The 52,738-nt window shown below is 44.1% G+C and overlaps 4 protein-coding genes across 5 annotated transcripts; 3 read left to right on the top strand and 1 right to left on the bottom strand.

The window, feature by feature from the left end:
- Nucleotides 1-3,411: 3,411 nt before the first annotated feature.
- On the top strand, nt 3,412-11,382 carry LOC144597240 (acyl-coenzyme A thioesterase 1-like). Of its 2 annotated transcripts, none has more exons than XM_078406299.1 (3): nt 3,412-4,273; nt 6,565-6,767; nt 9,065-11,381. In XM_078406299.1, the coding sequence occupies exons 1-3, from the start codon at nt 3,727-3,729 to the stop codon at nt 9,653-9,655; spliced, it is 1,341 nt and encodes a 446-aa protein (XP_078262425.1). In that variant the 5' UTR covers nt 3,412-3,726; the 3' UTR covers nt 9,656-11,381. The 2 variants fall into 2 exon arrangements, with proteins under 2 accessions (XP_078262425.1, XP_078262426.1); XM_078406300.1 differs by having other exon boundaries at nt 4,174-4,304; nt 9,065-11,382.
- Nucleotides 11,383-14,440: 3,058 nt separating this feature from the next.
- Nucleotides 14,441-24,073, top strand: LOC144597238 (acyl-coenzyme A thioesterase 5-like). Its single transcript, XM_078406296.1, has 3 exons — nt 14,441-15,008; nt 18,859-19,061; nt 21,373-24,073. Exons 1-3 carry the CDS (start codon nt 14,441-14,443, stop codon nt 21,940-21,942), a joined length of 1,341 nt encoding a protein of 446 aa, XP_078262422.1. The 3' UTR covers nt 21,943-24,073.
- A 6,623-nt stretch (nt 24,074-30,696) lies between these two features.
- Nucleotides 30,697-51,970, top strand: LOC144597237 (acyl-coenzyme A thioesterase 1-like). Its single transcript, XM_078406295.1, has 3 exons — nt 30,697-31,255; nt 47,089-47,291; nt 50,953-51,970. Exons 1-3 carry the CDS (start codon nt 30,697-30,699, stop codon nt 51,520-51,522), a joined length of 1,332 nt encoding a protein of 443 aa, XP_078262421.1. The 3' UTR covers nt 51,523-51,970.
- tmem187 (transmembrane protein 187) lies at nt 35,836-38,436 on the bottom strand. Its single transcript, XM_078406293.1, has one exon. The coding sequence runs from the start codon at nt 38,379-38,381 to the stop codon at nt 37,548-37,550; it is 834 nt and encodes a 277-aa protein (XP_078262419.1). The 5' UTR covers nt 38,382-38,436; the 3' UTR covers nt 35,836-37,547.
- Nucleotides 51,971-52,738: the final 768 nt, after the last annotated feature.

Here is a 52,738-nt window from a genome sequence, read left to right as displayed (position 1 = left end):
GCTGTCTTCTCTTTCCCAGAATGGAAAACCCCAAACTATTCACTCTTTTCAGACAGATAAACCCAGATATTCCTGTAAATCTTTTTGCACCTTTTCACATACTTCTATGACTACATTAAATGCCAATCACAACTGTTTACATGACTCTATGTGATTGAACCTCGACCTGCTATAAGTTCAAATACAAGTTTGTGTGTTTTGTTTTCAATTTTCAATACACCTCCTGAAGTAAATCTCAGTGCTTGGCATGCTTAGTTCAGGATCTTATTAATTTGCATTACTTTGTTTAGATTTGCATGATACATAAAAGGAAAAAAACTGTTTAAATATTTGAAACACTTGTCTTGTACAGAAAACCACAGTGAACATACATCTTACTTTGCTCGAGCAGCAAAGCAGGTATGGAACTGATATACAGAAGTAGACAGGCTATGCTTTGATTTACTGACAGACTAGCCTAACAACTCAAATACACAGCTGCAAGTTTTGTGAAGATTTAATTGCAGGTTGGAGTTGTAAAGAAAGTCCAAAAGTTTCTTCCAGTGTCATTTATTTTTCCAGCAATTCCTTTTATCTTCACGGAACTAAAATTCCACATGTGACCCCAATGGGTTGTCAAACTCAAAGCCATGAATCAGTGACTGTTACAAGCTGTGTATCTCCAAACGCACATTTGTAACCAGTGAGGCATGGTGATGTAACTTAGAATTGAGGCTCAGACTGATTTTCTTTTCGGTCTCCGGTAGTAAGGTTAAGTAAGAGACCTTCTTTAAACTGCATTAGGTTGAAGGTAAAAGGATTTATTGGTGTCAGGCATAGTGGCATGGAGACTAATATAAAAAACAGATGCAACTTCTTTTGATAGAAGTTAGAGCCATAGAATTATTTGAATGAAAAGCTATGGATTGGAAATGTATTGTGCCTGAATTAAGAGGAAGTGAAGAGGATTTGTGCAACATTACAAACTGCATATCACAAAGTTAGGACTATCTTACTCTGAAGAAGGGTTTCCAAAACGTCATCCATTCCTTCTCTCGAGATGCTGCTTGTCTGCTGAGTAACTCCAGCATGTTGCGGCTATTTGAGGATTATCAGGTCAGTTGGTGACACAGTATACTGAGTCTTGAGTTTAAGGGAACTGCATAGGTTTGAGAATAAAAGTCCAGCTTTCACAAGTGCAATAGCAAAGGCATGTAACATTGTCAAAGATGCTTCTTTCAGGTGGAAAATTTAACCAAGGTCCATTCTCAGCTAGATGTGGAGAGAATGTCCATCAACAATACCATGTGATTGGGAGTAGAATAAGGCACTTGACAGCAATTGTGTATTTACTCAGAAATTAGACAAGTTAAAGAGCAGGGAAAGCTGAAGATAGTATCACACTTAAGAGCATTTTTTCCGATAAAATTTGAATACTTTTTCTGGAAAAATAATGCAGCGATTGTGTACATCAAAACAGTTTTTATCATTTACAATAATGTGATCATCAAGTTGGTGTCATGAGATATTTTTGAATGATCCCCTTTCAGGTTGGGATTACTAGCACTGTCACGATCAGTGGCATGATATAGAAGATCCAAATGTCCTATTTGAACAAGAGTAGGAGATTTATGCCCAGTGTTCTGCCTATATCTGTCCTTAAACTAACATCACTGAAACATGATGTATGGTCGTTATCTCATCTCTGGTTGTTGTAACACTGAATAAATCCAACCTTCTTCTTTGTCAAACAAAAATCGAAGTTACTGGAAGCTTTCTGCAAGTCAGAGCTTCCATGGGAAGAGAAACAGAATTGATGCTTTCAAGCAAATGGATTTTAAATTGTAAAGGGGGGAGGGGATATGGAGAACAGAGGTAATGCCTTTAAGATGCAGACCAGAGTTGTAACAGTCAGTTACTTTAAAAAAAAACATAAATCAGAGACAAAGTAAAATAAATAGAAACAGAAAGATGCAGCAAGGTTTGTGCAGAGATGAAAAAGAACGCGTGAAATTGTTAAATTCAGTGTTACGTTTCAAGAGCTGTAACATCCCGAGATGAAAGATGAGGTACTCTTCCTTGAACTTATGTTGGGCATCATTGGGATAATGTAGTAGGCTGAAGACTGAGGCCATAGTTGGAGTGGGATGGCAAATTAAATGACAGGAGAGTGGAAGCTCAGGCTCATTCTTCCAGACTGAATGGGCTGCTCTGCAAAATGGCCACCCAATCTGCATTTGGTTTCTACAATGTTTATTAAATATCTTACTTCCTTGTATTGCTATACTCTGTGCACTAATGTGTTTTCTATATTACATTAGTGACTATACTTCAAAAATATTTCATTAGCTGCAAAGTGTTTTAGAACATTCTGATTCGGCTATATGGAAGGATGTATTACATTTTGTAGGTTTTGCACAAGATGCATGAAATGGATTTGATTTTGAAGACTAAATATCATACAAGCTAATATCTGTCATAAAGCTGCACTTAAACACCATTCTGTGCTTAAACCCTATAAATGTGTTATGTCATGTGCCCAGTTTCTATACACTGGCAATTATTTCTTATTAGATTGAGGCTCAGGTAATACACCAACAATTTTTTTCAACACAAATAAATTTATTTCAGCAGTTTCAGGAAGTGGCGATCCAACCCAATGTACTACTTATACAAAGTCACTAATGTAATGCTGAGAATTGGACAGCCAACCTGTAGACAGCAAGCTCCAACAGACAATATGATAAAGACCAGTATTTATTTTAAGTTTTGTTTTAAAAATACGTTTTTTTAAATGATTATCTGAGAGGATATTTATAGATTTCAATTAATGCATCTTACAGTGCAGTTACCCATTAATACTACATCAGAAGGTATGTATTCACAAAATGCTGGAGTAACAATTAGGATATTCACAATATCAGGATTTCTGGAAATAAGTTTGATATGACTGATTGCTAATGTGTATGGGTAGGCCCTAATGAAATGTATGTGACAGAACAGTGATCACGATAGGGAGAACCATGCGCTGAGAAGTGTGTGCATGATTGATGTTTTTAACCCATGACCTACTACGGTTTTTAGTCGAGTGGTCTATCTTGCTCCTCTAGTATCTTTGGCCGTGATTGAATGGTGGCGGAGACTTAATGGACCGAATGGCCTAGTTCTGCTCTTCGAACTTATGAAACCAGCCTCTGCAGTTCCTTCCTACATTATATGTTGGTACAACGGGAGAGAAGGAATGGATGACGTTTTGCGTCGAGACGTCTTCGGACGAAGACGAAACATCACCTATTCCTTCTCTCCAGAGATTCTGCCCAGCCCACTGACTTACTCCGGCGTTTTGTGTCCGTCCTCGGCGTAAACCAGCCTCTGCCGTTCCTTCCTGCACTACATGTTGGTCCCTGACCTGTGTCTTACTTTGCTCCAGTTGTTTCTAAGTGGGAGTTGACTCCATTCTCGCAGATAGATGATGGTGTCCCTGTGGAGGGTTGCTGGCGGATCCACCTCTCCCCTTGACTCAGACTCAGTCTGAAGAAGGGTCTCGAACCCGAAACGTCTCACCTGTTCCTTTTCTCCAGGGATGCTGCCGAGTAACGGCAACATTTTGCGTCCATCTGCCTTTGCTGTGATTTGGACCGAGGCCCCTCCATTTGCACTTCCCGTTGCCGAGCAACTTGGGCCGGGCCGGGCCAGGCCAGGCGCGTGCGCACGCAGCAGGCGGCGGCAACGGCGGTGACCGCATCAATGTTGTGCGGGACGAGGGCGGCTGTGGGGCACCTGTTGCTGCGGCTATGGAGAGGGAGCGGGTCGGGGCGCCACGGATCCGGGATGGCCGTCCGCGTGTGGCTGGAGCCCGGCTCCAAGTGCCTGAGCGACGAGCCGGTGCGGGTGCGGGTAGGCGGCTTGTCGCCGCTGCAACCGGTCACCATGAGGGCCGGCCTGAGCGACGAGAAGGGCGAGGCTTTCGGCTCGGCCGCTTTCTACCGGGCGGACGAGCGGGGCGAGCTGGACCTGAGCCGCTCGCCATCCCTGGGCGGCCACTACACCGGCACCGAGCCCATGGGGCTCTTCTGGTCGCTCAGCCCCGTCAAGCCTTTCAGTCGCCTGGTGAAGAGGGACGTGGCCGGATCGCCGCTGCGGGTCCACATCGAGGTGTTTGACGGGCACGGCGGCGACCCCCAGGAGCGGCCCCTGGCCTCCTGTGTCAATGAGCGGTGGTTCATGAAGGAAGGGGTGACCAGGATCCCGGTCAGAGAGGGCAGGGTCCGCGGGGTGCTCTTCGTCCCACCCGGTAAAACAGCCGCAGTACTTAGTTCACGCGGGTGAGCGTTTCCTGTAGCTGCCGCTCGACTACTTGTTGTTTTGATCTGCTTCTACTTTAAAAGTTGCGTAAAATATTGGAAAACGAAAACTAAACACTCGATCTCCAGCCAGCAGTCCGGTCGCTGCAGAAGTATTTGTGAGGAATTTCTACCTTAAAAATTGCCCATTGATAAATGCCTTGGGAACATTATTTGGGGATTATTTTCCCAACATAATCGTGAAATTATCGGGGATAATTCTGTTCTGTTCTGAACGGTTGCTGAAAAAGTTGAAAATCTTGTTTGGATCGCCTTTGACATAAATATTGTCATTCCAAAAACAGCAATGCTATTGCATGGTACCTTGTTTCAGCTGCAAAGTAGTGTATTACATTAGTTTTCCTTCATGTTCAAATTTCAAAGTTCATCCTTGTGCAATATGTAGAAGAGGTTATTAACCTCCAGTTTACTGCAACTTGGTTTCTGCAGTTTGAAACCAAGCTGCAATAAAGCTGATTTCAGTGCTATAGCCAACAGATCATAGCTATACCAAAGCACAATTAATAGCTAAATAATTATACTTTTTAGTATCATTGCACAAATTTACTTACAGAGCATTAATTCCCATTGAACATGGTCTCCAATCATCTCAGTCCCCCGTGTCACTAAATCTATTAAACATTGTGTGCAATGACAACCCTCCACTCAACAAAACCATGTGCAAGAAACTTCCATACCACAATATGAATTTTAGAACTGTCATGTCAAGACCCTCACCAGCAATCCCAACAGTGAAAGTCCTGAATGCTTTTGTGCAACAAAAGTTTTTCACTGTACCTCGGTACAGACACGTGACAATGTGTCTGAACTGAACTGAACTGCTGCCATAGCTCAGGAACTCAGATGCTTCAGCATTACTGCATGTGGAGCAAGAGACCATTTAAAGATCTGGAAAAAAACAGTCTAGAGTTGGCTTGACCCTCAAAAAAGTTTGCTTATCTGATATCTGACCGACGACCCCCCCCCTCCCCGTGAAATTGGCAAACACCAAAGAATGCTTTGGCTGATTCTAACACGAAACCAACAGATTATGGTCACAACTCTCAAAGCTTCAGATGAAGCCTTGGAGAACATCAAACTTGAAAATCTTGTTCCACATCCCAAAGAGAGAAAAACTGATCCTCCTGGGATATATCAACATCAGGGTTGGCAGCAGTGCAATTCTCTAGCACAATGCATAGCTTAAATGTGAAAGGGGAAAAGTTCAAAGATTTGTAAAATTAGATTTTTTTTTTACAGAGTGAGAAGTGCCTGGAACATATTGCCAAGTAAAGTGGTGGAAGCAGATATAGAAAGATTTAAAAGGCATTTAGATTGCCAGATGAACAGACAAGGAATGGAGAAATATCGGCAATAGAATTACCTACCTTGCCCCAAGCCTTAACAAAGTGGTACAATGAGAAAATCAATATCGAAGCCCTCAAGAATTCCACAAAGGCTGCTGTTCTCAAATCGTACTTGAGAGACAGTTTCCAGAGAATGCACAGCTTATGGGCTGCCTTGAAGTCCTCCAAATTGCCACCTGTAAAGACACTCTTGGCTTCCTTACTAAAAAGGATGGTGATTGGTTTGATGTTCATAACCTAAAAGCAGAGCAGGACAATCCATAAGCTGGGTATGTCCCTGGAGAATGTGGATACCTTTTCATTCCTCAGAAGTCATTGGTGTGCGAAGGCTGACATCAGTGATGAAAGTCACCATTACCTTCAAGATGTCAGCACAGCATTTGGTCAGTTGCGGAAAAGGATAATTGAATATCAAGAATACCCGATGCATGGTCTATGGACATGATCCCTGCCTTTATATGCTTCCGTGACCTGTGCTATCTAAGTAGGCATTTCTGGACACTGGAAAAGATTTGGACATTCTCCAAAATACTCCACATTCACTGGAAGTTAAGTGAATTGTTGTTTGTAATCTCTTGCAGACTAACATCACCAAAATCAGTTATTCTGAGTAGGCTATATTGAGCAGGCCTTTGTTTGCATTCTTGATACCCAACGCCCAAAACATACATTCTGTTCCAATCATTGACGTGCCCAAAGCATTGGTATATATTCTGCATAGCTGGGGCCTAAATACTGACCCTGTAGTTTCCCCCATGTCACTGCCAGCCATCCCAAGAAAGACCTTTTTCTATTCATTGTTTCTTGCTTAATACTTATCTGAATGATCCTGTAAATTTCAGTAATAAATCACTTGTAATATTTGTATCTTCCAGGTGATGGTCCCTTTCCCGGAATTATTGATATGTATGGGTCAGTCGGTGGAACGGTTGAGCACAGAGCTAGTCTCTTAGCAAGTCATGGATTTCTGACATTGGCTCTAGGATATTTTGGATATGATGACCTTCCAAAGGATTTTCTTAACCTTGATCTGGAATATTTTGAAGAAGCTGTGAACCTTCTGAGCCACCATTCAAAGGTAAGATTCCTTATGGTCCATTTAGAAAATAATTAGAAATATGATTCTTCAAAAAAGTAGAGGAAATTATCAACTTGATCAATGCAAAATGGTACAATTTTCCTTGCCACCATGTGTAGTGAAGTAACATCTTGGAAGTGGCTAAAAAAATGTCAGTTCAGGAAATTCTCCAGAATATAATCCCAATATATTGAAAGCAATCAAGGAAATCTTCGTGGAATATCGCTGGACAGTCAAAAAAACTGAGGGACTGCTGTGAGCTCAGATTTACATTGAAATTGCTCACCTGACTGTGCCATTCAACCTGAGGGCTTCTCGCTACACCGGATGGACTGCACGGTATCATTGGGCATGGTTAAGGGTGGCGGAGTCTGATTTCTAACTATCTCCACATGGTGCTTGGACGCGGCAGTCTGGGCAGGTTCCTGCTCCCAGACCTGGCATATTATACAGAGTGGTGTCTCTCCTACTACGTGCAACAGGAATTCATTTTGGCTATGCTGACTGCAGTCTCCATTCCACTCCAGGCCAATGCAAAGCTTACATTTCAGGATTCACACACTATCACAATCGCTCTTAAATGAAGTACCCTAAGGCTTTGTTCTTAATAGCTGGCAACTTCAATCAGGCTAACCTCAAGAACGTGCTTCCAAAATGCTATCAGCACATCTTCTGCCCAACCAGAGGCCCAAATGCCCTCACCCACTACTACACAACCATCATAAATGCATACTACTACTTTCCCAGACCATACTTTGGTAAATTTAATTACCTGGCTGTGCTTCTACTCCCTGCTTACAAGCAGAAACTGAAGCAGGAGGATCCGATACAGAAAGTTGTGTAGTGCTGGTCTAAAGAAACAGACAAGATCCTTCACAACTGCTTTGAGTTGGTGGACTAGTCCATATTCAAAGACTCTGTGGCTAACCTAGATGATAATGCCACTGCTGTCACTTCATCAGCAAGTGTGTAGAGGACTGTGTACCAAAGAAGACGAGATGCGTGTTCCCCAAGGTAAGGTCCACTCTCTGGTGAAGTCCAAGTCTCCAGTGTTAAATTCCAGTGATCCCAAGCAGAACAAGAAATCTATCTACTACCTTTGCAGAACCATTAGGATGCCAAGTGGGAATGCCGAACCAAGCTGGAATCCCAAGGAAATTACGTGGATACATGTAGATTGTGGAAAGGCTAGTACACTATAATGGGCTCCAAAGCAAAGGCAGACAGTATCGCTGGTAACAATGGGTCCCTTCCAAATGAGCTAAACACATTCTGTACAAGCATTGAACAGAAGGTCAGAGGAGGAAGGTCATGAACCCCGATTGTCAGGTGCACCTGTACCAACAGTTACTGTGGCAAATGTAAATGTACTGTGGCAACAAGAACTGTTGCCTATAATGTTAGGCTCCTAGTTATGTTAGGCTCCTATTTATCGATTATAGCTCCGCCTTCAAAATATAATCCCGTCCAAACTCATGGGTTTAGGAATCAGCACCCACCCCACTGCACCTCAGCCCCACATCTGCTACTGGACCCTCAACGTTCTTACCCACAGACAACAATCAGTGAATATAGGTGACAACATGTTATCCACAATAATTCTCAAGATCGATGCCCCATAAGGATGCATTCTGTCTCCTACTGTGCTCCCTATACACTCGCAACTGAGTGTAATTGGAAAATTGCCTATCTTGCGCCCATTTTTCATATTATTTTCACAATCAGAGCAATCCAGTCTACTTGGTCGAGAGACACCTGACAGATACAACTACTCAGGATATTATGTTTTGCTATAAGTACCCTTAATTGGCCAGAATTCTAGCCACAATATCCTTCGACTTTGAAATTGTGGCAATTAACACCATTCAAGGGTGCAACAGGCCCTTGATTTAAAATCTAATATGTAAGACTGACTTAAGTATGGTTAATTAGTGTTAAGACTGCAGATCTAGAGAATATAAAGGTAAAATCTAAAGATAAAAGGGAAGAGTGCAAATGCTAAAGATCTGAAATAAAACTAGAACATGCTGGAAATAGTCAGAAAATCCAGCAACATCTGTGGAGAAAGTTACAGAGTTAACATTTTGGGCTGATAGCATTTTATCAAAACTGGTAAATATTAAAACCACTCTAAGGTTACTCTGGCTTAATTTACCAGAAGCATATACTGTAAAGTTGAAAAACAATACAAAGTGCTAAAGTAACTCAATGGGTCCGACAGCAATTCTGGAAGATGTGGATAGGTGATGTTTCTGTACAGTTGATGATTTTAACATGTATGTGAATTACTTTTTAAGGTTAAAGGTCCAGGAGTTGGAGCAATAGGAATATCAAAGGGAGGAGACCTAGTTCTTTCAATGGCCACATTTATTCCGCATGTGATAGCAGCTGTCAGCATTGGTGGATGCAATGCAAATACCTTGGGTAACTTGCATTACAAAAACATCACTCTTCCAGGCTTGGGAATTACATTGGACCGTGCAAAATTTCGTGAATCGAATCTAATTGATATCTCTGAAGTGACAAATAATCCAATGGATGAAGAAAATAAAGATAGCATCATCCCATTAGAAAAGGCTGAGGGTCATTTTTTGTTTGTGGTTGGGGAGGATGACAAGAATTGGAACACACCTCTCTTTGCTCAGCAAGCTGTTGAACGACTGAAAGAAAATGGAAAAAATAACTATGAAATTCTGACTTACCCAGAGTCTGGACACCTCCTGGAGCCTGCATATTTTCCATTCTGTTATGCCTCTTTTCATCGGTTGGTAGGGCTACCCGTGATATGGGGAGGGCAAATGAAAGCACATTCATTAGCCCAGATAGATCTGTGGCCTAGGATCCAACGTTTTCTTAGAAAACATCTTGAAAAACAAAGCAAATTGTGAAAGTATCTACTTCAGGCATTATTGTGTAATAAATTCCACCTGACATTTTGTGCACTAAGAATAATTGTAAAACTTCACCACATTGAAACTAGTCATTTGATGCTTACCTTTTTATTCATATGATATTTGTCTATTAATTGTATTAAAAAGTTCTGCATAAATATATTTTTTGCATTTAAACCGAGATTCATCATTGAGAATATATGAATTATAGAACAGAGGGCTGAGACTGGCAACAGCCTGAAGCTATTTGTCTTAAAGCAATCAAGTGCAAAATTATAAACTGGGGAGCAAAATCAGAACATTTTAGCCAGGGACTTTATATTCCAAATCCATGGACAATAAAACTTAGAAAATCTGGCATTTGACTGTTTGGAAAAAAAGATGATCTGGGCGCCCTGATCCCTCATTAATCTGGAATGGGAGCCACTGTCCTGGAGCACAAGTGATGTATGTGGACTGGCAGGAGTCAAGATCTGAACTGTATACTGACTGTGGGGTTGGGTGGGGTCTGGTATTCCAGGAGTCAGGAATGTGAGTCAGATTGCATCCGGAGCCAGGATCCAGATTGCATCCGGAGCCTACTTATTACTAGCCATTTATCTTTTCCTCATAAAAACGTTCTGTGGTATCCAATTTATTACTACCCCATTGTCGACATTGGATCTTATCTATGGAACTGATGTGCTACAATGCCGAGAACTATTTTCTGCACTCTATCTTCCCCGATGTTCTACCTATTGTGGTTGTTTGAATTGATTGTATTTCAGTATGCTATATCTGATCTGTTTGGATAGCCTGCAAAACAATTTATTTTCACCACACTTCATGTGACAATAATAAATCTAAACTTATCCACAATTGTAGCATTACTGTAGGCTTTGTAAATATCATACTTTATATCATTGCAGCACTAAGTATTCATTTTGTACTTAATGTTTGACAATTAAATAATTTTCCTTTATTTTTTTAAATGCATGATAATGATACAATAAATAGGTTACTTTTCAAATGCAGCTAATACATTATAAATTCAACACATGATTCCACCACTGATTACACAACCTAAGGTAGTTAGGTGGTTTAGCTGCAACATTTGACCATTTAAGAAATTTAATGAGAATTTTATGCCTGATTATTGTGTTTAAGTTCAAGATTTGGCTGCACTTCTGGTTTGTTTCATTTTGAAAATAGAGCGTAACAAGCCTGCAACATGTCAGCTTTTGATATTTCCCAAGGTATTTCTTTTGCCTGGGAAGTCATGTGTGTAAAATGTTATTTACACAGCCTAAAATAATTATATATGCCAATTATCCCCCATTCATAACCCATCTTTATGTTTGTATTGACTCACTGTTCATTAAAATGTCTGATTGCATTACTGCCAAATAGTACATCACTTAAAGGAGTCTTGTATTAGTTCTAAACCACAATGAACAAAAACTTTGACCATAGAATGTATTATATTTTGAAAGAAATTGCAGATCATTAATTTTTTAGAATGTCTGGAACGAAAGCTAAACCTACAAAGTAACTTTTCTGGATCTTCACAAGTCAAGTCAAGTCAAATTTATTTGTCACATACACATACTCGATGTGCAGTGAAATGAAAGTGGCAATGCCTGCGGGTTGTGCACAAAAAGAATTACAGTTACAGCATATAAATAAAGTTAATAAGTTACTAAACATAGCACAAAAAGTGTCGACAAAAATTTAGTCTCTGGGGTTATCAAAGTTGACAGTCCTGATGGCCTGTGGGAAGAAGCTCCGTCTCATCCTCTCCGTTTTCACAGCGTGACAGCGGAGGCGTTTGCCTGACCGTAGCATCTGGAACAGTCCGTTACTGGGGTGGCAGGGGTCCCTCATGATCTTGCTTGCTCTGGATCTGCACCTCCTGATGTATAGGTCCTGCAGGGGGACGAGTGTAGTTCCCATGGTGCGTTCTGCCGAACGCACTACTCTCTGCAGGGCCATCCTGTCCTGGGCAGAGCTGTTCCCAAACCAGACTGTAATGTTGCCGGACAGGATGCTCTCTACAGCCCCAGAGTAGAAGCAATGAAGGATCCTCAGCGACACTCTGAATTTCCTCAGTTGTCTAAGGTGGTAAAGGCGCTGCTTAGCCTTACCCACCAGTGCGGCAATGTGCGTTGCCCACGTCAGATCCTCTGCGATGCGGACTCCCAAGTATTTGAAACTGCTCACCCTATCCACAATAGACCCATTTATCTCCAGTGGCGTGTACGTCCTTGGATGTTTAGCCCTTCTGAAGTTCACAATCAGCTCCTTTGTTTTAGTGACATTCAAGAGGAATACAGCTATTGCAAAACATTGGTAGAATGGAAGAGGATTGGCAGGTTTTATATTTTCTGTTCTCATTCCCTCATTTAAAATGTCCTCTTCACCTCAACTAGAAATATAGGAACATAATAGCACTCAGATCTGTTCTATTGTAGCTATCTTAGTTGTAGTTATTGTGCAACCTTGACACTCAACATGTGCACAAGCAGTATTTTTGTTGTGTATATTTCAATATGCTCTGTTTAATGTCCTGACTTCAGATTTGTAATAAGGCTTGGGTTTGTGGTGGTTTTCAATTAGTGATCATTCCATTCCTGACTCTATTACTAATTTTGCTTGTATTATTGCCCATTTACTAAATATTTCAACGCTGTTAAAATATTCTTTATTTGTCATTTTTAAATTCCCAATGTCTCTTTCAAGCATCCGACATGATGCATTGGAAATACTGTAAGCTATTATTGATCGGATTAGATTTCATAATGACCAGAATGTTTATACAGTGCCAGCATCTAAGTGGTGGTAAGACATGGACATTTTCACATCTAAGAATGAAGTTACAGAATTGTAACTTTTAAATTATTATTTTTCCCCATAAAGGATTGTAACTTAATATTTTCCCAAGAATCGGTCCATCGAGTATGAAAATATTCTTGAAGAAAAAGAGTTCAACTTGAATGCCCACATGCATAACAGTCGATTTATAGAGCCTAGATTCACACACTTCAAGGATCTTAATAATTAGTTACTGGCTTGTGGGAGCAAGAATTGAGACGGAAAATAGAGGCACGGACAAATAGTCATCTTGGAATAATAGGGTATTTAAAAAAAGCAAATGATGGGAAAGAGCTGCAGGTTCGGCAGTTATTCGTGGAAAGAGAAACAGTCAACGTTTCGGGCCTGCGATTATTTTTTTCTCATTCTGAGCATTCGGGTGTAAATACCATCGAGAGACTTGGACAGTAATTTACATGGCATACCCATTTCTCCATGTACCCATTTCTCTTTCGACAGATACCAGACTATCTTTCCTACCGTTGACAGCCTGACTGGTTTTCCACAGATTTTTTACATGTATTTCAGATATCCAGCATGTGCATTTTTATTTATTTTTCACAATACTTTGAAACCGAGTAATATATTGGATGTAGATTAATGGGCAGCATTGAGAGATGTTTAATATGGAACGCCCCCAAACTCGGTCCAGCACGGCCAAACTACAGATGCTAGTTTATGCCGATGACAGGCACAAAGTGCTGGGTATAAGAAAATAACTGCAGATGCTGGTACAAATCAATTTATTCACAAAATGCTGGAGTAACTCAGCAGGTCAGGCAGCACTCGGGAGAGAAGGAATGGGTGACGTTTCGGGTCGAGACCCTTCTTCAGACTGGGTTGGGTTATCTCTGTGGGTCAGGCAGCGTCTCGAGGAAAATAATTGGTGATGTTCCGGGTCGAGACCCTTCTTCAGACGAGTCTGGACTGGAATTACTGCAAAGGAGGCCATTTTGTTACTGGTAAGAAGGTAACTTATGGCTCTCACTTGTACCCCCAGCAATTGCTCTCGTAACCTTTTAAAAAAAATGTATTTATCGCCCTTTTTTAATGTCCTTGTAAATGCTTTGGGAGACGGTAAAACAACGTTGCGTTTTCAGGTCGAGAAATTTACTTCACTACCCAAGTCAGAACTCGTCCTTATTTCACTCTTCCCCGCCCCAAATATGACGACCCGAACTCGCCCAACCGCAAACCTTCAATTTTTAAGCAAAAAAAAAAAAAGCAAGTTTATTTTGCTGGGCCATGAGTAGCTGTTAACTGAAGAAGGGTCTCGTCCCGAAACGTCACCCATTCCTTCTCCCCTGAGATGCTGCCTGACCTGCTGAGTTACTCCAGCATTTTGTGAAATAAATACCTTCGATTTGTACCAGCATCTGCAGTTATTTTCTTATGTTAACTGTCTTTGTTGGAGACATGTTTCGGCTGTTGTCAAATCAAAGTGCCGATCAGTTTAAGCAAAGTGCCGATCAGATTGGAGCACGTCTGTTGCAACCCTCCCTGTCGCCTGTTTCAGCGATTGAGTCTGCTGCGCTTGATTGATACGGGTCTGTCTGCAAGCCGCGGCTTCACGTTGGTTTGTTGCCAAGATAATAGAGCAGAGCAAGATAGACCACTCGACTCTATAAAACCGTAGTATGTCGTGTCGCCATTTTAGTAGGCAGAAACTTGCAGAAACATTTAAAAAGAAAAATAACAAAAATCTGTGAATGGGTAGATGAGATGTATTCTGCATTTTAATGGTATACTGTTCCCCCACAACACTGATTACACTGCGAGAGGCGGGCTTTGCTTACTAAAATGGCGGCTCCTTTGCGCACTACACTTCACTACAGGCGATTTCGACGGAGTGGTCCATCTTGCTCCTCTAGTACCTTTGGCTTGTCGGGCGTGCGGTGTAAAGGTCACCGTCGCTTGAGTTGGTTTGCGGGGATGTTGGGGCGGGCGGCCTCCTGGTTGCTGCGGGCTCACCGCGGGCCGCGGCGTTGCCCGGGCTCCAAGAGCTGCAGCCCGTGCTCCCGCGGCGCAGCCACCCTCTCGGTCACGCCGGGCAAGAGCCTGGCGGATGAGGACGTGTGCATCCGTGTGGCCGGGCTATCCCGGCACCAGGAGGTCACGCTGCGCGCCCATGCATTGGGCGGGATGGACCAACTATTCCTCTCCTGCGCCCATTACCGCGCCGACAGCCGTGGGCTGCTGGACATTAGCCAGTCGCCCTCGCTGGGCGGGGACTACCTTGGCGTGGTGCCCATGGGGTTCCTCTGGACCCTCTCTCCCGCCACCATGGAGATGCCCTACCAGAAGCTGAGGCCCCACACTGATCTGACCCACGCACCCATGCGAATCGAACTGTCTTTGCACTCAGGCCACTCGCAGTTCCGCATTTTCCCCGGGCTGGTCCTGGCCAAGCAAACCATTGAAAGGTGGTACAGCAAACCTGGAGTCCGCTGGATTAAGCTAAAGGAAGGCAATATAAGAGGCAGCTTGTTTCTGCCACCAGGTAAGCAAAAAGGAGAGATGCGTCCGGAGTAGTGAGGAAGGAGTCGTATACATATAGTCAAGTCAAGTTGATTATCACATGGACAAGCAGACTGAGTATACAGGTCCAATGAAAATCTTGCTTCCAGCAGCATAGCAGGCAACACAAAAATATAAATTACACAGTCTACAATAATTTAAGACATTAGTGCAAAAATGCACAATGGAACAGTCCAGTACAAGGACTAGGCCCTTTAGAACCCTTTCAATGCCCTTCAGCTTCAGAATCAAGTGATATGGGGAGAAAGCAGGAACGGGGTACTGATTTTGGATGATCAGCCATGATCATATTGAATGGCGGTGCTGGTTCGAAGGGCCTACTACAGCTCCTATTTTCTACGTTTCGATACCTCGTCAGTGCTAATCATGACATCAATCTAAGAAATCCTATCTGCCTACATAAGGTCTCTTTCATATTCCCTGCCTCTCCATATGTCAGTCTAAATTCCTTTTAAATATTCTATCATATCTGTGCATAGCACCTACCCGTGGAAGCGTGTTCCTGATATCTGCTGCTGTGTGTAAAAATAGCCCCACACATCTCCTTTAAACTCAATCCCACCCCCTCTCTCACTTTAAACCAATGCTCTCTAATATCTCTGCCTCGTATAATTTTATATACATTTGTCAGATCACCCCTCAGGCTTCAACGGTTCAGAGAAAAGAATCCAAGTTTGTCCAGCCTATAAGCTAACACTTTCCAATCCAGGCAAATTCTTATTCCCACATTCTTGCATTCTTGTAATGTGAAGGCCAATACCCTAAACGTGGCCTCACCAAAATTTCAAAAAGCTGCAATTCCTGACTTTTATATGCAAAGCCCTGACCAAGGAAAGCAAACATGCTATGGGATACCTTTACCACCTTATCCATTTGTATTGCTACTTTCTGGGAGCTGTGGACCTGCATTCCAAAGTCCTTCAGGGTGTCAAAGCTCCTAATGGTCCTGCCATTTACTCTATGCTTTCCTCTTGCATTTGACTTCTGAGAACAACATCTCGCACTATTGACTATACGTGCCAAAAATCTTCAAGACCAGGCCCAAAACATCAGCCGTGGGGAAGGGTCCCGACCAGAAATGTTGTCTATCCATTTCCTCCACAGATGCTGCTTGGCCTGCTGAGTTACTCCAGCACTTTGTGTAGATCCATGTCTGATTTTACTGTTGCGCATCCAGTCCATAAACCAGATCGGGTTTTGTACTGCGTTATCCTAGTACTGGCCTGCTAGTCTCCAGACAATTGTGAGAGCTGGGGGTAACAGTAGCCAACATCTGTACTGCTAGTGATCTGCTAATAAACAACTTATGTACAAAGACTTGAGTGATGCACCCACAAACATGGTGTCAGAAGTGGTCAAAATTTAACTTTTGAGTCACCATCATTTGTTTCCTCAAGACTTTTGACATCTCTAACCACGGCTGAATCTTTTTGAAAGCCTGATCCACTTGTCTTCGACGGTAACATTAGTGAACGGTGGCGTACCTTCGAGGAGGATTTTGATGTATTCATGGCTGCTGCACACCACCCCGGCGCTGAGGCAACGGTTCAGTGAGCGAAAAGTATGTTTTTCTGGCCTGCTATGTCTGACTATGTGCACCAGAGGGCGCAATCATGTGCAGTATGTAACAGCTTGGCCCCACATCAACAAAGGGAACCACTTTTGCTGTACCCAGTTTCTGATTTACCCTGGTCCTCTGTGGCCACTGACATTTTCGAGTGGCATGGCAATCAATATCTGGTCCTGGTGGATTCCTATTCCGGGTGGTTCGGGATCGATTAGCTCCGCACAATTTTGTCAGCGGCGATAATTCAAAAACTGGCAAGACATTTCTCGGTCCATGGGTCTTCGCACACCCTCATGTCGCATAATGCCAGTCAAATTACCAGTAAGTGTGTCAAGGACTTTGCTGTGCACTGGGATTTTAAACACATCACCAGCAGCCCAGAGTAGCCGCAGTCGAACGGGCTAGCCGAGAGGGCTACGGTAGTGCCAAACAGGTCATGGAGAGATCCAGAAGAGCCAGGTCCGATGTATTCCTTGACCTCCTCAATCTCCGTAACGTTTCATGTGACCCGGTGCTGGGTTCGCCGGCCCAACGTCTGATGTCCAGACAAACTCATACCACCCTTCCCGTTGCAAGGCAACTACTGTAGCCCCCTGTTTACGAGCCCCAATCTGTTCAGGCTCAGCTGCAACATAAACGACAGATCCAGAAGGCGTACGACGACAGGTCTAGCCATCCTCTCCAGCCTCTGTCGGAGGCTCAGACGGTCCGTCTGCAGACCCAGAAGGGTCATGATCGTCTGGGCGTAGTTAGTGGGACCTGCCAGGAGCCACGGCCCAATCTTGTCCAATCGGAAGGAGGAACCTACCCGCGGAACAGAAAACATTCTACCGGTGAATGAGCCGGTGCCATCTCAGCAGCATTCGCATGGCTACACGGAGGTCACGGATGGCATGTTATGGACCGATGGAGACCAGGCGTCGGCAGATTGCAAGCTGGTCTTTACACCAACAAAGGAGCCGGTGGTGAAATTACCCATAAAATCGCCTATAAAGTCACCCGTGATGTCACCGGTGCAGTCTCCTATGCAAAAGGCTGTTGCGAGACCAGTGCTGTTTGAACCACCACCTACGATGCTGCCACCTACAACGGGTATAGTGGAGGGCCTGTATCGTACTCGTGCAGGATGGGTCTGTAAACCCAATCCCAAGTACCAAGACTGGCTAGATACTTATTATGGTCTCTGATTAATTACAATCCTTACTGTTCCCTTACATTCATCTTACTCAATTTGTATCCTCCTCTGCTTAGCGTTTGTCGCAGTTGCTGTTTTCATCCTTTATATTAGGATGTCGGTGAGTTGTAGTTTTTTGTATTGTAGTGGCTTTATATACTCTTATCTACTTTGGGGTCTTATGCTTAAGAAGGAGGATGTATATCCATGTCTGGTTTTACTGTTGCACATTCGGTCCATAATCCAGATCGGGTTTTGTACTGCGTTATCCTAGTACTGGCCTGCTAGTCTCCAGACTATCGTGGGAGCTGGGCGTAACAGTAGCCAGCATCTGTACTGCTAGTGATCTGCTAATAAAGAACTTGTGTACAAAAACTTGAGTGACTGAATATATACACTCACAGTCACTTTGTGTTTTGTTCAAGATTGTGCAGTTCCTTGTGTCTTGTCCCAAAATCCCAAAAGTTATTTCCTGCATTTCACATGCAGATGAAATGAAAAGAATGGGCCATCCTGAGCTAACAAACGGATTCCATTTTTACAGACGTTGATACCTTGATTTCATCCATTAGTTAGAAATCACTCTATGTTATCTATACCTCCATGGTATAGTGACAAATGGCATCAAAAGCACATATAACGGAAAAGAAAGAATGATTACTCGAGGTGGAGAGAGAGGGAAACTAGGTCTAGCCTTCTATATTGAACTCGTGAATTTAATATTATGGGAACCCATTCATATGTAGGAGTACCACAAATTGGACATTCATAACCCAGAAATGGTTTTATGCTGATAGTTCTCGAGAACCTCCTAATCTAGCACTATTAACAACAATCTGAAACAGTGGGCAGAATGTTCTCTTCCTGTGCTATATTTGAAACAGTTGCCAGAATTAATTTTAATAGGAACTTGATGTTTGCATAATTCTGTTCTTGAACTGTGATGATATTAAAACTTGGGGCAAAATTATTGGCCATATTTAAAAGTAAACAACTGAATGGTTCAGTAAACTAAAATCAATAGTATTTGTTAGCATTTTTTTAAAAGCATTTTTGTTCTTGTTTTCTGAGGAAATGGTCCGTTTCCTGGAGTGATAGATCTATTTGGTGATGAAGGTGGTTTGACTGAATTCCGTGCCTGTCTCCTTGCAAATAGAGGCTTTGTTACCCTTGCTCTTCCTTACTTTGGGTTTGAGGATCTACCACATGCCTTGTCAGACATTCATTTAGAATATTTCGAAGAGGCTGTAGATTACTTACAGAAGCATCCTAAGGTAAGTGCTGCCTATTGTAATCTTCACAGTTATTAGTTGTGGTACAAATTGCTTTGTTCACCACTTTATTCAAGCATATGCAAGTACTGGGATAACCTAAGAATCACAACCATACAGTGATTATTATAGCTCAAGCATAATTACATGGGACCTATATCTTCCATGCAAGATGAGACCTCTGCCTTAGTGAAACATCCTTTTGATTCAATCAATCAATGATACATCCCTCTAAAGATCAGTTGTACTCAACAGGTCTGTTATTGATATCCGTAATTCCTCTGATGACCAATTGGGTTTACAACCCCATATCCCTCTCCGCATTCAGGGCGGTTAGTTGTTTTAGGACACGTTTGTCACCCCTTCATCTCATTTCCATCCGGTATTCTCAATCTAAAATCTTTTTTAACTTCCAATTTAAATTTGCATCCATGTGGTATGATGAGCTAATTGTTTCAAAATCAGTTTCTCAGTGGGTTTGTGCTAGTGCCTAGATAGTCCAAGTGGTTATCTCTCTATGAGTCATGTTACCCAATTCACAGTATATAGTTGTCAAGTAATTGTGCAGCTCTGAGATCCTCCCCAGAATCAATTCTTCCATCTCATTTACTGTAGTTTACTGATCCAGGTTGTAGGGTATCCAATATTGCTAAAGACATTAAAATAGATGCGAGGGCATGATATGATTAGGATATTTGGGTTCTGCGTCAAGATAAGTATAGTTTGAGCGAATGGGCAAGTAAGTGGCAAATGGAGTTCAATGTTGGAAAGTTTGAGGTCATGCACTTTGCTAAGAGGAATCAAAAGGCAGAGAAATTACAACTAAATTAAGTGCAAAGGAATCCAGATGTTCCTGTGCATGAATCACAAAAGGTTAACGCTCAGATGCAAAAAGTAGTTTGAAAGGTAATGGCATTATTCTGGCAGCTCATTAGCACATCGAAGGGCAAGTCAGATTTAGGCTTTCGGGTGATGTTAAAAGAACTCAGGGAATTGAAACCCAGGCTTGTCTATCTTTGTTTCAAGCAGTGGGTGGGTTAATAAATTCAGTTATTTTTAAAAGTTCATGTACAAGGACACAAACTTCTCTAAGACAGGGAACAAGTAATTGTGCTCAACTGCATCTTTCTGACTTTAACTTCAAAACCAAACCCAATATGTTTCAGTCAATTATACCCAAGTCATTGGCTCAGGAATAATTGGCATTTCTCACCCAATGGAGTAACTTCCCATTTATATGAGTTAGAATATGTGATTGAAAGTACCATTTCATCCTGCTCAAGCGTTCTGGAAAATCTCCAGTACAGTGTCAAACTGTTTAATAAGTTAACATTCAATGACCCTTCAGTGCTTTGAGTATTTCTGGCATTTTCTGCTATTTGTCTCATGCAACAACCAGGCCCCCGGCCACCATGCCATCCGTCAAGTACTTATCTCATTTCCCAAGACTTCCCGAAACGTCACCCATTCCTTCTCTCCCGAGATGCTGCCTGACCTGCTGAGTTACTCCAGCATTTTGTGAATAAATCGATTTGTACCAGCATCTGCAGTTATTTTCTTATATCCCAAGACTTGGTCTTAGCTCACTTTGTCAAGTGCCCATACAGATGCTGTGCCACGGGGAAAGGTTTTGACTAACCATTACAGGCCTCAATTTTATATGTCTACATCAGGGACACTCTCAGCCTTCTCTGCTCCAAAGAAAAGAAACCCAGCCTTTTCACTCTTTAAGATAATACCAGCCTTATTTTATTCACAATCTTATCTTGAAGGTTCAGTAAACTTAATACAGTAGCCTTTTTTTTCATTACCTTCTGGAATGCCATCTTATTTCTATTTGGGTCTGATCCTTGTCATATCCTTACCTGTAGGACCTGACTTTCACTGTTACTCAGTTCATATTCATTCTTGACTTACCACCAGCCTATGGCACAATACGCAAATATACTGCTTTACCACATTATGTTATATCACAATGAATGATCATCCCCCAGGTATATGTCTGTTTGGACAATCTCAAATAATAAAATTATGTCATGCTCCTAATAGTAACATAAAGAAACATGTTTGTTTTTGAGAATGAAAGTCCTGTTTTGTGGTGCATCTTTTTGATCAAAGTCATCTTTGAAATTTACTTCCCTGCTTCATTGTTTGAATGGGAAAGATTGATGTGGAATTCAAATGTCAATCATTTATTGAACGATATAGATTGCATGTTGTGAATACATACTATTTTTCTGAGCAATTATGCACGGATACAAAACATTTGTGTTATTTAGAGTTGGTTGCAATAATGGAATTTTAATTTTTGTAGGTGAAAGGATCTGGCGTTGGAGTAATAGGTTCTTCAAAAGGTGCGGATTTGGCTCTATCAATGATCACATTTATACCTAAAGTGGTGGCATCTGTTTGTATCTCTGGTTGTAATGCAAACACTCTATCTGATTTGTATTACAAAGATGTACATCTCTCCAGTGTTAATTACAATTTAGATGGTATCGTCCGTTTGGAGTCGGGGGTTCTAGATGTGTCTGAAACGCTTAGTAACCCCCAAGAAAATCCAAAGAGCATCATCCCATTGGAAAATGCTGAAGGACACATTTTGTTCGTGGTAGGAGAAAATGACAAGATCTGGAACAGCACGATCTTTGCTGAGGAAGCGATAAAAAGACTGAAATCACACAGGAAAAATAATTATGAACTCCTCAGTTATCCAGGAACTGGGCATCATATTGAACCTCCATGTTCTCCATTTTGTTTTGCGTTAATCGATCAGTTACTTGGACATCCAGTACTGTCAGGAGGAGAACCCATAAAGCACTGCTATGCTCAACAAGATTCTTGGCAAAAGATTCAACAGTTTTTGCATTCACATTTACATTGACGTGAGCTACAGAATTCATTAGTTTCCTTTTTTAACAAAAGTGTTACTTGGTCTCAGAAACTTTTCTGTACTTCATGTGAAAGAACTGTAAGGAATGCAATCCAAGAACACCTGAAACTCCTATTCTGAACCACCAATAACATTACTGTTGTAACGGTTTTTGTACAAAAATACTTTATTAATAGATTTCTGTTAATACAGTGCTGTCAACGAGTGTTTCATCAGAAAACCCCAGTACTGTGATTGCTTATTTTACTTTTGCACCAAGACTTGAAAGCACTTCACTGTAATTGTTAGTTACATTTTGTCTTCATGGTGACAAATGTGGTTTTATTTCACCATTATTCAATTGATTCTTTCTTTCCTGCTTCCAAAAATATGTAACAGTTGCATGTAGAGTCATGATCTCCAAATTAAGAATTTGTATATGTAACCATAATCTGCTTTTTTCCCCCATCTATCTCTCCCTTACCCTGTCAACTTGATTATGTTTGTGGACAAATTGCAGATAGCAGAGTGTTCACCACTACAATCAGGTATTGGCCTTCCAAACAATGGGGTTCCCAACCAAGGTAGTTGAACAGATAACAGGTATACTTTTGTTTTCTGTTCCTTCCAGAGCCCATGTACTATCAACATCCCTTATATGCTCCCATTTCTCCTCAGGGAACTTCTAAACATGAAAACTTCAAGCACCTCATGTTCCAATCCTCTCAATTAAACCAAAACTAATAGAAAATCAAAGCTTTTGTTCCTCTGAACTACCTAACTATTGGTATTGTGGCATTTGAACATGTATACAATTCCTAGCTGTGTTAATCATTGGCCAATAGTAGAGCGGCAGACTTTAAGATAACCTTTGTGCACGAGGGGGAACAAAGTGAGGATTCATGTATCAAAATGATTCATATAAAGGTAATGATGGTGTTGAATTAGTAAATTCAATTGCAAAGGACATAACATCCAGGTTTGTACTGGCGATGGCCTGAATTCACTATTGTTGCCAGAATTATTGTAGTGTGAAAATTGGATTTAAATAGATTGTTTTTATATGGAGTAGGGTGCTTCTGGAGCCCCGTGATTTTTAAAAATGTTTGCATTAAAGCTCTACCTACCCTCAGTTTGTTCCACTTCCTAAATGGACCCCTCATACAAAATTTGGCTGAAATCAATTATTGTCTAGGGGCCTACGAGCCAATCAAAATTGTATCGCAAGTTTATCATTTTATGCAAAAGGCAGCTATATTTATGCAATGAGTTACTCTGAAAAATAATAGCTCCTGTATAATCATTCTGCATATTTGTCCTATTTAAGGTTACGTTGAATCATTTCACAATTCATATCCACAAAATTAAGCATGAGGCAGCTATTTGATAGATATTGACATAATTAAAGAATAGCTGCCTTATGTTTTATTTTCATCCGAGTTGCCAATGACACTAGTTTTGGTGATTTCAATATATTGTGTGGAATGAAGGCAGTTGTTCCAGTATAGGTGTGACGATGACTCCTGGGGGTACTAGATGAAGATACAGATGTACATTGTACACTATCACCGATACCAGTCATGTTATTTTCACTGCCAGTCTTCACTGCTACTGAATCTCTGTGAACTAGTTGGAGCTAAATCAGCCATCTCTTGGTGAGCTTTTTCCTTTCTTTTTGCTTCAGCATTTGCACGTGCTTCCTTGCACTGCATTCTTCCAGCAAGTACTTTGTCATTAGATCCAAATGATGCAGTACGATCTGTCTTCATTGATTGAAGAAATTGAAGATCTTCTTGATTTTTTATCAACTTCTCAGCATTTGGTGGCCATAATTGAAAGGTCTTATTTGTTTGAGCTTAGCAAGAGTAGCACGTGCTGTTCGGGCTACCGGTGGACCCCCTTAACAACTTCCGATTTAATTTAAGTTTCACAGAGGTTATTATTTCACTAATGGAACATTAGAACTATGAGGGCTCCAGAAGCACCCTAATATGGAATGTGTGTAATTAAAAAGTGCACTTGTTTTGATTGTCCATTGACAAACAGAATCATCCGCTTTTTATTAAAAGCCGGACCTTGGGGTGGAGAGGCTTGTGTAGGGAGAACAGAGTCATTATTAGCGGACAATGCTGCAAGGAATGAAAAGAGGAAATTTGTACCCTTCCAACCAATTGGAAAGATGCTTTTACTGAATGAGAAAAAATATGCATTGCAACATTGTCAATATCATTTGCCAATGGAAATTGGGGGCCCATAAAATATGAACAAACTAAGCAAGTATAAGGCCAGTATTAGTGATTAACCGATAGATGAGAAATGCCGAGACAAGGAACTGCAGATGCTGGAATCATGAGATAAACTCAGTTTTGGAATAACTCAGTGGGTCAGCCAGCATCTGCAGAGGGAATGGATAGGTGACTTTTCAAGTTGTAGTGGCGGGAGAACTCTGGGAAAAAAAGTGGGTGGGGGGGGGGGAACACAGTCTGGCAAGTGATATAGGTGAGGGGAGTTTGAATAGCAGATGTGTGGAATAACTGACAAAGGCTAGAGATGAAAGGGAGACACAAGAGTATCAGATAAGGAAAAAAGAGTGAAATGTAAAGCCAGTGGGAGGTATGAAGGGGAAAGGGTGCAAAAATAGGAGTGGAATAGTGGGAGAAATGGGGGTTTACTGAGATGGGGACATAGGAAAGAGAGGTGAGGGAAGCACGGGGTATAACTTAAAATTGGAGAACTTATTGTTCGTAAGGTTGGGTTATAAACTATCCAGGTGGAATGTGAGGGTGGAAGGAGGAGTGGAGAAGCTAGCCACAGGCTCGACCATTTCATATCCAGATATTAGAGAACAAAATAATGAAAACAATGATAGGAAATAACAAAGAAGATGAGACTTGAATAATTGGAGGTGGTGAAATGCGATCACGTCAAGGAGTTTAAGATGAGGGCAGCATGTTGGCACAGCAGTGGAGTTACTGCCTTGTAGCGCCACAGACCCGGGTTCGATCCTGTCTGTACAGAGTTTGTACATTTTCCCCGTGATCAGCATGGGTTTTCCCTGGGTGCTCAGATTTTGTCCCACACTCCAAAGACGTACAGGGTTGTCGGCTAATTGGCTTCAGTAAAATTGTATGTTATCCCTAGTGTGTAGGACAGTGCTAGTGAGTGTGCAGGGATTGCTGGTTGGTGCGGACCTGGTGGGCCAAAGGGCCTGTTTCCATGCCGTATCTCTAAACTAAATGAAGCAGTTCAATAACAAATGTTGCAAGGAGAAAGGACATAAATAATAAGGACAGAGTAATTAAGAGAGGTTAGACAATAGGTGCAGGAGTAGGCCATTCGGCCCTTCGAGCCAGCACCGCCATTCAATGAGATCATGGCTGATCATTCTCAATCAGTACCCCGTTCCTGCCTTCTCCCCATACCCCCTGACTCCGCTATCCTTAAGAGCTCTATCTAGCTCTCTCTTGAATGCATCCAGAGAATTGGCCTCCACTGCCTTCTGAGGCAGAGAATTCCACAGATTCACAACTCTCTGACTGAAAAAGTTTTTCCTCATCTCCGTTCTAAATGGCCTACCCCTTATTCTTAAACTGTGGCCCCTTGTTCTGGATGTGAAGGTTGATGTGAATGAGATTGGAGCGGAGATGATATGGAGGTTTAAAAGTCAATCTGGTCCCCAAAACAATGGCTCCATGTGAACACTTCAAAACTCCTCTTCCTTTATTATCAACCATGGGTATGGAGTTCTCTTCTCATCTCAGCACACACTGACCAATTACACAAAATTCATCTGTTATGGGAACATATGCTTTGTAAGGGCATTGATCCCATTGCCCACTATGAATACGCTCTCTGATATATTTGAGTTCAGGATCATGTTCTGATTCCCTTTCGACTTCCTTCATTGTCACTGCTCTTGGCGTTGACTGAATTGCGACAAAGCGCACAAAGTTCTCTGCTTCCATCTCTAGCGTGGATGTTGATCTCAGCTGTTCATTCCTCAACAGTCTCGTCAACGGGTCCGAGATGTTTGCTTTCCCAGCAATGTGGACTACTTTGTACTTGTACTGTTGGAGTCTCAGCACCCAGCGTTTTATTCTGGCACATGGCTTAGACCTTGATGAATAGATCACTTCCAGCAGCTTGTGATCTGTAACGAGTTCAAATTCAATGGCGTACAATTAAGCATAGAACCTTTCACAGGCCCACACTAGTCCCAGTGCTTCTTTCTCTGTTTGAGAATACCTTCTCTCCATGCTGGTTAAAGATCGACTGGCATATGCTATGATTCTGGGTCCATCTCCATGTGTCTGTACCAGCACTGCTCCCAAGCCAACCAGACTAGCATCTGCTATGACTTTTGTTGGTGCAGCTGGATCATAATATCCAAGGGTTTCTGCACTCATTAGACTCTGTCTCAGTGCTTTGAATGCCTGTCTCTGTTCACTACCAAACTGGAACGGTACGTCTTTCCTGGTCAACTTTCTCAGCAGATCTGCCAGTGTAGCAAAATTTGAAATAAACTTTGCACAGTAATTGACCAGTCGTAGAAAGCTCCTCATCTCGGTCGCATTCTGAGGTTCACGTGTATCCGCAACAGCTTTCACTTTAGCCTTTGCCGGGTTCAGCCCTTCACTTGTGAGTCTGTGTCCCATGAAATCCATCTCAGAGACGGCAAACTTGCACTTGTCTTCATTCACAGTGAGACCTGCTTCTTGACGTTTTGTCAACATTAGCTTCAATCTCCTGTCATATTCTTCACGAATTGATGCATGGACAATGATGTCATTTGATATGTTTGCTGCTCCTGGTGGATTTCGTACTGATAGATCTCAGGGGCAGCATTGATTCCAAACATCAGTCTTTTATGGTATAATCCGCAGTGTGACAAATGTTGTCACCTCTCTTGACTCGGGATGTAATTCCAATTGGTGATATCCCCACTTGAGATCAATTTTGGAGAACACTTTACTGGTAGATAACTCTTGTAGCACCTCATCGATCATCGGAATTGGGTGTCTTTCTCTGATTATTGCTTCATTGGCTCTTCTCATGTCCACGCACAGTCTGATATCATTACTGGACTCACCCATGGTGTTGAATGTTCAACTGGCTCAGTAATGTCCTGATCAATCAACTCCTTGATTTTAGCTTCTACTTTTCCACGAAGTTCAAATGGCATTCTCCGCACCGGTTGTGCTCTCGGCTTAACAGTTTCATCAATGGCTAACTTCACTTGCCGGCCTTTCAATTTTCCAACCCCTTGGAATACTGAGTGAGATTCCTGCCTCATGTCATCATGTGACTGCACTGAATTGACATGCACTCCGATGTGAAGCACTCCCAGCTCTCGAGCTGTACTTCTACTGAGCAGGGGTTCTCCTTTCTCCTCTATCACCACAAATTCTGCATCAGGTTTCCTATCTCCGACTTCTACTTTAGCCGTGAAACATCCAATGGTCTGCAATGGTTCAGTTGCAGTGTATGGATATAACTTCCTACTACACTTCCTTGATGTGCACTTGATTATCTGCTGTTTCAAGCATTCCCAAAGTGATCTGTCAATTATGTTGTTGTCGCGACCAGAATCTACAATCACTGGCACTGTAACACCTCCGATGGTCACTGCAACTTTCTCCAGATGGCTATCATTTAATGCAAACTGATAATTCCTTTTAACAGCATGCTCACTGTCCTCATCACTTCCAAAATCATCTTACGTGACAGACGTGACTCTTCTTTTTTCTGCCACGGTCTGTCTATCTTGGCACTGAATTTCACTTTCTCCCTCACTCTTGTTGTAATCACTTGTATTTTCCCTGGCCTTACTTTTACATTTCTTTGTAAAATGATCTTTGCCTCCACACTTCCTACATGTTCTACCTTTTGCCGGACAACATGCATCTTTCCCTATGTGACCCTTATTGCCACACCTGTAACACTCAATCTCACGTTCAGGCTTACTTCTTGGTCTACCGTGGGACAGCCAGTTAACTTGTCTTGGAATCTTTCAATTTCATGCTGTGAAATTGTCCCTTCTTGCGTTTGAGGCAGCAGAAGTTATGAAGCTGCTTCTGCTGTCTCTGTTTGTTGTCGTTCGCCTGAGGTCAGTTGACAGGGCTCACCACGGGGAGGTCGACAATGTGAGCCCCAAATTGTCCCTCAACAGCTTCCAGTGCTGCTGCAATCGACAAAGCATCATTAAGGTTTAACTCACCGCCCTGTTCTAGCAGCCTTTTCCTGAGCTTGTCTAACCTGTAATGCTGGACAACCTGATCCAATATCTGGTTTTCCACATCAGCAGCCACATAAACATAGCACGAAAAGTAAGGAAATTTGTGTTTGGTAGATTATTTCTTTGTTGTAACAATGCTTCTTGGCAATAAATCTTATACCGTTGGAAAGCCTGTTTATTTCCCTTTTAAATGGTGCCACATTTGTAAGGAACATGCATTTGTGGGATGAGCAGCAGAGCTGAGTATGTGGGTTGCGCCCATGAAAAATCTGCCAAATCTTCTCTGCCAATGCCAAACAGCTTATTCTGCCATTGACTCTTGTTCGGTGTTGTTTGGTGGATTGGATGATTGAAGTCTGAAGAAACAAGACATATTGGCAATTTAACAATTTATTCATTTAATAAACAGGAGCCTCAGTAGCGTGTGGAAGAACCATACACAGCCACAACAGCCTGGCACCTCCTCCTCATGCTGGTCACCAGCCTGGTCACACACTGTTGTGGGATGGCATCCCATTCTTCAACCAGCATTTGTCGCAAGTCAGCCAACGTGGTTGAGTTGGTCACTCTGGCACGAACAGCACGCCCAAGCTGATCCCACAAGTGTTCAATGGGGTTGAGGTCAGGACTGCTGGCAGGCCATTCCATCCTCCACTCCCAAATTCTGGAGGTAGTCTCTGAGAAACCCTGCTCTGTGGGGGCGAGCATTGTCATCTTGGAGGATAGAGTTCGGTCCCAGACTGTGGAGATATGGGATTACCACTGGTTGCAGAATCTCATCTCGATATCTCTCTGCATTGAGATTGCGTCCAATGATGACAAGCCTCGTTTTTCCAGTGAGGGAGATGCCGCCCCACACCATCACACTGCCTCCACCAAAAGATGTTACTCTATCGGTGCAGCAATCAGCATAGCGTTCTCCGCGTCTTCTCCACACTTTGACCCTATGATCCAACTGCCGTAGGCAGAATCTGGACTCATTCCTGAACATAACGTTCCTCCACATGTTCAGGTTCCAGTGCACGTGTTGCCGACACCAGCACAAACGGGCCTGACGGTGAAGGGCAGTCATGGCAGGCCTCCTGGCAGCCCTATGAGACCGGAGATCGGCTGCGTGCAGTCTGTTCCGAATTGTCTGGGCAGAGAGCCGTCGGCCATATCGTCCTGCAAACCTTGACTGCAAATCTGTAGAAGACAGCCTACGGTTCCTAAGTGCTGACAGGGTGAGGAAACGGTCTTCTTCGGGTGTCGTCTTCTTGGGACGCCCACTTCGCGGCCTGTCCCTGACATCCCCCGTTATATGGAACTTGGCCTTCACTTTGGAGATGGTACTAGGGCTCACTCCAAATAATGCCGCAACTTGGTTTTGCGGAACACCAGCTTGAAGTTGCCCTATCACACGGGCCCTATCCAGATCAGTCAAAAGCGGCATGCCGATTCTTGGAGCAGACACCTACTGACCACAGTAGCAGGGCCCATGCTCACAGATGCTGCCAATGAGGCACCTGATTGACAGCACCTGGGGGTACCAGAAGCTCAAAACAAGAGTCAATAGCAACAGCAGAATAAGCTGTTTGGCATTGGTAGAGAAGATTTGGCAAATTTTTCATGGGCGCAACCCATATACTCAGCTCTGCTGCTCATCCCACAAATGCATGTTCCTTACAAATGTGGCACCATTTAAAAGGGAAATAAACAGGTTTTCCAACAGTATAAGATTTATTGCCAAGAAGCATTGTTACAACAAAGAAATAATCTACCAAACACAAATTTCCTTACTTTTTGTGCTATGTTTATTTGCATCCTACAGACACCTGTCTATGTCTCGACACAAATTGAGCAACAGCCTCGCCCTCTTCCTATTTTGTTTTGCGGAATAAATGGCGTTGAAATGTAGCATTCGGCACCACCACATAATGAATGCTCAATGTATCAACGGCTTTCTTATAGTCTTCCTTCATTCCCGGTGTCAGGGTGTCAGGGTGTGTTTCTCGAACCACTGGCCCTGCCGTGAAGAGAAGCAATGTTCTCTGCTGCGCATTCTGCCCCAGCATACTCATCAAGAAAAAGTGCGTGACTGTCGGCGTGGGCCTGGAATTCCTCCAGCCAAGCTTCACGCTGACAGTACTCGTATCACCCGTCGAATCGAAGTGTGGAACTCCGCGAAGTGCTAAGAAATCAGCTCCAGCGACTGCCATTTTCTAACCTTTTTCTAACCTTTTTCCAGCACGTAGCCACGGATTCAGTATCCAAAATATCCAAATCCAAAATATCCTCATCACCGATGTCACATCTCTGCTTCAGATGTGGAATAATGATGCACGCACAATCTTTATAGGTTCCATGACTTAGTTTCTATGTTTATTGTCTCTCCCGACTGCAGCCTCCCGCCTTGCTGTGCACCTTCCCACTCTCAAGTCACCTGATACAAATGTCCTGATATTTGCGTGTCATTATCATGACAGATCGCCGTGACACCTGTGGGTGGCTCCCTAATGACTTATTGGGAGCGGCCACTGCTGGGTTGTAACATGTGCCAGGCATGGTTGTGCGGGACGAGGGCGGCTGTGGGGCACCTGTTGCTGCGGCTATGGAGAGGGAGCGGGTCGGGGCGCCACGGATCCGGGATGGCCGTCCGCGTGTGGCTGGAGCCCGGCTCCAAGTGCCTGAGCGACGAGCTGGTGCGGGTGCGGGTAGGCGGCTTGTCGCCGCTGCAACCGGTCACCATGAGGGCCGGCCTGAGCGACGAGAAGGGCGAGGCTTTCGGCTCGGCCGCTTTCTACCGGGCGGACGAGCGGGGCGAGCTGGACCTGAGCCGCTCGCCATCCCTGGGCGGCCACTACACCGGCACCGAGCCCATGGGGCTCTTCTGGTCGCTCAGCCCCGTCAAGCCTTTCAGTCGCCTGGTGAAGAGGGACGTGGCCGGATCGCCGCTGCGGGTCCACATCGAGGTGTTTGACGGGCACGGCGGCGACCCCCAGAAGCGGCCCCTGGCCTCCTGTGTCAATGAGCGGTGGTTCATGAAGGAAGGGGTGACCAGGATCCCGGTCAGAGAGGGCAGGGTCCGCGGGGTGCTCTTCGTCCCACCCGGTAAGACAGCCCCACGAAGTAGACAACAAAACTATCATTCATACCGTCTTTTGTAAAATACTTAAGATGTTTTATTTTGCTTTAACGCTTCGAAAAGTTTCATTGATTGTATTTTAATTCCCGTTCCACCCAAGTCTCCACTCCACGCACAACCGGCATCTGGTGCTCACAACCATCTACTCTCCTACTCGCTGAACAGGGTCGCGTTCTCCAACAACTTGGCATTAACTAAATCCAAGCCATCGTTTGTTTCGGGAACGAAAAAGCGGCCATGGTTCCAAATTTGAGGCTTTTGGAAATTAACACAATATAAAAGGAGCAGCGTTTCAAAAATCTGTTGAGTTATTTTTCGCATTTCTCATTGATGCTCCTTTATTCGTTCTTCCAAATTACAAACAGTATCGTAACCTGAATTCCCAAAAGCCTTAGAAGGGCGATTGGGGAGGAAAATTCGTTCGTTTGGTGCCGTCGTTGTCTTTCGAAAACCGACTCAATTTGATTAAATCCAAGTTGCAATTTGATTTTGATTTTGTTTTATACATAAACAATGAGCGTTTTACTGCACCCGTTTAATGATTGTGCTAATGAATGTAATTTTTGGGGTCAGCCTTGACTGCCTAGGATTAACTGGAATGAAAATGAATATATTATATTCATTATAAGATAACTGCAGATGCTGGTACAAATCGAAGGTATTTATTCACAAAATCGGGGCAATCTCGGGGCTACACACTCGGGGCAATCTCAGCTGCAGGTTACTGGAGATTATTTTTCTGGAGTCAGGTCAAGTCAATTTTATTTGTATAGCACATTTAAAAACAACCCGTCATAGAAGACAAGTTCACCTGAGTTCACTAGTACAGATATTGATCTGCTACTGTGTGTAAGCTGTTTAGGTGGGGTGAATTGGAGATGGGAGTGAGGGAGGATATTTCTGTGGAATGCCAGATGAGCTCTTGATCTATCTGGGCCTCTGATGGTGGGGCATTGGAGTGGTGACTTCAAAGGTATTGTGCTTTTTAAAGAATATCCATGCTCAGTACATGAGGATTATTCACACAAGGGCAGTTACGTGAGGTTATGTGCATTAATCGGCAGATTGAAATTCTGATGAATTACTGCACAGTGCATTAGGGTTGTAAGGCCACAGCTACCCACTGACCTGGCCCAAACATGGAGGTGGCCAATTCAACTATTACATCAGTTGTACACTCATTTAATTCAGCTGGAATGAGATAGGCACTCAAAGTTGCCATTTCTGATCTGCAGAATGCACTTTAAGCACTCAGGTCATCCCCTGGAAGGACCTGTTGCTGATACCTTTTTAGGCTAGCGTGGTACAGTGAAGCAGGCGTATGATAACAACCCCGTGCCATTCAGCGTTCCAGTGGAGGGGCTGAATGATCACTTCAAGCAGAGAAAGACCTGGATAGAGTGGATGTAGAGAGGATGTTTCCACTAGTGGGAGTCCAGGACCAGAGACCATAGCCTCAGAATAAAAGGACGCACCTTTGGAAAGGAGATGAGGAGGAATGTTTTTAGTCAGAGGGTGGTGAATCTGTGGAATTCATTGCTACCTACAGCTGTGGAGGCCAAGTCAATGGATATTTTTAAGGTGGACATTGACAGATTCTTGATTAGTACAGGTGTTTAGGGTTATGGGGAGAAGGCAGGAGAATGAGGTTGAGCGGGATAAATAGATCAGACGTGATTAAATGGTGGAGTAGATTTGATGGGCCGAATGGCCTAATTCTGTTCCTTTCACGTATGAACTTAAATGAGAAACAACAGTTACGGAACAAAAGGTCCTGGCTGTCCATGAATCATTGGCAGGCATTATCTCTGATTGTGCATAAGACTCTTTACAGGGTATTCTCTGATTGTGCATAAGACGTCTTTACAGGGTATTCTTCATCTCGGGCCCACTGGCTGTGGAGGATGTTTCCACTAATGGAGTCTAGGAGTTGGTACGTTAATTGGCCATTGTAAGTAGTGTGTAGCTGAGTGGTAGATTCTGGGGACGAAGTTTTAGGGATATTGGAAAATAAAAATGAGGTTAGTGAAAATCAATATTAATGGTCAATGCGAGCACAATTGACTGAGACCTTTTTTCCATGATTTATCTTTCTATGAATCTGTGATTTTGTTTTCACAAACGGAGCTACAGAGAGAGGGATATGGAGAAAAAGCAGGAACCTGGTACTTAACGTGGATATTAACCATGATACTTTGAATGGCAGGACAGAATTCATGGGGCAAACAGCCTTGGTTTCTATAATTAACGCGGTTGTCTTTTTTTGCTGTGAGAAGCAGATTTTTGTTTCGTTTAGAGATAAAGCGCAGAAACAGGCCCTTTCGGCCCACTGGGTCCGGGCCGACCAGCGATCCCTGCACATTAACACTATCCTGTTAATGTGCCAGCATCTGCAGTTATTTTCTTATAACACTATCCTATATCCACTAGGGACAATTTTTACATTTACCAAGCCAATTAACCTACATACCTGTACGTCGTTGGAGTGTGGGAGGAAACCGAAGATCTCGGAGAAAACCCATGCAGGGGAGAACGTACAAACTCCATACAGACAGCACCCTTAGTCAGGATCAAAACCGGGTCTCCGGCGCTGCATTCGCTGTAAGGCAGCAACTCTACTGCTGCGCCACCATGCTGCCCTAGTGTGCTTTACAGTGTGCTTTTGACCCATCAAAGCTGTTAGGAAACCAGGGAGATTATAATATGAGTACAACATATTCCCTTATATAAATAAATCCTTATCCATTCTGTTAGATCCCATACTGTGGTTAATGTGTTGCCTATTCCAGATTTATGCTGTATTGAACCAAATGTCACATTAGTCTGTTTCAATATGTACAGTATAACTATAATGCAGTTGCTAGGCTATTGCTTTCCATAATTAAGTTGTGCTGCCTCTTTTGCTAAGGTAACAGTCTTCATCTTTGGTGTCTCCACCACAATTGAAATCCTGATATGTGTATCTGTGTTCTTACAACATGCAAGAGTAGCTTCCACTTCAGTTTTGCCATTCAGTTAAATCCTACTGATTTGGCTTCCTATCCACCTTCTTCCTCAATCCTCATATCCTCCAAATGCTTTTGTGCTTAAAACTCTGGTCGGTCTCGGCCTTGAATATATTTAAGCCTAAACACCCAGTGTAAAAGATTTTTACATCCTTCTAAGTGAAGAAGTTTCTCTTCATCTGTCATAAATGGCTGACCGCTGCGATAGTCCACCCTCATTCAATGCTTTCACTCTGCGGAGATATATATGTTTTATTTAGAACACTTCTCATCTTTTAAGTACAGATCATACTGCCTCAATTTCTCTTCCTAGGACAATCCACTCATCTCTTAAATCTTGATGTACCTCCATCGTTCTGTGGGTGTATGGATTAAAGTCCTATACAATTACAACACAAATTACTCTTGTAGTAAAAACTGTATCGTCCTAACTGCTTAAAGTATGCTGTTTTAAACTTGCATTATTTCATGAATCAGCACACCAGTTATATTAACTTGCAGTATTTTCGGAATCAGCACATTTGCTGCGCACACACTTTGCAGTTTTTCACTGTTTAAAATGTATTTTCAGTTTTCTGGTCTTCCAATAAAAATGAATAACACATTTTCTTACATTATGCTGAAATGGAAGCTATTGGCTCCTCGTGTCTGCTGTGCCATTCGATAATATCTTGGCTGACCTTTTCTCTCAGTGTCACTTTCTTAACTAACCTCATAATCATACAAATCTTTTAATATATTAAAAAATCTTGTGGATAAAGTTCCTACTTAGTTCACCACATCGTCTGAAACAGTGCACTCATAACTACAACCCTTAAAGGCACAATCATTATGGCACAAACTGCGTGTGTGGGATGCAGAGAGCACCTCTAAATTTAGTAAATGTGACCGAGACACATTCTCATCAGTAACATGAACTTCCGAAGGAACATTAGGTATGATAGAACTGTGGGGTTCGTATAAGAGCCAGGCAGATGGTGGCTACAATAATCTCTTCATAAAAGACCCCATTAATTGCAGTGCACAAATAAATTTCATATTTTATAAGCTAATTATGAGAAATATCTATCGAAAATAATTCCTTGTATCTCACTGGATGCAACTTGTCTTGTTTGCTCAGCTGGGAGACAAAGCCAGGGATGCTAGAATGGGAACCCGGTACCCTCTTTGTTCCTTCTGATCCTCTTGCTCTTTGGGCTCTGCCTCATGGCCCTCAGGGTTCATGTCTCCTTGTTGCTCTTCCTCTGACTGTGGCTGCTCTTTGGTTTGCCAGTGGCCAATCAATCTACCTACCTGCATATCTTTGTGATGTGGGTGGAAACCAGAGAACATAGAGGAAAACACCATAGACACAGGGAGAACGTACAAGTTCCACGCAGATAGGTCTCAAGATCAAAACTGATCCCAGGATTCTGGTACTTTGAGGCAGCAGCTCTGCTGGTGCACCAATGTGTCACCCAAGATGGGAACTTCTGTACAGGCATGAGTGGTATGTCCATTAAGGAACAGCTTTTAGTTAAACAGTAAGCTAAGCATTTTCAGGAATTTATTATTTCATTGATTACAGTTAAATGGAAGTATTTTCTTATTTCACAGTTTAACAAGAGATTACAGAGTACAAATGGAATATTGCCAGGTGGGCCTGAGCTACAAGGAGAGGTTGGGTAGCCTAGGACTTTATTTCTTATTGCGCAGGAGGCTGAGGGGTGATCCTATTGCGTTGTATAAAATCATGAGGGGAATAGATAGGGTGAATGCGCAGAGTATTTTACCCAGAGTAAGGGAATCAAGAACCAGAGGACATAGATTTAAGGTGAGAGGGGAAAGATTTAATAGGAACCAGAGTCAACATTTTCACACCAAGGATGGTGGGTATATGGAACGAGCTGCCAGAAGAGGTAGCTGAGCCAGGTACTATAAACAACATTTAAGACATTTGGACAGGCACATGGAAAGGAAAGGTTTAGAGCGATCTCAGCCAAACATGGACAGGTGTGACTCGCGTAGATGGGGACATCTTGGACAGCATAGGCAAGGGCCGAACAGCCTGGTTCCATGCTGTATGACTATGATACTGAGAAAGTCATGTAACTAAACAACTGAAAGATTTAACTAATTTTAGTTTTAAGTTGTAGGCCACAATTATCAGTAGTAGTTCTCTGGAATTCATTTGTCTTGGGCATGTTAATCAGTAGCCATTCTTAATGTGCCGAGAGGATGCTCAATAAGATGTTCCCACATTGTGTCTTTGTCTTATCCATAGGTGTAGACTCATTCCATTGACATAAATGGATAGCAATCACAATGACTTTCTTTTTGCATTGGTAAATTAAACTGCTCCAACATCCTCTATCTCGTATTATAGTTCTGCAACAGGGAGCTATTTAGTACCTGTAAGCAAAAGAAAAATTCTAGGATAAGCAAAGGACACTTTAAATTTCAAAATTTTTGCTTTCCCCATCTCAGTTTGGAGCCACAAAAAGTCAATCATTGAGGCAACATGGGCAGACCAAGTTGTCACAGTAGGAATCTTGCCAAGTTGCTGTTGCTGCCACAGTTACGGAAGGATGTGACATCAAGAGATGGTATTCCAGATATTCATAAGTATTTAATTGGCTATTTCACAGTGAAATGTTTTGTTTCATTACAATACTTTGTTCCTTGGAGCGCAGGAGGATGAGGGATAATCTTATGGAGATGTATAAGATCACGAGAGGAATAGATAGGGTAAATGCAGAATCTTTTACCCAGATTAGGGGAATTAAAAAAACAGAGGACACAGATTTAAAGTAGGGGGAGGGGGAAGATTTAATAGGAACCTGACGGGCAACGTTTTTTACACAAACGGTGATAGATATATGGATCGAGCTGCTGAAGAAAGTTGAGCCAGGTACTATCACGACGTTTAGAAAACATTAGGACAAGTGCATGGATAGGGTCGGTTTAGAGGGATATGGGCCAAACGCAACTCAGGTAGGTGGGACTAGTATAGTGGGGGCAAGTTGTATCCACTCTGTATTTATGCAATGGCTCGGGGGTAATAGCTCGTCCCATTGCTGTATGTGGCCAAGCACTTGCACAAAGATGAAACATCAGTGCCATTGCAAACAAAATGCAGCGATTTGCTGGCACAATGAATGTAAGGAGATACATATTCTGATTGCATTGTATTTCCTGCATATATTTTTGTGAGAAAAAAAAGTTCCTGCATATATTTTTGTGGAAAAAAAGTATTTTGGAAATGTTTTAAAAATCAGTGCTGCTTTTGGTCCGACTGCTTCCTTAGCGAGAGGTGCTGCAAGAAGCAGAGGCTGTAGTGGATCTGCAGCAGGTCGCAGAGCTTAGACCAGAAGTGTCCGGTCAGTGGGCCGGAGAGGAGGCCGAGCCCGGGGTCCAGGCGAGCCAGCGGCAGGTCCAGGAGCTTCAGCGCCACGAAGCCGGAGCAGGAGGCGACGGCGAGCAGCAGGTACCGCCGAGACACGGCGTCGCCCAGGCGGCGCTGGGCCTCCAGACCGGCCAGCAGGGCGGCCGCGATGTGCAGGCCCAGCGCCAACTCGAAGCCGCGGCGGTGGGTCAGCGCTAGGCCGTAGCTGGCGAGCGAGGCCGCCTCGACTGGCAGCGCCCCGGGGAAGCGGCTCCGGCTCCGGCTCCGGTCCCCGCCGCCCTCCTCCTGCAACAGGTAGGACACCCAGACCGGCACCCAGGCGAAGATGGGCAGCGTCAGCCACTGGTCGAGCACGGCCGCCCGCTGGGCTTGCGACGCCATCCGCGCCCACTGCACCGGCCCGTAGGCCAGCACCATCCAGGCGAACGCGTCCTTGTGGTAGCCGCCGTCCCCGGCCCCAGCCCCAGCCCCAGCCCCAGCCCGCCGCAGCCACAGCACCCCGACAGCCACGTAGCCCAGGTTGACCAGCGAGTTGGCCGGCATGGCCAGCAATGGCGGCAGCCAGGCCCGAGGCCGCTCGGCGTAGTGCCCGTAGCCCAGCTCGGTCCACACGCCGTCCATCAGCCCGCTGGCGGTCACCGCCATGCACACCCCAAACAGCAGCAGGACGTGCAGGAAGGCGCTCCCCTCCGCCGCACACATCCTCCGGCTCTCTCGCTCCCTTCAGCTGTGGTCAGCTCGGTGCTGCCAGCTAGTCCCTCCTCCCCCGGCCTTCTCATTCTCCTCCCCCTTCTCTCTCCTCCTCCCCCTTCTCTCTCCTCCTCCCCCTTCTCTCTCCTCCTCCCCCTTCTCTCTCTTCCTCCCCCTTCTCTCTCTTCCTCCCCCTTCTCTCTCTTCCTCCCCCTTCTCTCTCCTCCTCCCCCGGCCTTCTCATTCTCCTCCCCCTTCTCTCTCCTCCTCCCCCTTCTCTCTCCTCCTCCCCCTTCTCTCTCCTCCTCCCCCTTCTCTCTCCTCCTCCCCCTTCTCTCTCCTCCTCCCCCTTCTCTCTCCTCCTCCCCCTTCTCTCTCCTCCTCCCCCTTCTCTCTCTTCCTCCCCCTTCTCTCTCTTCCTCCCCCGGCCTTCTCATTCTCCTCCCCCTTCTCTCTCCTCCTCCCCCTTCTCTCTCTTCCTCCCCCTTCTCTCTCTTCCTCCCCCTTCTCTCTCTTCCTCCCCCTTCTCTCTCTTCCTCCCCCGGCCTTCTCATTCTCCTCCCCCTTCTCTCTCTTCCTCCCCCTTCTCTCTCTTCCTCCCCCTTCTCTCTCTTCCTCCCCCGGCCTTCTCATTCTCCTCCCCCTTCTCTCTCCTCCTCCCCCTTCTCTCTCTTCCTCCCCCTTCTCTCTCTTCCTCCCCCTTCTCTCTCTTCCTCCCCCTTCTCTCTCTTCCTCCCCCGGCCTTCTCATTCTCCTCCCCCTTCTCTCTCCTCCTCCCCCTTCTCTCTCTTCCTCCCCCTTCTCTCTCTTCCTCCCCCTTCTCTCTCTTCCTCCCCTTCCCTCTTCCTCCCCTTCCCTCTTCTTCCTTCTCTCTTCTTCCTTCTCTCTTCCTCCTCTCGTCTCATTCTCTCTTCCGCCTCCTCCTTCCCCCCTTCCTCCTTCCCCTCTCCCTCCTTCCCCTCTCCCTCCTTCCCCTCTCCCTCCTTCCCCTCTCCCTCCTTCCCCTCTCCTCCCCCTCTCCTTCCTCCCCCTCTCCCTCCTTCCCTCCTCCTTCCTCTCTTCCTCCTTCTCCCCCCCTCCTCCTTTCTTCCTCCTCCTTCTCTTAACTTCCCCTTCCTTCTAACTTCCTCCTCCTCACTTCTCCTCTCTTCCCCTTCCCTTCCCCCTTCCCCTTCCTTCCCCCTTCCCCTTCCTTTCCCCTTCTTTCCCCCTTCCCCTTCCTTTCCCCTTCCCCTTCCTTCCCACTTCCCCTTCCTTCCCCTTCCCCTTCTTTTCCCCTTCCTTCTCTCTTCCCCTTTCTTCCCTCGTCCCCTTCCTTCCTTACCTCTTCCACTTCCCCTTCCTTACCTCTTCCACTTCCCCTTCCTTACCTCTTCCACTTCCCCTTCCTTACCTTTTCCTCATCCCCTTCCTTCCCTCTTCCCCTTCCTTACCTCTTCCACTTCCCCTTCCTTACCTTTTCCTCATCACCTTCCTTCCCTCTTCCCCTTCCTTTCCTCTTCCCCTTCCTTTCCTCTTCCCTTTCCTTCCCTCTTCCCCTTCCTTCCCCCTTCCCCTTCCTTCCCCCTTCCCCTTCCTTCCCCCTTCCCCTTCCTTCCCTCTTCCCCTTCCTTCCCTCTTCCCCTTCCTTCCCTCTTCCCCTTCCTTCCCTCTTCCCCTTCCTTCCCTCTTCCCCTTCCTTCCCTCTTCCCCTTCCTTCCCTCTTCCCCTTCCTTCCCACTTCCCCTTCCTTCCCACTTCCCCTTCCTTCCCTCTTTCCCTTCCTTCCCTCTTTCCCTTCCTTCCCTCTTTCCCTTCCTTCCTGCTTCCTCCTCCTTCCCTCTTCCTCTTCCATTCCTCTTCCTCCTCCTTTCCTCTTCCTCCTCCTTTCCTCTTCCTCCTTTCTTCCCCCTTTCCACTTCTTCCTCCTTTCATCCGCTTCTCTTCCTCCTCCTCTCTCCCTCCTCCTCTCTTGCTCCTCCTCCTCTCTTGCTCCTCCACCTCCTCCTTCCATCTCCCATCTCCTCCTTTTCCATTTTCCCTCCTCCCTTATTCTCTCTGCACCCAGAGCAGCGACTTCCTGCCAAGAACTACACAGTAACACCAGAACTGAATATTTAAAAAAATCAAAACTAAATTTATTCAATTATTTACAATAATATTTACAAAAGAGTAACAACACACCATAATCCAAATATCACCAAGTAATCTTATTACTCAATGTTAAATAAATAGTATGTTACAATCCTGATCCAGGATACAATCACCTCCTAGCGATCCTGGATATCCGCCATGGAGCCTGTGGATATTATGTGTTCTTTCTCAAGGGACACCTGGGCACAGATGTAACCCCGGAAAAGGGGCAGGCAGTCGGTGGAGCCCTCTTCTGCCGGCACCGTGATCCATGGATGGCCAGTTTGGCAAGGCCCAGGAGCAAACCAACCAGGACATCTTTTCATCTGCCCACTCCCCTACTCACTGGGTGCCCAAAGATGAGGATGGTGGGAAGGAACTGAATCTTATTCATGCGGACTTTAGAAAGACCCAGTTCTGATGCCATCTCATTGTTCAACCAGAAGTGCATTGACCAGCTCTCTGGTAGATTCAGAGAGTTACACAGCACAGAAGAAGGCCTTTCCGCATCACTCATCCATGTTGACCAGAACTGATGAAGGGTCATTGGCCTGAATCTGACAGTTGACAGTTGAGTAGCTCCAGTACTGTCTGTTTTTATCACTGCCATTATTGGAAGGAGTGGTGCCAGGTGAGGACAGTCTAACCTAACTACTTCTACATGGCATCACCCATAAAATCAGCTTCCACCTGTACACTGAAAGCAACAAACAACGTTTCTGCCACACCTCTGTCGCCTTTATGATGTGAAACACTTTAGAACATAGAGTGGTGCAGCACTGGAACAGGCTCTTCAGCACACAACTTCTGTGCTAAACATGATGCCAAGATAAACCAACCTTATTTGCCAGCACAAGGACCATATCCCTCCATTCCTTGCATATCTGTGTGCCTATCTAAAAGCTGGTCAAACACTAATGTGTCAGCCTCCACCACCACCCGTGGCAGGCCATCCAGGCACCCACTCCCCTCTGCGTAAACAATAAACTTGCCCCACACATCTCCTTTAATCTTTGTCCTTTCAGTTTAAAACTATGCCTTCTAGTTTTTTTATTTTATTTTCACCAACAGAAAAAAGCTGTGACCATGTGTGCCTCTTCAAGTAAAATCAATAATTCATTTCTTTAACTTTAAATCATTTTGGCTCATAATGGCTTGTGGCTGAACATCAAGTACCAACTAGAACCTGGCTCCGTAAATTATCAGCTCTGTGTAAATTGTCACCTGGAGGCAAAATTCAGATTATCTATTTCTATCTACATACAATTATTTTCCATGTAAAATTTGAGATACTGATAACATTTGAACTGAAAATTCTGTAATCTTCAAGACAAATATAAAGATTGATTTTTATCTGCAAGTATATCATGTTCAAAGTAATGATTAATTTTATTGCATTCCTGATAATCGCAAGCAGTCAAATTATTTTTCTGTATCATTGATAGTAAATAAATTAACTTTTTTGTACAAGGATGTCATTTCAACTTCTTAATCTCCAAGGTTCCTTGCTCACTCTGCCATGATGCTGCAATGTCCTGTTAATAAGTTATGAGTGGGTATCATCTTTGTGCAATGTCATTGGGATGTCATTTTTGTAATGATGGGAATGTCAAAGTCATCGTCATTCAAATAAACCACTCAACATAATCAATCATTCAATAGACAATAGACAATAGACAATAGGTGCAGGAGTAGGCCATTCAGCCCTTCGAGCCAGCACCGCCATTCAATGCGATCATGGCTGATCACTATCAATCAGTACCCCGTTCCTGCCTTCTCCCCATACCCCCTCACTCCGCTATCCTTAAGAGCTCTATCCAGCTCTCTCTTGAAAGCATCCAACGAACTGGCCTCCACTGCCTTCTGAGGCAGAGAATTCCACACCTTCACCACCCTCTGACTGAAAAAGTTCTTCCTCATCTCCGTTCTAAATGGCCTACCCCTTATTCTCAAACTGTGGCCCCTTGTTCTGGACTCCCCCAACATTGGGAACATGTTATCTGCCTCTAATGTGTCCAATCCCCTAATTATCTTATATGTTTCAATAAGATCCCCCCTCATCCTTCTAAATTCCAGTGTATACAAGCCCAATCGCTCCAGCCTTTCAACATACGACAGTCCCGCCATTCCGGGAATTAATCTAGTGAACCTACGCTGCACGCCCTCCATAGCAAGAATATCCTTCCTCAAATTTGGAGACCAAAACTGCACACAGTACTCCAGGTGCGGTCTCACCAGGGCCCGGTACAACTGTAGAAGGACCTCTTTGCTCCTATACTCAACTCCTCTTGTTACGAAGGCCAACATTCCATTGGCTTTCTTCACTGCCTGCTGAACCTGCATGCTTCCTTTCATTGACTGATGCACTAGGACACCCAGATCTCGTTGAACTCCCTCCTCCTAACTTGACACCATTCAGATAATAATCTGCCTTTCTATTCTTACTTCCAAAGTGAATAACCTCACACTTATCTACATTAAACTGCATCTGCCATGTATCCGCCCACTCACACAACCTGTCCAAGTCACCCTGCAGCCTTATTGCATCTTCCTCACAATTCACACTACCCCCCAACTTAGTATCATCTGCAAATTTGCTAATGGTACTTTTAATCCCTTCGTCTAAGTCATTAATGTATATCGTAAATAGCTGGGGTCCCAGCACCGAACCTTGCGGTACCCCACTGGTCACTGCCTGCCATTCCGAAAGGGACCCATTTATCCCCACTCTTTGCTTTCTGTCTGTTAACCAATTTTCTATCCATGTCAGTACCCTACCCCCAATACCATGTGCCCTAATTTTGCCCACTAATCTCCTATGTGGGACCTTGTCGAAGGCTTTCTGAAAGTCGAGGTACACCACATCCACTGACTCTCCCTTGTCAATTTTCCTAGTTACATCCTCAAAAAATTCCAGTAGATTTGTCAAGCATGATTTCCCCTTCGTAAATCCATGCTGACTCGGAACGATCCCGTTACTGCTATCCAAATGCTCAGCAATTTCGTCTTTTATAATTGACTCCAGCATTTTCCCCACCACTGATGTCAGACTAACTGGTCTATAATTACCCGTTTTCTCTCTCCCTCCTTTCTTAAAAAGTGGGATAACATTTGCTATTCTCCAATCCACAGGAACTGATCCTGAATCTATAGAACATTGAAAAATGATCTCCAATGCTTCCACTATTTCTAGAGCCACCTCCTTAAGTACTCTGGGATGCAGACCATCAGGCCCTGGGGATTTATCAGCCTTCAGTCCCATCAGTCTACCCAAAACCATTTCCTGCCTAATGTGGATTTCCTTCAGTTCCTCCATCACCCTAGGTTCTCCAGCCCCTAGAACATTTGGGAGATTGTGTGTATCTTCCTCAGTGAAGACAGATCCAAAGTAACGGTTTAACTCGTCTGCCATTTCTTTGTTCCCCATAATAAATTCCCCTGCTTCTGTCTTCAAGGGACCCACATTTGCCTTGACTATTTTTTTCCTCTTCACGTACCTAAAAAAACTTTTGCTATCCTCCTTTATATTATTGGCTAGTTTACCCTCGTACCTCATCTTTTCTCCTCGTATTGCCTTTTTAGTTAACTTTTGTTGCTCTTTAAAAGAGTCCCAATCCTCTGTCTTCCCACTCTTCTTTGCTATGTTATACTTCCTCTCCTTAATTTTTATGCTGTCCCTGACTTCCCTTGTCAGCCACAGGTGTCTCTTACTCCCCTTAGAGTCTTTCCACCTCTTTGGAATAAATTGATCCTGCAACCTCTGCATTATTCCCAGGAATACCTGCCATTGCTGTTCTACCGTCTTCCCTGCTAGGGCCTCCTTCCAATCAATTTTGGCCAGCTCCCGCCTCATGCCTCTGTAATCCCCTTTGCTATACTGTAATACCGACACTTCCGATTTTCCCTTCTGCCTTTCCATTTGCAGAGTAAAACTTATCATGTTGTGATCACTGCCTCCTAATGGCTCTTTTACCTCTAGTCCCCTTATCAGATCAGGATCATTACACAACACTAAATCCAGAATTGCCTTCTCCCTGGTAGGCTCCAGTACAAGCTGTTCTAAGAATCCATCTCGAAGGCACTCTACAAACTCTCTTTCCTGGGGTCCATTTCCAACCTGATTTTCCCAGTCTACCTGCATGTTGAAATCTCCCATAACCACCGTAGCATTACATTTTTGACACGCCAATTTTATCTCCTGATTTAACTTGCACCCGAAGTCGAGGCTACTGTTTGGGGGCCTATAGATAACTCCCATTAGGGTCTTTTTACCCTTACAATTTCTCATTTCTATCCATACTGATTCAACATCTCCTGATTCTATGTCACCCCTTGCAAGGGAATGAATATCATTCCTTACCATCAGAGCAACCCCACCCCCTCTGCCCACCTGTCTGTCTTTTCTATACGTTGTGTACCCCTGAATATTCAGTTCCCAGCCCTGGTCCTCTTGTAGCCATGTCTCAGTGATCCCTACAACATCATACTTGCCCATGACTAACTGAGCCTCAAGCTCATCCACTTTATTTTTTATACTACGCGCATTTAAGTACAACACTTTAACTTCTGTATTTACCTCCCCTCTCACATCGTTCACAATTGGCCCTGCCCTTAATTTCTTTTCCGCTCTAGAACTTCTGTTCCCATTCTTCCGAGAGTCTTTTGCAATATCTCCTGTATTCCCTTTTACCTCATCTTCATATTCACAATTTGTTAACCCCTCCCCCCCACTACTTAGTTTAAAGCCACAGGTGTCACACTAGCAAACCTGCCTGCCAGAATGTTTGTCCCCCTGCTGTTAAGATGCAACCCGTCCCTTTTGTACAAGTCACCCCTAGCCCAGAAGAGATCCCAGTGGTCCAGAAATCTAAATCCCTGCTCTCTGCACCAGTCCCTCAGCCATAAATTCATACCCTCTATCTCTCTGTTCCTGGCCTCACCAGCACGAGGTACCGGTAGCAGTCCAGAGATAACCACCTTCGACGTCCTACTTCTCAGCGTTTTTCCCAACTCTCTAAACTCCCGCTGTAGCACCTCCTTCCTCTTCCGCCCGACGTCATTCGTGCCCACGTGCACAACGACTTCAGGTTGATCGCCTTCCCTCGCTAGGATTTTCTGAAGGCGGTCTGTGATGTGTTGAACCCTGGCACCAGGGAGGCAACAGACCATCCTCAAGTCCCTCCTGCTGCCACAGAATCTTCTGTCCGTCCCTCGGACTATGGAGTCACCGACCACTACGGCTCTTCCAGACTTCGGTCTCCCCTGTCGAGTATCCTTGCCAACAGGTCCGCCACTCGGACTGGAAACGTCTTCTGCCCCGACAGTTCCCAAGAGGGTATACCTATTTGCAATAGGCACAGCCACCGGGGTCTCCTGTAGTCCACGTCCACTCCCCCCGGAAACAGTCTCCCACCTTCGCTCGACCTGGACCCTTGGCGTGACAGCCTCACAATAGGTCCTGTCGAGGAAACTCTCGCATTCCCGGATGGCCCTGAGGTCATCCAACTGCCTCTGCAACTCCACCACACGTCCCTTCAGGAGCTGCACCTGGACACAGTTCTTGCAGGTGTAGCTCCCAGAAACTCCCGCGACGTCCCCGTCTTCCCACATCCTGCAGGAAACACACCGCACCAACTTTTCCGCCATCACCTTGTGCCTATAACCAGCTCTGGCTTAAAACAATGGTATCCTCCTCACCTCAGCCTCCTCGCCGAAGACTCGCAGCCAAAGATTGCATCATGGAGGAGCTCAAGTGCAGCTTCCTTTGGAGAATGGAGACTTCACTCATGTTCACCTGGCAAAGAATTTCTCCAACCTCCATAAAGGAGGTTATAGGGAAACTAACAGATGACATTGAGCCACGTAAACATATGCCCTCTAGTTTTTAAAAATAAATCTCACCCTGGGGAAAAGATTCTGACTGTCGAGCCCCTCCCTTTATCTGTTTCGGGTTAAACCATGTTATGCTCAATGTCTGATTCTTTCTCCTCTCTCTCATTAAGATGATCTATGTTTCCCCCAGAGCACCAAATCTGTATCCACGTATTTGTCATTTCCAGACTCAATGAAATAAATTCATGTATTCACCACCTTGCAATGAACCATTGGAAGTTTGCTTCCTGGATACCAAATGACCCTATGTCAATACTATAACCATTAGTTGAATACGTCACAGTTATATTCCTACTATATTCAAAGTCAGGAAACCTCTTGGGATTAACGCATTATCATTGATAGATTTTCTTAAATAGTAGTCTTAAATTAAGTGAACCCAAGTCATATTCTGATTACTGACAAGCACAGCTAGTAGAGCCAAGCCTCACAGCCCCAGAGACCTGGGTTCAATCCTGACCTCTGGTGCTGTCTGTATGGTTTTGCACACTTTCCCTTTGGTTTCCTCCAGGTGCTCTGGTTTCCATCCACATCACAAAGTCGTGCGGTTTAATTGGCCTCTGTAAATTGCCCTTAGTGTGTGAAGAGTGGGTTAGTGGGATAATGTAGAACTAGTGTGAACGGGTGATCGATGGTCTGTGTGGACTCGGTGGGCTGAAGGGACTGTTTCCATGCTGTTTCTATAATCTTAACTAATCCACTGGAAATTTTACAGGAAGTGGTCCCTTTCCAGGAGTGATTTATTTGAACACAATAAATGATGGAGTTGGTGAGTCCAAAGCCAGTCTGTTGGCAAACCGTGGCTTTATTACATTGGCGTTAGCCTACCTTAATTATGATGATCTGCCAAAAGGTGCGACAAACTTGGATTTAGAATATTTTTCAGAAGCTGTGAATTTACTGAAGCAGCATCCAAAGGTAAGTTAGTGCATCAAATAAATCCCTCATGTCATCTTCTGATAAATGTCCGTTGTCATCTTTATATAACATGTGTTTGATAATAATTGAAACTATCGATATTAGAAATACTCAGCTAGCCGAACAGCATCTATCAACAATTAAAGATGAATTAAAGGTAATTGACTTAAAATATTGATTTTCTTCACTCTTTCTCCACAGATGCTACTTGATTTGCTGAGTATTTTCAGCTTTTGTTCTCTTACATTTATTAGGAAGCTTTACATCATAGACATATGTTTACATTATAATACAGTTATCATGACTTCTGTACATTATTATATATCATGGTTGTTTGCAACATCCTGTTTTTTTGTTTAATATACTTCAATTATTTTCTCTCTCTCATCCACATGCCTATCCTTCAACTCCCTTTCTCATTGAAAGGTATTTTGGGATGGGCAAATGAATTGATATTGAATGAGCAGTTGTTTACTTAATGAATAAGCAGATGCTCATTGCACATTGTTTTCCAAGTGCGTGAAGGAGAGATATAGGAGGTCCTTCCTTCCCGCTGCTGTGAGACTGCACAACCAGCACTGCTCCCAGCAGACGAGTCAACAGTAACAGTTAAGGAATACACAGTAAACTGATGACAATTTATCCTTATCTTTACCTTATTTATAATGAATGATCTCTTGCTATCCACTTTGCTGCTGTAACACTGTAAATTTCCCCGGTGTGGGACGAATAAAGGAATATATTAACTCTGTAGTTGCTTACCAAGCACTTAATTGCAAATGCAATAAAGAAGATTAGGATAAATACAGGATGGGAATAACTTGGAATTAAGAATAGCATGGAAGAAGGCCATTCATCCCACCAAAGCTCTGCCAAAGCAGCCGGTCTGGGGAAGGGTCTCGACCTGAAACGTCACCTATTCCTTTTCTGCAGAGATGCTACCTGACCCGCTGAGTTACTCCAGCATGTTGTGGCTATCTTCAGTGTAATCCAGCATCTGCAGTTCCTTCCTACACTCACTGCCAAAACAGGCAGTCTAAAAGGAATTAAGTTGTGACTGGTCACAGTGGTGACAAGTTTAGTTGGATCAGCATACTAATAAGATCATGCAACTATTGATTACACATTCACGTTATTTGTGCCAAAGGGAATAGAGATATAGATAATTAATTGTATTCTGTGCATGTAATATATTCTTGTATCCTGTGTGCTATACTCTGGTTAATCCTTGGGTGTCAATATCAATAATTAATGGCACAGTCGCTAATCTTGATAAGCAGGATCAACCTGTTGTGTCACTATCCAAATGCCAGAATGGGGGACATCTCAATCTGCTTGAAAGTGTTTGGAAAGGCGGGGAGGTTTTGGAGATTGTGAGAATGGGAGTGGGGCAAGATCGGTGATGATATCTTGTGGTTATTGTCACATTGGGAAACAAGCCGGAAATTTTGATTGAAGTTTACCAGGAAATAAATTAAAGACAGAATCTAAGGAGTTATGACTTCAACAGTTCAACAGAGCTTTATTTGTCATTCGGTACCAAGGTACCGAACGAAATTACATAGCAGTCATACACAAAAAAGAACACAAGACCCCAACACAAACGTCCATCACAGTGACTCCAAACACCCCCTCACTGTGATGGAGGCAACAAAACTTCCACTCTCTTCCCCACGCCCACGGACAGACAGCTCGTCCCCGACCGACCCGCACAGTCCCCGCAAGGGGATGGAAGTCCCCGCGGCCGAGTCGCACCGGGCGCTGAAACGTCTCGCGGCCGAACCGGGCGATGGAAGGCCCCGCGGCCGAGCCGTGCACAGCTAAGTCCCGCGGCCGAGCCGCACCGTGCGATGTTAAGTCCAGCAGCCGAGCCGCACCAGCGATGTTAGGCCCCGCGGCCGAGCCGCGCCGGGCGATGTTAAGTCCAGCGGCCGAGCCGCACCGGGCGATGGAAGGCCCCGCGGCCGAGCCGCACCGTGTGATGTTAAGTCCCACGGCCAAGCCGCACCAGCGATGTTAGGCCCCGCGGCCGAGCCGCACCGGGCGATGTAAAGTCCCGCGGCCGAGCTGCACCGGGCGATGTTAGGCCCCGCGGCCGAGCCGCACCGGGCACTGTTAAGTCCAGCGGCCGAGCCGCACCGGACGATGTTAAGTCCAGCGGCCGAGCCGCACCGGGCGATGGAAGGCCCCGCGGCCGAGCCGCACCCCGCGCCGTGAGGAAGAGACCTAAAAGAGAAAGGTTTCCCCCACCCCACCCACACCACCACCCCCCCACCCACACCACCAACAACACCACCACCCCTCACACATACACAACCAAAAAAAAACAAAAACCATCCCAACACCGACACACAACAAAAAAAAAAGGAAAAAAGACGAACAGACTGCTAGCGAGCCGCAGCCGTTAGGCGCCGCCACTTCCGCCTCATTTGCTTGAGCCATGTGAGTGCAAGCAAATTAGGGGAGTAGACACATTACCAATATGAAAAACAGGTGTTACCATTCATGGGACACAAGCAGCAATACTGGCAAGCAAGGAATTAGGCTAACGTGACACCAAATGCTGGAGTAACTCATCACGTCAGGCATCATCTCTGGAGTAAAGGAACTGGTGATGTTTTGGGTCGAGACTGAAGAAGGGTGAAAAGAAGGGTCTCGACCCAAAACATCACCTATTCCTTTTTCCGAGATATGCTGCCTGACCCACTGAGTTACTCCAGCATTTTGTGTCTATCTTTGGTGTAAACCAGCATCTGCAGTTCCTTCCTACACATTATGATTGGCACGATATTATGATTGGCCTTAGTTAATCAGGGCAAGAGCCAGGATTTTAGCAGTATATAAGGTAATTATGAGTATTTTAAATGGAAAGAACACATGTAATAAAAATTAAAAACACGGATTTGGAGATAATTGTCAGAAAGTGCACTATTGACACTACAGGCCGGGTGATAATGAGAGAGCAGCAATGTTAACATTTAAACAGACATTTATTCAGAGTATAAGGAACACGTGAAACTGAAGGCTTAAATTCAAATTACAGGAAAAGTAATTACAGTCACGACTGAAACATGACCACAAGACAGTCAGGACTGAGAATTAAGTATATTAGTTTATGAGGGTGACTTTAAAAATTATTTCATGCAATCACAGTTGAGGAGCAGCGTAACATTTGTAATAAGGACATTGAAAGACATTTAATAATGTATCTTGGTTTTTTCGTGAAAGTAAAAGCTTGTAGAATTGATGGAAAATTAATGACCTGTGATGAAATTGCCTGAGTTGCAGAATGCAGAAGCGGGGATGGAGGGCAGGTGTTTTTATTGGCGAGGTGTAATTAGTGAAGTCCTGTGAGTATTGATATCAAAATCAAATTTATTCAAAGTATTTAAATATCTCAACAGGGCAACAGGTATCTTCTGCTCTGTGGCAACTTGGCTCATGGCCACATTTCCAACTTGCCAATTGTTCAAGTTACGAACCGCTCTCAAGAAGGGAATCCTGCTGTAACCTGCTGAATACCTGCAATGTGTTTGCCCGATACAGGCAGAATGCAGAATCATAAAATCCATGGCTTACTTCTTTCTGGTTCAACATCTTGCTGTTAAAAGACAATCAAATGTTTGTTGCCATGGCGTAATGTTTTGGAAATGTCTTGCAGGTGAAACGTCCTGGCATTGGAGCAGTGGGAATATCAAAAGGTGGAGATGTGGTTCTCTCGATGGCTACCTTTCTACCAGATGTGAGAGCCGCTGTCGTTATCAATGGATGCAATGCAAGTGCCTTAATTGGAATGCATTACAAAAACAAAGTGATTTCTGCAGGGGTGGGTTATTCCTTAAGCCGAATGTGGATCGAGGATTCAGGCGTTGCTAATATCGTAGAAGTCATGAATGAAGTTAACAAGGAAAGTTTGATCCCAGTTGAAAAAGCTAAGGGCACCATCCTGTTTGTGGTTGGAGATGAAGATAAGAACTGGAAAAGCACAAAGTATGCTAATGAAGCCATAAAAAGAATGAAAAAACATGGCAATAAAAAGTTTGATCTTCTGACTTACCCAGGAGCTGGGCACTATTTGGAACCCCCATATTTCCCCTTCTGCTATGCCTCCTACCACTCTGTGGTACACATGTGCACAATGTGGGGCGGCAATGCCAAAGCACATGCATTTGCTCAGGAAGACATGTGGCCAAAAGTTCAATCATTTCTCAAAAAAACCCTGAACAATTAGAGGGTAAAAGGTAGCAAATGAAGAAACCACGGTACAGCTGTGCAATGTTAACACTGCAAATACATTCTTGTTGCAATTTGAATACGATGATGAATTACAAGAACTTCGTCGAGGGAGCTCACGTTTCTTTCTCATCGTTCTAATTGCACTGTGATATTCAACAAGAAGCTTTCCTGGGGTAACTTCAAATAAAATCAATGATTCATTTGACTCCTTTAACTTAACATCATTTTATGCCATAAAGGCTGGAGGCTGAACTTTTAGTACCAACTAGAACGCCAGCTCAGTAAATTATCAAGTCCCTGCAAATCTTGCTACCTGGGGGCAAAATTCAGATTATCTATTTCAATCTACATACAATTATTTAATTATCATTGTAAAATTTGAGGTACTCATAATTATACCTGGAATGAAATTCTGTAATCTTCAAGACAAATGTAAGGATTGATTTTTATCCACAAGTATATCATGTTCAAAGTTATGGTTGATTTTATTGCTTTCCTGATAATTCCAAGCAGTTAAATTATTTTTCTGTGTCATTGATAATAAATAAATAAACTTTTTTGTACAAGATGTCATTTCAACTTCTTAATCTCCAAGGTTCCTTGCTAACTCTGCCATAATGCTGCCATGTCCTGTTGATAAGTTATGAGTGGGTATCATCTTTGTGCAATGTCATTGGGGATGTCATTTTTGTAATGATAGAAACATAGAAAATAGGTGCAGGAGTAGGCCATTCGACCCTTCGAGCCTGCACCGCCATTCAATATGATCATGGCTGATCATCCAACTCAGTATCCCGTACCTGCCTTCTCTCCATACCCCTGATCCCTTTAGCCACAAGGGCCACATCTAACTCCCTCTTAAATATAGCCAATGAACTGGCCTCAACTACCTTCTGTGGCAGAGAATTCCACAGATTCACCACTTTCTGTGTGAAAAAAAACTTTCTCATCTCGGTCCTAAAAGACTTCCCCCTTATCCTTAAACTGTGACCCCTTGTTCTGGACTTCCCCAACATCGGGAACAATCTTCCTGCATCTTGCCTGTCCAACCCCTTAAGAATTTTGTAAGTTTCTATAAGATCCCCCCTCAATCTTCTAAATTCCAGCGAGTACAAGCCGAGTCTATCCAGTCTTTCTTCATATGAAAGTCCTGCCATCCCAGGAATCAATCTGGTGAACCTTCTCTGTACTCCCTCTATGGCAAGAATGTC

The sequence above is a fragment of the Rhinoraja longicauda genome, chromosome 10 (genome assembly GCF_053455715.1).
Source record: "Rhinoraja longicauda isolate Sanriku21f chromosome 10, sRhiLon1.1, whole genome shotgun sequence".
Lineage (NCBI taxonomy): Eukaryota > Metazoa > Chordata > Chondrichthyes > Rajiformes > Arhynchobatidae > Rhinoraja > Rhinoraja longicauda.
Note: the sequence above shows the minus strand (reverse complement) of the source record. Positions and strands in the feature narration are given on the sequence as shown.

Coding starts and splice junctions, on each gene's coding strand:
- tmem187 (XM_078406293.1), bottom strand. CDS start 38,381: ATGTGTGCGGCGGAGGGGAGCGCCTTCCTGCACGTCCTGCTGCTGTTT.
- LOC144597240 (XM_078406299.1), top strand. CDS start 3,727: ATGTTGTGCGGGACGAGGGCGGCTGTGGGGCACCTGTTGCTGCGGCTA. Junction 4,274..6,564: donor GGTGCTCTTCGTCCCACCCG/GTAAAACAGCCG, acceptor TGTATCTTCCAG/GTGATGGTCCCTTTCCCGGA. Junction 6,768..9,064: donor TTCTGAGCCACCATTCAAAG/GTAAGATTCCTT, acceptor TTACTTTTTAAG/GTTAAAGGTCCAGGAGTTGG.
- LOC144597238 (XM_078406296.1), top strand. CDS start 14,441: ATGTTGGGGCGGGCGGCCTCCTGGTTGCTGCGGGCTCACCGCGGGCCG. Junction 15,009..18,858: donor CAGCTTGTTTCTGCCACCAG/GTAAGCAAAAAG, acceptor TTGTTTTCTGAG/GAAATGGTCCGTTTCCTGGA. Junction 19,062..21,372: donor ACTTACAGAAGCATCCTAAG/GTAAGTGCTGCC, acceptor TAATTTTTGTAG/GTGAAAGGATCTGGCGTTGG.
- LOC144597237 (XM_078406295.1), top strand. CDS start 30,697: ATGTGCCAGGCATGGTTGTGCGGGACGAGGGCGGCTGTGGGGCACCTG. Junction 31,256..47,088: donor GGTGCTCTTCGTCCCACCCG/GTAAGACAGCCC, acceptor GAAATTTTACAG/GAAGTGGTCCCTTTCCAGGA. Junction 47,292..50,952: donor TACTGAAGCAGCATCCAAAG/GTAAGTTAGTGC, acceptor AATGTCTTGCAG/GTGAAACGTCCTGGCATTGG.